Below are 72,089 nucleotides of genomic sequence, written 5' to 3'. Positions count from 1 at the left end.
CATTTGTTTTTTTACAAATATCATTAGTCTTTTTCTAATTTTTTTTCTACAACGCTGATGACCTAACAAAATGGAAAGGTAGTGTTGTTCAAGTTTGTAAATGTTCAATGAAGAATATACATATTTATATTTTTTATATTTTCTTTATATGGAAAATAAATTTAATTTCACGTTTTCAAAATTTAGAAACTTCCTTAGCATATATATTGTATATCGAATACATGATTGGGCATATTGTCCAATTTTACATTTCTTTTTTCTGCAAGCAATTAATTTTGGTAGTACTTGTAGCGCAAGAAATATTACTTATCATGCAAAATTTATGAAAGATGTGTATCTATTACTATAAAAAAGAGCTGGTTCTTCATTACTCTTTGGTAAAGCTTCAGGACAATGTATAAATTTTGAGAAATCTTCATTACTCTTTGGTAAGAGGATTAATGCCGCCACGCGTCAACAGATTAAGGATACGATTGCGATTCAGAATGAAGGGGGAATGGGGAATTATCTTGGAATCCCAGAGGACATCAGTGGATCTAAGTGCAAGCTTTTTGCCTTTTTGAAAGATAAATTATTGCATCGGGTGAATGGATGGACATGTAGTTGGCTTTCGAAAGAGGAAAAGAGGTGCTGATAAAATGGATTCTGCTTGCTTTACCAACATATGTTATGTCTACCTTCCTACTCCCGTTAGAGATCTGTGAAAACCTAGCGAGTGCAATTGCACAATTTTGGTGGAGCTCAAATCCACCTAAGAGAGGGATACATTGGGCTAAATGGGAGAAGGTTTGCTTGCCAAGGGAGGAAGGAGGAATTGGTTTTAGAATGATTCATGAATTTAATTTGGCATTATTGGCAAAACAACTCTGGAGACTAACGCAGTACCCTGACTCTTTGGTCGCTAGGGTATTAAGAGGAAGGTATTATAAATTGAGTTCGCCTTTACGTACAATTAAGGTAAGCAGCCCATCATATGTGTGGACTAGCATTTCAGCGGCAAGAGAGCTTCTCCTTCTGGGAATCCGACAAAAAGTTCATTCGGGATACGATATTAAGGTTTGGGAGGATCCGTGGATTCCTACCATCCCAGCTAGATCGGCTCGGCCCATTGCTCCAGTTGTTCACCCGAACATGAGAGTCAGTGATCTTATTAATCGGGACCTGGGGGAGTGGGATATGGATAGACTTGAGAGCTACGTCGATGCGGAAGACATACCACTTATTAGGAGTATGGCTATAAGTTCATCTCATCGACGGGATACATGGTGCTGGAGTTTTACCAAAAATGGACAGTATACGGTTAAATCAGGATATTGGGTGGCTAGGAATATGCTGAAGGAAGTGGAGGAAAAAGAAGTTTTAGAGCCTAGCATAACAAAACTCCAAGCCTTTGCTTGGAAGGTACAAGCTCCCCAAAAGATTCGCCATCTTCTGTGGCAATTGATAACTGGACACGTAGCAGTAACAAGGAATCTCGTACGGAGGAACATGCGATGTGATAAGGGAAGCTGAGGAATCGGTTACACATGCAATTTTCGAATGCCCGCCAGCACTACAAGCTTGGTCTCTATCAGCTACTCCAACAAACCCGAATATTTTCCGGTTCAGAGTATCTATGCAAATATGGATTTTTTTATTCTGGAGGAAGAGTGCTATTGTAGAACCTGAATTAGACAGGGACCCTTATCCCTGGATAATATGGTACATTTGGAAAGCGAGGAATGATAAGCTCTTTAGAGGAATAGATAGAGATCCATTGGAACTGGTAAGATATGCGGAAAGTGAGTGCCAGGCCTGGTTTAATGCAAATGAAAAGGTGCCAGGAAACCTGCAAGAAAATGGAAGGAATGAACTTAATGAAGAAGCTCAAGTCATAGGCTTGACTAATATTTGCATGGTGGATGGATCCTGGACGGCTACAGCTCAGTATAGTGGTTGTGGTTGGGTATGGATGGATGGCTTGGGCAAAGTACAGCTTATGGGAACGAAGAATCTTATACGGAGAGAATCAGCTTTGCACTCGGAACTGGAAGCACTGAAGTGGGCGATGGAGAATATGCTTCAACATTCGACATGCCAGACTTTTGGAACGGATTGCAAGGATGTGATAGATATGATCAAGAACCCTCAAGCGTGGCCGAGTTTTGCAACGGAGTTGGAGCGAATAGGAACCCTCGTAGTATGCTTCCCGGATTTCAAGATTTCATACATCCCACGAGCGAGAAATCACATTGCGGATTTTTAGCTAGGACTGCAAGATCTTTTCATAGAGATCTTTATTTTATGGGTTGTTCTATTCCGGTCTGGTTACCCAGACCACCTCATGTTCTTTGAGTAATAGAATAGCCTTTCGATGTCAAAAAAAAAAGAGCTGGTTCTCTCCTGCTGACACGTCAGATGCTACATAAGAAATTCGTTTAATTTCATCGTGACACGTGTCCAAGCCGTACGAAACTCAGCGTTTCATTTAAACAAGCGACGTGATGGGCTTTTCTGGATGCGTGTTGGGCTCTGAGTATTATCGATCTATCTGGCCCGACGTCACTCGAATTGCTCTCTAATCCTAATTCTCTATCGACGATTTGAAGAACGTCTCTCAGAACTCTGCGACGGCAATGCATGCCGCCTGGGATTCTTCTCTGCGTATGAAACGGACAGAGTTATGATTTCGTCTTAATTTCAATCAATTTAGACGCCCACTACAGTCTCTTCAGTGCACCATTCGTCGCTCGGAGGCGGTGTGAGATCCGTATAAATATGTGAGTCCTTCTCCTATCGAACTCATCATCTATTTCTATTTCTATCTCTATCAATATACTGATTTGTGTTGTTATGGCTAATTTGAGAGTTTTTTTAGATTTGTGTTCGATCATTTTCACATTGTTTACTCAAAGAGTCATGTGGCTGCAACACTGAATGCAAAATTCAGAGAAAATGGTGAAGCATCCCCAAAGCCGCCTCATCCGGACCTAAAGTATTTGGATCAGATACTCACTGTTCCGAAAAGAGAGCTGTTTGTGGAGCTTGATAATGACGAAGAATGGCTATATGGTCCGTTGGGTGTCAAGTTGAAAAAGGCAAGAACGTGGTATATGAGTTTGAGTTTCTTTGTGATATTGCATTGATTGTTATTGTTTATGAAAAGATCAATGCAAAAATTTAAAACTTTCTTCTCTTTCTGCAGTAATCTGTTTAAATGCATTGTTGTTTGATGTACTTTGTGTTCAGATATTCCAAGAGACACGTGTTTGATGTGTGAGTGATCTCTTAGTCTTTGAACGTTGCTGATTATATTCTCTATGCAAGGTCAAAACGGAAGTCACTTTGGACCAAGGCCTGTGCCACCACCGATTCCAAATTAATGTGACTGGGAAATTGAACCCGCTGAGCTGGATCCCCTCATGGTGCCATGATCGGAAAGGTTTGTATATTCTTCTGAAGGTAAGTTTTGATCTTAATCATTGATAGTTATTAGTATAGTATCATCCTGTTTAGTTCAATGCAACATAGTTTGTGTATTGGGTTTCATTTTGGCTAATTTGGAAGTTGGTCACATTTTCTTTCAGCATTCGTTTGGTGAGATTGTGAAAGCTTATTGGAGAATAACACCAATAGCAGTGAAACATATTCTTCCATCTGTCTCAGATAATTGATCGGTGATGTAACCTCTCTCTTTTGATATTCTCTCCTAGAATTCCTGTGTTTCATAAGTTCCATACTTACAGTGATGCAGTCAGCGTCCACCAATCCCAGATTTCTTTGCGGAAATAAGCTACTCACTACTTAAATGCAGCCTTCTTTGCCACCCATGGAAATGTGTTTGTTTGTAATTACAGGATGGCAATGGTGGCTCTGGTAATGATATGCCAGGAATAAATACACTCCCAACCAAGATCAGTGTCGGTGTTGATGAAAATGAAAAGGAAACATTTGCTGAAACAACCACTGGTGGTCCGTCCGACAAAAACTCTCTGTCTTTAATGTCTTCCACAGCAGCTAAAAAGCAACGCATAGCATAGTTGGAAAAGTATGCAGCTTAAAGCCACAGATTGCAAATAGTATATTTTCAAAATTCTGCGAGAACAAAGAGTTTTTGAAGACTCTTTTGGTCCTCATTTAGATCCCTTTTCCCACTTAAATTTTGTGTGCGTGATCTATATGTATCGGACATAGAGATGCTCGGAGACATTGCTTTGATAGGTTTTTTTTTGTAATGAAAGATCATAGATATTTTTTTGTTTTCTAGAAGGTTAGAGAGATTTTGTGCTCGATTAAATCTTTAACCAAGTTTCTTTTTTCCCTCTTTAATTATATTAGTGAATGATTATTATTATTTAAGCTTTACAGATTTTTTAATTTGCTTTGTATGTGATCTTCTCAATCAGCGATGACACGTTTTTGAGTGGCATGTGTAAACAAATTCGGTAGCGATGAAGGATGGTCCGGTCATTTAGGCAATGTGTCTAATTCTAAGAATACCAGATTATTAGCTGTAACTATCCACTTGGGAAACTATTAAAATCTATATTTAATAATTACTTAATTTTATATATAGTGTCTTAAAATTTCAAACAAAATATATTTCGCATCATTGTTTTATATAAGTAACTGTACTAAGAATAAAGTTTTCTCATATATATTTACCTAATCTACAATTACAAGTTCGGTAGTTTCCTCACGAGTTTATTTAAATAGATTCAACTCCATAAAATTACAAAAAAACATAACTAATTCCCAAGAACGCATAGTTTATTTTGTCCTTAGATTAAATAAAAAGATATTTATATTGTTAAATAATAAAACTTTATATTATATATCAATTCTAACCATTTTAATAATTTTTAAATTTATGAAAAGGTCTAAACCCTAAACCTCTAAAATAAAATAAATATATTCCAAATATATTAACACAACTGGTGCATGACATAACCTCATAAAATCTATAATCCAGTCAGCATAAATTATTATAACATAATTAGTATTGCAAATAATTATTGTAAACGATATTTTTTTTTCTTTCTAAAACATCCAATAAAACTATATTTTCCGTATGTTTTTGTAATCATTTTAATTATGTTATCAATATTTAAATTTCAACTACTAAATTTCAATCGGAAATATATCAGTTATCAGTTCATAATAAATTTTAAAGTTCCAAACATAAAATATACGGAAAAAGATTAAAACTCTTCAGGTTATTTCTTACATTTTACTCTTACATTGAAATCGTCAACTCGTTGCCATGAAACATCTTTTCACCAAAAGTGCATCGTTAATTAGTTTATATCAAATTCAAGCTGCCCAACATGTCGATACACAATAATTTATTGTTATTGTTTTCGGTTTACATAACTAATAATTAACTGTCCTAATAAGAATTTTACCACCTCTATATTTTACTAATCTATATTTACAAGTTCTTTCTTTCCTCGCAATTTTATTTATATTCATCCAACTCCAGAAGATTACAAAAAATATGTAATGCCACAACCAACTCTCAACTATAATTAGAGCATCGATTACTTAAAGGAAAATCATCTAATCTTCCAGATTATTTAGTCTTTACAAACAATAACGTCTACAAAATTTAACAACAAATCTATATTTTAGAATAATAACAAGTAAGATTAAATATTATATATAACTATTTAAATTATTTTCTAATACGGGCGGGCCGCCCCTAGTTGCCATATAAATTAAAGAACGTAAATAACCATTTAAAGATCAGATATTGCAAATATGAATTTTATGGGATAATGCTAATTTTTTTACGTGGCGACTTGCGAATCAATCGAAAATTTGTTATCCCAAAATTAAATGGTTAGAGAATGTTATATTATATAATATATCCATTATGTACCATTAATTTATCAAATTGAAATTTATTATTTATTATTTTCTTAAATAAAACCTACAAAATTAATTAAAATGATTAAAATATATATGGCAACTAATCATTTTAAATAATACGTATTTGCTAAAATCTGTATAGTTTCTATTATTTTTAATTATTTATTATTAAAATAAATTACACAATTACATTAATCATATAATAAAAATTTAGAATTTTCGTATATGTTGTATTTTGAATTTATCAAAATGAGTATAAATTACTAAAACTGTTAAAAGTCTTACATAAACTTTTGTGATCAAAGTTCAAATTTTTTTTCTATAATAAGATATAATGATTATAAAACCATATGAATAAATAATTTTATTTTAATAGGTGTTTATGTTTATATATATCATATCATTTATATATATATATATATCATACCATATCTTTTAATTAAAATTATACATCATATGAAAATATATACTTATATTTTGATATTTGCATTGAACATATATTGAAAATTTAATATTTTAATTTTTAGATATTCATTTTTCAATGATTGTAAATTATTAAAACCACTAAATATCTCACATTGAAAAAAAATCGTTGGTGTAAAATTTTGTTACACAACTATGCAAACAATCATAAATATATATGAGTAGAAACTTCATTTAATAAATATTTATATTAAAGTATACTATATATCTATGTTAATATCATTTAAATTTAGTTATATATCATATACTATAGATAAGACTGATTGATTGCGAATAAACAAGAGTGGTTGTTTAATTTATATGAGCATGCCAATTTATTATATAATAATAATTTTTTTTAGTTATTTAATATATAATTAATATTTTATTATTTCATAATATGCAGAAAACATTAAATAAGTAATAAATATCAAATATTTATTTTGCAGAGGCGCAGATCTTAACCTAAGTATATATCTCTTTAATAATTTTAAATCTTACATTTTCTAAATCCCAGGTCAAAACAAACAAACGAAATGAAAATAAACTACAAAATCAATATTTATATCGAGTAATAACCAAAATGAAAAAGCGACACAAAAAAGAGAATGAAGACAAATAGGTTTGGCACGTAAACTTCTCATAACCATAATTAACTTTTAAATCGCTAAATCATGACGAGTTGTCATAGTTTCATTGTGACCAAATACTAGGCCTGAGATTTTTTGGCTTAAACGTCAGATTCTTATACGATAAGTGATTCTTTTATCTAAAATATTTTAAAAAATACGATCAGTTCATCAGTAAACAAGTTATGTAATTAACCCAAAAATTTTGAAAAACGTTTAAGAGCCAAAAATATTTATTCGAACAAGAATATAAATTTTATTTTTCTATACAATATTTCTTAAATAATTTTCATATATATTCACCATGCGCAAGGCGCAGGTCTTATCCTAGTACACTAATAAACATAAATAATGTTGGGTAACAAGTAAAATGACCGCTAATGTAAATGCTATCTATATCAATAAACATCAAGAAATTGCTAGCCATCACTCTAGATTCATCTTCTATCTTCAGCAACTTCCCAATCCTGGCAAGAAAGTTCATCAGCTAATCCTTCTCGGATCCGACACAACTTTCACCTACACCACCAAATATTTCAGATAACAAATCTTAGACCAGTTTCAAGTTTAGACAATCAAAGTGAGAAAAGAACATCAAACTTATAACAAAAATCACTATAAATTAAAATTCACTCACGACAAAAAGAACACGTTCAAGCAAAAGAAAAACAAGTAAAAAAGGAAATTTTACTAGAAGTTGAAGAATAGTCATGAACTTAAAATTCCTTTATTTTGCTTTTGATATTAAATTCTTGGATCTGAATAATTTAATTTTAGAACATTTATAAAGAAAAAGGAACAATTTTAATGATTGATAAAAAGAAGAGAAATTTTAATGATTTATAAAGAAAATTGATTGTGAAATACAGAGAATGAATGGAAGAGAAGAATGAGAATTTGAAGAAGAACGAGAGTTTGGAGAAGAATAAAACTTCAAGAAGAAAGAGAAAGGTAGAGTAGAGGATAAGAGAGAAGATAAATAGTAACCGGCAAATTCTTAAGTAAATAATTAAAAATTAAAAGATATCTCTTGATAATCGCATCATGCTTGTCTAGGATTTTAGAGAGTCAGAGTGAGATCTGACGCACCTAGCTATAGGGCTGCGATAAAATATAAACCTACCAGCTCAGCTGTTTTGATCACATAGAGGCAAATAAGTCATGAAAAAGATTGCATGATTAAGGGGGCACAAGTAATTAACCTTCGTTTTGGATGTAGGGGAACCAATTATCCCATAAGATAAGATAATTATAATCTAGACAATAATGCAAACTATCTGACTTACTGATTGTTCAAACAATTTGACTTATGAATTATTGAAGAGTTTGAATTAAGTTCCAATGGAGGAAAATATACAACTGTAACATGTTTTTTTTAAATTAGATTTTATTAGATTATAATGCTGTGTTTTTATTTTAACGACGAACTTACGTGTTTTTATCTTTTTACGTAATTTCCTCGTAAACTCGATGTACATTTACGAGGAAATAATTCCGTCGTTAAGTCTCGTCGCTAAGCCTGCGTTTTCTAGTAGTGGGAAAGACAAAGAATATTTAATATTAAATTTATTAAATACTTTAGTGGCATTTCATTGTAAATAAGTAATAACTTTTAGGGTGATTTTTTATTTGTACTTTTCTTTTAATAGATTAGATGGGTTCGTTATATGGGTAGAGGAAGTCAGTGTAATGTGCTCAATAATAAGTAACTAGATTCTGACCCGCCATTCAAAGAGTGGATGTATTTTGTGCTGTTTTTATAAAAAAATTATATTATAGTTTTTTTGTTATCATATTTGTGTTTAATATTAATTTAATTTTATGGATATTAAAATTTGGTAGATATTGATATTTATTACATTTATTTTTACCTTAGTTACACTATATCTAAGAATGAATCTACCATAACCAGTGTTGTTAAACCTGGACCGAACCGGCGGTCGGACCGGGTTCAACCGTGAACCGGATACCAAGCCGAGTTGGGTTAATGCTAAAACCCAACTAACATTGAACCGGTTAAAAAATCATATTGAACCGTTAAAAACCCGGGAACCGGCGACCCAACGAACCAGCAAAACCCTGGTTCGTATAGAAAACAAAAAAAATTAAAAAAATTAAAAAAATAATTAGTTTAAAAAAAATAAAAATAGGATTTGTGATAAACTGTAATTCATAAGGTATTGTAATATTCGACGTTTTTTTTCTTTTGAGTCCCCGACGTCTCTACAAGACTGCAATTCACAAGGTATTTTATACTTTTGTGTTTTTGATGTCTTTATAAAACTTTTGTGATGTACTAAGCAATAGAAAAGAATTATCAATAAATATGATTTCCACCAAATTCTAACACAGAAAAAAATAACTGTCACAATGAAAATAAACAACCGTCGCAACTTTGCACTAATGTGTATAATTTTTTTTAAAGGTGATAAAATTTATAGTGATAAAAACCTAGAGAATAAACTTTAAATGTGTTTTTTCTATTGATTTAGATTTGAACTATTAGATTTTTTATTTTTGTTATTACATTTCAGTTTGCTATTTTCTAAAATATGCATATTATATACAAAATATTATTAAATTCAGTTTAATACATCAAACCCGGTCGAACCCAATCGAACCAGGTCAAACCACATTGATCCATTACCCAAAAAATTTCCGGTTCGCTCGCCGGTCCGGTTTTAAAAACACTGACCATAACTAAAATGAAATGATTTAAAGGCTTCTTAGTCTTTCCACACAATAAAAATATTTAGAACCAATCATTATGACATGTCAGCTTAGTTTTTATGCCATTTTATAAATCTCATCGACGAGCCCAACCCAACATTTATATCAGAATCAGTTTTTAATGATTCATTTTGTCTTATTTCGAAGTCCAATTGATGGCCCACTAAAACCATTGAATTAGTAACGTCGACATGCATTGCTCAGTCTTCATCTTCCTCAACAAAACTGTCCCTTAGCTGCAGGGCCGGCTCTGGGTCAAGCCCATTAAAAACTTTGTCTTAGGCCCCCATTTAAAAAAATCCAATATGTTAAAGATAAGGATACAAATAAAAATGATTATCCAAATTCATCTCTATCTAATAGTACACCTGATGTACACTTGTCTTAACCATAGAAATAGCCAGCATCATCATCAGTACACACGTTGATGTGCATGTAATTTCTTTCACCTATAAATAGTACTCCTCTCTTTCTCATTTCGTAACAATCAGAAAAGTGAGAGACAAATAAGAATAAAAAGCAATCTGTCCTTTTCATCTCTCTCTCTCCTTCGTTACTTTTACTATCTTCACATACTCATATATATATTTAATAATTATAAAATCCAGCATCACCTTTATATTATTCAACACAATATACATTATCTAATATTAAAAATTAAAATGAGATCAGTTAAACCTGGCAATATCACGTTGGGTTTTAACAATTGAAATTTATTTTAATGGGCTAAATAACACATTAATACAATAGCCCAATAAATAAAAAAGAATAAAAATCCACCAAGTTAAAACTCTTTTTCTTTGGTCTAACCATGTTTCTTATAGGATGGCTCAGAGTGATGCAGTCAGGCGGGTATTCTCACAGAGTGGTAGAATTGTCGGCTGTAAAATCGTCTTTGTAATATTCTCACCATTGTAATAGCACAATTAATCGATAATAATCGACTCAGACGTTCAAAAAAAACCATGTAAACTTATGTTTTATGGTTTAATACTTTATAACGAAACTATGTTTTGGGAGCGATTCTTCATAGATTCTATCAGAACTCGTTTTCCTAGACTCTTGCACTTCTTTTTGTTTATTAAAATAGATTCTTACGCTTCTTCCTTTCCCTGATCTGCAAACCATTTGTTCTTTCTTTTTCCTCTGTGTATGAAAACTTATGTTTTATGGTTTAATACTTTATAACGAAACTATGTTTATAAGTTTTTTTTTGAAGATATTTTTGTAATGTATACTAGGTGTTTTCCTGCACCATGTGCAGTAAAAGAATTTTGAAATATTTTTTAAAAGATAAATATAAATTATATTTATTTTTTATTAATATTATCAATTTTCTTTTTTCTTATCAATATTTTAATATAAATTTGATTTAACTGAACATTAAAATTAAGATAAAATAAATTTTGTTTATTTTGAATTATATTTAAGAATGTGCATGTATATATTTAAAATTATAATCTTAGGTAGATTTTTCTATCTATTTATTTTAATTAAATATATTAAATAAATATGTAAAATTTCAGAATTGTCAAAAATTAAAATTAAACAATATTTATAAAATCTGTAAATATATATAAAAAACTAATGATTTTACGATTTAATTTGATTTTATGATTTAATTTTATAATTTTCTAAAAATATGTATATATTTTTGAAATATTTTTAATTTAAATGATATTTCAAAATTTGAAATGCCATAATTGAATATATTTATTTTAATGATGATTTATGCGTTCTTGCCATATTTTTAAAAAGTCTAAAAATATAAATCGATAATAAATATAATATATGAGTTATTACCATATTTTAAAAATTTTATCAAAAATATAAATTAACATTATATATAATTGTCCATGTCATATTAATCTATAAGACATGTCATCAATTTTAGTAGCTATGTCACAATTATTAATCTAGGTGTTTTCATGCACCATGTGTAGTGATGAATTTTTTTAAAGTTAAATTTTATATTTTAAAATGTAATTTATTAATATTATATATTTTATTATTTTTGACTAAAAATTAATACAAATATCATTAATTAAGCATAAAATTAAGAGAAAATATATATTTTTTTTAAATTATATTTAAGAATATATATGTATATATATAAAGTTAAAATCTTAGATAAAAAAATTATTTATTTCATTTGGTTAAATTATTATATCAACTTGTACAAAATTACTAAAAATCATATAAAATTGTATAGTTATCAAAATTCAAAACTAAATAATATTTATATAATTTGTAGATATCTAAAAGAAACTAATGATATTACGATTTATTTTTTTTTAATTCAGAAAATTTAGAAAATTTTAGATAATAAAAATTTTATTATTATAAAAGTAAAATTATATAATATTTCGAAATTCAAAATATCATATTTGAATATATTTATTTTAGTGATGATTTATGAGTTATTACCATATTTTACAAAGTTTACCAAAAATATAAATCAATATTAAATGCAATATATGAGTTATTGTCATATTCTAAAAAGATTTCCAAAAATATATAGTAGCATTAAATGTAATTGTCCATGTCATATTTAACCATATGACATGTCATCAATCTTAATGGCCACGTCACAATTTTTTTTGTGAAAACGATTGTAGAGAAGACATGTGGTAAATCACTTCTCAAATATAGACTAGGGAATTAGGCCCCATTTTCCATTTTGTTTCAAGCCCCCAAAATTTCAGTGGCGGCTCTGCTTAGTTGTTTCGGATCTCCGGAGTTACTGAAGTCATGCACCACTCTCACTCACTCTTCATTATTGTAAGAATCCTATGGCGACCAAACTCTTCAATTACCTTAACTTCACATATATATATATATATATATATATATATATAACTCGCTCTCTGGCTTCTCAGGCTTCTCATCGAATCCACAAACCTGATCATCCAAACGGCGAGACCAACTACAACGGCCTCATATGCTTTATTCTTCAATGATTCGGTCCCTGGATTAAGAGAGACGAATATTATCTCCACAGAGAAACTTAGGGCATCTAAGATGATGCTACGGAATCCAACCGACTGATCCACTTTGTTCATCGTCATACTGTGATAGGCGTTGCCTTCCCCGGCTGATCGTTAAGATAGGCTAGGCCTTCACGATCAGAGAAACACGTGGTAGGTTTTACCTCCGTGAATAAAAGGTCAAAAATGGAAGGCTAAGCCTCCTCGGACATTGATTAAAAGAAAAGGTTAATATGGTCGACTATGTCGCCTCGAACCTTTGAAAATGATCAAATATGGAAGTCTAAGACTCCTGGATCATATGGTGGGCTGGACCCCCAATTTTATTTATGTTATTTAAATTTATGCAATTTAAGTTTACGCAATTTAATTTTTGCATTTAATTTATGCTTTTAATTTCTGCATTTAAATTATGCATTTATTCTCGTCTATATTTATATTATTTTATGAATACAGTAATCATGTCGAATTTGACAAAGCTCGAAATTAATGCCCTGGATATTACGGGAAATAACTATATGACCTGGGCAGTAGGTGCAAGAATGCACCTAAGAGGTAGCGGGCTTTTGGAAACCATCGATAATACTAAAACGGTGTCGGATGAGAAAAAGGCTAAAGCCATGATATTTTTACGACACCACATACATGATGGTTTAAAAGATGAATATATTACGAAAGAGGATCCTGGGGACCTCTGGCAATCTCTTAAAGAGAGGTTTGATCACCAGAAGTATGTGATCTTACCAAAAGCCAAACACGAGTGGATCCATCTCCGGTTCCAGGACTACAAAAGTGTAAGTGAGTTTAATTCCGCTATGTTCGGAATTACTTCAAGGATGATGTTATGTGGAGAGAAAATAAGTGATTATGATATGATCGAGAAAACTCTCTCCACATTCCATCTTGAAAATGTAATCCTGCAGCAACAGTACCGGGTGAATGGATTTAAGCGTTATTCGGAGTTGATGCAAATCCTCCTTGTAGCGGAACAAAATAATCAACTCGTGTTATTAAACCATCAGGCTCGTCCCACTGGATCTGCTCCATTCCCCGAAGTGAATGTTGCATCATCCAGTTATGATAATTGGAGAGGACGAGGACGTGGACGTGGTCGAGGTCGAAATCATGGTCGTGGGAGAGGACGAGGAAGAAGATTCCGTCCGTATGATGAAAGAACTAAAAAGGACTCCCAAGAGAATGAAAGGGGCCGGGATGATAAAAGGCAAATAGAAAAGGTTTGCTACAGATGTGGCATGAAAGGTCATTGGGTACGTACCTGTCGTACGCCAAGACACTTAGCCGATCTGTATAGAGAATCCCAAAAGGGAAAAGAGAAAAGTGGAGGTGAAACGAATTTCATCTCTGATGAACCCGGGCCATCCTTTCATGATTTAAATGATGATACTCATCTCGACGTATCAGATTTTCTGGTTGAGCCAGAAAACATCGATGTGTGATATAAGATCGATGTGATATAAGTCTACTGTATTATAGTATCGTTATCTTTTGTTGTAAGATATATGTTATGTTTCATATTTTATGTTTAATAATATATGTTTTATAAATATTTTAAATTCAGAAAGAATGCCAGACTTTGAGACTTTGGATGGAGATATGTGCTTGGCGGATAGTGCGTCAACGCACACAATAATTAAAGATAGAAAATATTTCTCCAGTCTCAAAATGAAAGATTACGCTGGAAGCGTAAGTACAATATCTGGTAATGCAAAGATTATTATGGGCTCTGGTAGAGCGAAATTTTCAATGTCAGGGGGAACAATATTTGAAATAAGTGATGCATTGTATTCCCCCGAGTCTCATAGAAACTTATTAAGTTTTAAGGATATCCGAAAGAATGGATATCATATTGAGACTATGAGTAAAGATGGCATTGAGTTTCTTTGCATTAAGTCCGAGAGGAAACATATATTGGAAGAGTTAAGAATGTTATCCTCTGGACTATATTGTACAAAAATAAACATGACTGAGTCCTATGCCGTGGTAAACATGAAGTTTACTGATACATTTAAAATCTGGCATGAGAGGCTAGGACATCCTGGTTCAGTCATGATGAGAAAGATAGTGCAAAACTTGAATGGCCATCCGTTGAAACACGGAAAAGTTTTGCAAACGGGCGAGTTTACATGTAAAGCATGTTCTCAAGGAAAGTTTATAACTCGGCCATCACCAGCAAAAGTAGGCAATGAATCACCAATGTTTTTAGAAAGAATACATGGTGATATATGTGGGCCGATTCACCCACCTTGCGGACCATTTAAGTATTTCATGGTATTGATTGACGCATCTACTAGATGGTCAAGTGTGTGTCTTTTGACAACACGAAATACGGCTTTCGCAAAGTTCATTGCCCAAATAATAAAGCTGAGAACGCAGTTCTCAGAGTATGCCATTAAGAAAGTAAGGCTTGATAATGCTGGTGAGTTTACATCACAAGCCTTTGATGATTATTGTATGTCAATGGGGATTGATGTAGAGCATCCAGTTCCCCATGTGCATACACAAAATGGCATGGCTGAGTCGTTGATAAAACAGTTGCAGTTGATTGCAAGACCGTTAGTCTTGAGAACAAAGCTCCCAATTTCTATATGGGGTCATGCTATTTTGCATGCAGCTGCACTAATTCGGTTGAGACCGAGTGCATATCATAAGTACTCCCCATCACAATTGGCATCTGGGCAAGAGCCAGATGTATCCCATCTCCGTGTTTTTGGGTGTGCGGTCTATGTTCCGATAGCTCCGCCACAAAGAACAAAAATGGGCCCACAAAGGAGATTGGGAATATATGTGGGTTATACGTCACCAAGTATAATAAGATATCTGGAACCAGTAACTGGTGATATGTTTACGGCAAGATTCGCCGATTGCCATTTTAATGAGGATGAATTTCCAGCATTAGGGGGAGGAATTAGAGAAATTCCTAAAGAGATTACTTGGTGTACACAGTCGTTGTTACACCTTGATCCCCCTACGAATCAAAGTGAGCTGGAAGTTCAGAAAATTGTGCATTTGCATAAATTGGCAAACCAGTTACCAGATGCGTTCACAGATACGAGAAGGGTGACGAAATCATATATACCCGCTGAAAATGTTCCATCAAGAGTTGTTGTTTCTGGGGAACAAACTGATGGAAACAAAATAAGTGAACCTGGGGTTCAGTTAAAGAGGGGGAGACCAGCGGGTTCAAAAGATAAAAATCCCCGAAAGAAAAAGAAATTGGTTGAACAAAGTGAAAAGGTTCCAGAAGAACCTGATATTGAAAAATGTCTGAAAGAAGGCATAGATGAAAAGGTTCAAGAAGAACCAAATAAAGATAAGGATCCAGATGACGAGGAGGGAACAGAAAAGTATGAGATTTCCATCAACTACGCCCTTGATCAAAAGTTATTGATCAGAAATAAAATAAAAGATGTTGATGGAATGTTCTCCTTTTCTGTGTCCAAAGAAATAGATCACGAAAGTGATGATCCTGATCCAAGGTCCATTTTAGAATGTCAGAAAAGACATGATTGGGAGGAGTGGAAGAAGGCCATTCAAATTGAATTACTCTCCCTGAATAAAAGAAATGTCTTTGGACCTATTGTCATAACGCCTGAGAATATAAATCCTGTTGGGTATAAGTGGGTATTCGTGAGAAAAAGAAATGAAAAGAATGAAGTAACACGATATAAAGCCCGATTAGTAGCCCAAGGTTTCTCTCAGAGACCGGGAGTTGATTTTGAGGAAACGTATTCCCCGGTAATGGATGCAATTACGTTTAGATTTTTGATGAGCCTTACGGTGTCAAAAAATCTTGAAATGCATCTCATGGACGTTGTGACAGCTTATTTGTATGGATCGTTGGATAATGATATATATATGAGACTCCCTGAAGGATTGAAAATGCCAGGGGCATTGAAAGAAAAATCCAGGGAGGTTTGTTCGGTCAAGTTACAGCGATCACTATACGGATTAAAGCAATCCGGACGCATGTGGTACAATCGCTTAAGTGACTATCTCTTGAGTAAAGGATATGTGAACAATGCGATATGTCCATGTGTTTTTGTTAAAAAATCGTCATCTGGCTTTGTGATCATCGCTGTATATGTAGATGACCTGAACATGATTGGAACTCAAAAGGAGGTTGATGATGCTCGAACTCATATGAAAGAGGAGTTCGAAATGAAAGATCTCGGCAAGACAAATTTTTGTCTTGGGCTCCAAATAGAGCATCTCCGAGAAGGAATATTTGTGCATCAATCAAACTATACGAAAAGGTTATTGAAACGCTTTCGTATGGATCAAGCGACTCCTTTGAGTACTCCAATGGTTGGTAGATCTCTCAATGTTGAGAGTGATCCTTTTAGACCCTGCGAAGATAGCGAGAAGATATTAGGTCCTGAAGTACCTTATATGAGTGCTATCGGTGGGCTATTATACCTGGCAAACTGTACCAGGCCTGATATTGCTTTTGCAACTAATCTCTTAGCAAGATATAGCTCTGCTCCTACTCACAGGCATTGGAACGGAATAAAGCATTTATTCCGTTATTTACAAGGTACAGTTGATTTAGGGTTAATGTATATTAGAAAACCCGAGTTTGGTATGGTTGGTTTTGCAGATGCAGGATACTTATCAGATCCTCATAAAGCTCGATCGCAAACCGGCTACGTTTTTACAATTGGTGGAACCGCGATCTCTTGGCGGTCCCAAAAACAAACTCTGGTTGCAACATCTTCGAATCATGCAGAGACTATTGCGCTTCACGAAGCATGTCGAGAATGTGTGTGGCTGAGATCAATGAGTCACCACATACAAGATTCAAGCGGAATAATTAACAAGAAAGAGCCGACGAAAGTTTTTGAAGATAACTCGGCTTGCGTCGCTCAACTCAAAGAAGGCTATATTAAGAGCGACAGAACGAAGCACATCCCTCCAAGATTTTTCTCGTACATTCGGGAGCTCGAGAAAAATAAAGAAGTGGACATCGAATATGTACGGTCATGCGACAATCCGGCTGACTTGTTCACCAAATCTCTTCCGACTACAACATTCCGGAAACACGTCGACGGTATCGGGATGCGGCGTTTGCGTGACCTATGAGGAAAAAGCTATGTCCATTACTCTCGGGAGAGATTACGTCAGTGTACTCTTTTTCCCTTGTCATGGTTTTTATCCCATTGGGTTTTTCCATGACTAGGTTTTTAATGAGGCACTACGTAATACAATTTGGATAATCAAGGGGGAGTGTTAAAGATAAGGATACAAATAAAAATGATTATCCAAATTCATCTCTATCTAATAGTACACCTGATGTACACTTGTCTTAACCATAGAAATAGCCAGCATCATCATCAGTACACACGTTGATGTGCATGTAATTTCTTTCACCTATAAATAGTACTCCTCTCTTTCTCATTTCGTAACAATCAGAAAAGTGAGAGACAAATAAGAATAAAAAGCAATCTGTCCTTTTCATCTCTCTCTCTCCTTCGTTACTTTTACTATCTTCACATACTCATATATATATTTAATAATTATAAAATCCAGCATCACCTTTATATTATTCAACACAATATACATTATCTAATATTAAAAATTAAAATGAGATCAGTTAAACCTGGCAATATCACGTTGGGTTTTAACAATTGAAATTTATTTTAATGGGCTAAATAACACATTAATACAATAGCCCAATAAATAAAAAAGAATAAAAATCCACCAAGTTAAAACTCTTTTTCTTTGGTCTAACCATGTTTCTTATAGGATGGCTCAGAGTGATGCAGTCAGGCGGGTATTCTCACAGAGTGGTAGAATTGTCGGCTGTAAAATCGTCTTTGTAATATTCTCACCATTGTAATAGCACAATTAATCGATAATAATCGACTCAGACGTTCAAAAAAAACCATGTAAACTTATGTTTTATGGTTTAATACTTTATAACGAAACTATGTTTTGGGAGCGATTCTTCATAGATTCTATCAGAACTCGTTTTCCTAGACTCTTGCACTTCTTTTTGTTTATTAAAATAGATTCTTACGCTTCTTCCTTTCCCTGATCTGCAAACCATTTGTTCTTTCTTTTTCCTCTGTGTATGAAAACTTATGTTTTATGGTTTAATACTTTATAACGAAACTATGTTTATAAGTTTTTTTTGAAGATATTTTTGTAATGTATACTAGGTGTTTTCCTGCACCATGTGCAGTAAAAGAATTTTGAAATATTTTTTAAAAGATAAATATAAATTATATTTATTTTTTATTAATATTATCAATTTTCTTTTTTCTTATCAATATTTAATATAAATTTGATTTAACTGAACATTAAAATTAAGATAAAATAAATTTTGTTTTTTTGAATTATATTTAAGAATGTGCATGTATATATTTAAAATTATAATCTTAGGTAGATTTTTCTATCTATTTATTTTTAATTAATATATTAAATAAATATGTAAAATTTCAGAATTGTCAAAAATTAAAAATTAAACAATATTTATAAAATCTGTAAATATATATAAAAAACTAATGATTTTACGATTTAATTTGATTTTATGATTTAATTTTATAATTTTCTAAAAATATGTATATATTTTTGAAATATTTTAATTTAAATGATATTTCAAAATTTGAAATGCCATAATTGAATATATTTATTTTAATGATGATTTATGCGTTCTTGCCATATTTTTAAAAAGTCTAAAAATATAAATCGATAATAAATATAATATATGAGTTATTACCATATTTTAAAAATTTTATCAAAAATATAAATTAACATTATATATAATTGTCCATGTCATATTAATCTATAAGACATGTCATCAATTTTAGTAGCTATGTCACAATTATTAATCTAGGTGTTTTCATGCACCATGTGTAGTGATGAATTTTTTTAAAGTTAAATTTTATATTTTAAAATGTAATTTATTAATATTATATATTTTATTATTTTTGACTAAAAATTAATACAAATATCATTAATTAAGCATAAAATTAAGAGAAAATATATTTTTTTTAAATTATATTTAAGAATATATATGTATATATATAAAGTTAAAATCTTAGATAAAAAAATTATTTATTTCATTTGGTTAAATTATTATATCAACTTGTACAAAATTACTAAAAATCATATAAAATTGTATAGTTATCAAAATTCAAAACTAAATAATATTTATATAATTTGTAGATATCTAAAAGAAACTAATGATATTACGATTTATTTTTTTAATTCAGAAAATTTAGAAAATTTTAGATAATAAAAATTTTATTATTATAAAAGTAAAATTATATAATATTTCGAAATTCAAAATATCATATTTGAATATATTTATTTTAGTGATGATTTATGAGTTATTACCATATTTTACAAAGTTTACCAAAAATATAAATCAATATTAAATGCAATATATGAGTTATTGTCATATTCTAAAAAGATTTCCAAAAATATATAGTAGCATTAAATGTAATTGTCCATGTCATATTTAACCATATGACATGTCATCAATCTTAATGGCCACGTCACAATTTTTTTTGTGAAAACGATTGTAGAGAAGACATGTGGTAAATCACTTCTCAAATATAGACTAGGGAATTAGGCCCCATTTTCCATTTTGTTTCAAGCCCCCAAAATTTCAGTGGCGGCTCTGCTTAGTTGTTTCGGATCTCCGGAGTTACTGAAGTCATGCACCACTCTCACTCACTCTTCATTATTGTAAGAATCCTATGGCGACCAAACTCTTCAATTACCTTAACTTCACATATATATATATATATATATATAACTCGCTCTCTGGCTTCTCAGGCTTCTCATCGAATCCACAAACCTGATCATCCAAACGGCGAGACCAACTACAACGGCCTCATATGCTTTATTCTTCAATGATTCGGTCCCTGGATTAAGAGAGACGAATATTATCTCCACAGAGAAACTTAGGGCATCTAAGATGATGCTACGGAATCCAACCGACTGATCCACTTTGTTCATCGTCATACTGTGATGGTGTGTTGCAATCTAACTTCCAGGTTATGTTGGAGTAAGCTTGAAGATGATTTGTCAAGAGTGAGAGACTTGCGGAGCAAGCTACGGAGAGTACTAATCTAGTTGACGTTTGAGATAAAGACTGAAGCTGTTAGTTAGGAGATATTGATAACAGTCTGTTGTTATCTCTTAGATTAGAATATTCTCTTTGTAGCTTATATAAAACCTATCGTGTGTGATAAGGTTAATAGAGATTGATTGAGTTTGTAGTGCTTGAGGTTTTGAGTGAGTTTTCTCCTTGAGCTTTTATATAAGAGAGTGAGTCTTATAATCTTGTTGAGTATACAAATGCAATCGTGTTAACTAGTTTCAATATTTGGTATCAGAGCAACAAATTGAAGCTATGGCGGATCTTACGGTTGCTACAATGAAACAGAAAGAGACAGGATCTTCATCGATCAAATGTCCCATACTTAACTCCACAAACTACACGGTATGGGCCATTAAAATGAAGATTCTACTGAAGGTTCACAAAGTTTGGGATGTCGTCGAGACAGAAGGAGGAGATGTTGAGAAGAACAATATGGCCATGGCGTTGCTGGTTCAGTCTATACCTGAAGCTCTGGTTCTGCAAGTCGGTGAACTAGATTCAGCAAAGAAGATCGGGGACGCCATCAAAACCAGACACATGGGAGCCGATAGAGTTAAGGAAGCTCGACTGCAGACACTCATGGCTGACTTTGATCGATTGAAAGTGAAGGATGAAGAAACCATTGATGAGTTTACCGGAAGAATCTCTGAGATTTCTTCCAAATCTGCTGCGCTTGGAGAGGAAATTGAAGAAACCAAACTCGTCAAGAAGTTTCTAAAGAGCCTCCCTCGCAAGAAGTATATACATATAGTGGCTGCACTGGAGCAAGTTCTTGATCTCAAAACGACTAGTTTTGAGGATATAATCGGAAGGCTGAAGGCCTACGAAAAACGTGTGACTGAGGAGGAAGAAGAAAGCTCTGCAGACCAAAGTAAACTCTTGTATGCTAACTCAGAGCAACATAACACTCGCAGTCCTGTTGGTGAAAACAGAGGACGTGGTCGTGGAGGAAGATACTTTAGTCGAGGAAGAGGTCGTGGCAGACAAGGTTATGGAAGAGACAACTATGTGAGAGACGCATCAAAAGTCACGTGTTACCGATGCGATAAGGTTGGACACTATGTCTCTGACTGCCCTGACCGACTGCTTAAACTGCAGGAAGCACACGAAGTGAAGGAGGATGATACGCATGAGGCAGATGAGTTAATGATGCATGAAGTGGTCTTTCTCAATGAAGAAAAGGTGAAGCCTAACATGTTTGAGACTGACTCTGACAAGAGCAATGTGTGGTACTTGGACAATGGAGCCAGTAACCACATGAGTGGAGATCGCTCTTACTTCACCTCGCTTGATGACAACATCACTGGAAAAGTCAAGTTTGGTGATGACTCTCGCATCGACATAAGAGGAAAGGGAACTATCAGTTTTGCTTTTGAGAATGGGATGAAGAAAGTAATGTCTGATGTGTACTACATACCGGCTCTCAAGAGTAACATCATCAGCTTGGGTCAGGCTACTGAGGCAGGTTGCGAGGTCAGGATGAAAGGTGACGTACTGAATGTCTATGATCGTGGTGGAAAGCTGCTGATGAGAACTAAGAGAGGTAGAAACAGACTCTACAAGGTGGCACTTGAGGCTGATAAAGCGATGTGCCTCCAAGTTAAGTCTACTGATATGTCAAGCAAGTGGCATGCGAGGTTAGGTCATATCAACTATGAGAACATAAGGCTTATGGTTAGCAAGGATCTGGTTACTAGAATACCCAGGATGAATGTTGAAAAGAAGACATGTGTCTCTTGCTTCCTCGGTAAACAGCCCAGACGATCATTTCCCCAAGCAACTAAGTTCCGAGCATCACAGAGACTTGAGCTGTTACATGGAGATCTCTGCGGTCCAATCAGTCCTCCAACTCTTGGTAGGAACAGATATGTCTTTGTAGTCATTGATGACTACTCTCGCTATATGTGGACGTTGTTGCTAAAGGAGAAAAGCGAAGCTTTTGATAGATTCAAGAGACTCAAAGTGAGCATTGAACAGCAAGCAGGCGTGTCTATCAAGATGCTACGTACAGACAGGGGAGGAGAATTTACATCTAGAGAGTTCAATGGTTTCTGTGAAGAAAACGGCATCCAAAGGCACTTAACCGCACCATACACTCCTCAGCAAAATGGCGTGGTTGAAAGACGCAACAGAACAATCTTGGAGATGACAAGGAGCGTTCTGAAGCACATGAATGTTCCAAATTTTCTGTGGGGAGAAGCAGTGAGACATGTTACTTACCTTATAAACAGAGCTGCAACTAGAACCTTGGATGCTAAGACTCCTTACGAGATGTTCAAGGGACAAAAGCCTAATCTTTCTCACCTACGAGTGTTTGGATGTGCAGGGTACGCAAAGATTGAGGCTCCTTACAGAAAGAAGTTAGGTATCGATCAAAGGCACTGGTTCATCTGGGAACGGAACCAGGAACCAAAGCTTACCGCTTGATAGATCCAGTGAGTAAGAAGATTACTGTGAGCCGAGATGTGGTTTTTATGGAAGAAGAGAAGTGGAATTGGAACGAAGCTAAGAAGGCTGGAGAGAATATTAGCTCGTTCAGAATCAATCTTGGAGAGCATGGAAACAGAGGACTCAGAGAAATCGAGTTCAACTCTGTTAATACAGAGCAAACAGAGCGAGAAACAGAGGAAGTAGGAACAGAGCAAGTTGACAGTACTGCTAAGGAGTCTGATACAGTGGTGATTTCTGATGATGAAGATGAGCAGGAAGGAGAGGTACAACTGCGAAGGTCGCTAAGAGAGAGAAGAACGCCTGACTATCTCTCTGATTATGTTCTGCTTTCAGAAACAGAGTGTGAATGGCTTCTTATGTCGCTTAATGATGAGCCGTGGGATTTCTCAGAGGCAAAAGGGATGAAAGTGTGGATACAGGCCTGTGAAGATGAGATTGCTTCGATTGAGAAGAACCAAACATGGGTTCTAGTCGATCTACCGATGGGAGTGAAAGCCATAGGTTTGAAATGGGTCTTTAAGATCAAGCGTAATCCTGATGGAAGTGTGAACAAGTATAAGGCTAGACTAGTAGCGAAGGGATACGTACAGAGACATGGCATAGACTACGATGAAGTGTTCGCTCCTGTTGCTAGGATCGAAACAATCAGGCTCATCATCGCTCTGGCTGCTTCACACGGTTGGGAAGTCCATCATTTGGACGTAAAGACGGCGTTTCTCCATGGAGATTTGAAAGAGGAGGTCTACGTTCGTCAACCAGAAGGCTTTGAGGTTAAAGGAAGCGAGGAAAAGGTCTACAAGTTGTCCAAAGCGTTGTATGGACTAAAGCAAGCGCCCAGGGCTTGGAATGATAAGTTGAACCAGATTCTCAGGGAACTGAAGTTCACACGTTGTTCTAAAGAGCCCTCTTTGTACCAGAAGAAGTGTGGAGGATGTCTTCTTGTTGTAGCTGTGTACGTGGATGACCTACTGGTAACGGGCTCTAATCTCTCTATGATACTTGAGTTCAAGAAGGAGATGGGGACCAAGTTTGAGATGAGCGACTTGGGAAGACTAACCTACTACTTGGGTATCGAAGTGTTGCAGCATGATGGTGGAATCACGCTGAGACAGGAGAGATATGCAACAAAGATACTCACTGAGACAGGAATGCTTGGCTGCAAGTGAATGCAATCTATATGATCTAGACTCAATCCTAAGAATGCAAGTGATGCAACTACATGATTCTTTATGCAATTTTCAATTTTTTTATGGTTTTTTCTATGCATATATGAATGTACAATGCAATGCATGAGACTCACAATCAACAAAACAAACATGATTAAATACTTGGTACCTCCCCCACACTTAAATCACATAGTCTCTGTGTGAATAAGAGAGAAGGAGATACCGAAAATATGATAAAAGTAATGGTATGTACAAAGAAGGGTTGGAGTGATACCTCAAGTGGAGAGTGAAGTGCGGTAATGGGTGTCTAGAGCTTGAGCTTTGAGCTGGCCTGAAACTTCTGCCACACTTATTGAAAACATAAAGAAATGAAATAGCAAATTTATATACAAGGATAACCATGGGAATTCCTCCCAAGTGAGCTTGTTTTGAGTCACTAGCTTGACTACCTTTTCTCTTATACTAGTGAGAAGGAGGATCCTTCCCACCTTCAAGAGTGATGGTGAGGACCTGAGAGAGGAGCTCTTGGAGCTTGATGGGGTCGTTTTGAAGCTGAGGAGTGATGATGGCCCTTGCACTTGAGAATGGCTTGGACCTGCCTTTGCACTTGATCTTGTACTCAATGGCTCCATCCTTGAGCTTCATTGGGTGGAGAGTGAGAGTGTGAGGAGTCTTATCAAGAGGTGGAGGATGAGGTTCTTTCACTATCTTCTTCATGTCATGAGTAGCCTTTGTGGCTCTACTCACCTCCTCCCTTTTAGCACTTTCCAAGTGTTCAACACACAACTTTTTAGAGGACTCTCCAACAAGATCTTCTTTCTCAGGAACAACCACTTTAGCTTGGGTCTTCTCAATGGATGGTTCTTCACAAGTGATTGTTCCACAATACCCAACATCTATTGGAGATTGGATTGGGTAAGAGACATTCTTGTTCACATTGAGGAGTGTGACCTTCTTGTTTGGGAAATCAATACATGCTCCAACTGTTGTGAGAAATGGAGTGCCAAGGATCAAAGGAAATCTCTTCTCAGTTGCCATCTTCAGAACAGTGAGGTCTATAGGAATTGTGCATGCTCCAATATTCAAAGGGAAGTCCTTGATGAGACCAATGGGGGTTGTAGAAGATGAATCCCCAAACACGAGAGAAGATGTGTTTGGCTCCATGCTTTCAATACCAAGACTTTTTACCATTTCCAATGAGATCACATTCACACTTGCACCAGAATCAACCAAAGCATCATTCATAGTGATCTTACCAAGGGAGAAAAGAGAGTTGTTCATTGGGTGAGTGATGTGTGTTTGTTATTTTGGGGGTATGGGATGAATGAAAAGGGTGTAGAATCTGTAATCACTTAGGAATGGGTAGAATGATGAGGATGGATCCATGTATGCATGAATTGCTCCTAGTCTTAGATAAATTTTGCATAATGATCAAGCTCCTTGATTCTTGAGTGATTGCCACCTTAAAATGATGCATTGAACCCTATTTTTCATCCATATTAGACCATTTGATCACCTAGCCAAATGATTAAGATCATGTGCCCATTTGTGAGAATTCACCTTGTGTGTGTGTGTGAATCAATGTGAGGGCTGGTTAAGAAGACTTGTTGGTTGATGAGTATTGCATCTTGTGTAGAGGCATAAGAGTATTGATATGCCTAGAGAAGCTAGAATAAAATAAGAGAGTGTGCTCATGCTATTTGCTATATTTCTTTAGGATGTTAAGTTGAGTGCTATGAGTGTTTCTTTTGGTTATAAGCTCCCATCTTTATATCTCTCTTCCTTAGTTCTTGAAAGTTTACTTGTGGACAAGTAAAGGACTAGTGTGTGGGAGTTAATATCTCATGTTTTTATAGGTTTTTAGATTTATATTTTAGATTATTATAAGTCATTTTAGGTTGCATTTATATATATAATGCATACATTTGTCCATTTGCATTTAACAGGGTTTGGAGTGCACAATTAGAAGTTTGGGGTCAATTAGCAAGGTTATCCTTTGCAAATCACAGAGTTTGTGGCCGAATTGAGAAATACCAAGAGGTGGGGGACCATCCTGCAAATGTGGAGGACCCAATATGATCAATTGAAAGATTCTGGGTCAATTCGAGAGGTTCTTTGTGCAAATCCAAAAGACGTGGGGTCAATGCGAGAAGAACCAAAACTATAAGGACCAGACGTGCAAAATGGCTAAAAATCACCATTGGTGCTCTCGTTCATCTCGATCCCGACGGCTACGACGGAGAGACCTGATTCCGGTGACGACAGCGAGCTGGCAGCGGAGGAGAGGGCTTGTACGGTGCTTCACGGTGGCACGCGGAGGTTCATGACTGAGAGAGGCGCCGAGGAGCTCGCCGTTGAGGCTTGATTCTGGTGACGAGGAGATGAAGCTGGCCACGGCGATTGCGTAATCTCGACCTCCAATGGCTTCGACAGCGGGACGAAGTGACGACGGCGGAAGAAGCTTGGTCCGGTGACGAGGAAGAAGAGTCAAGTTCGAGCTAGAGCGGGTGACTTGAGCGAGGAAGTTAAGCCGCTGTAATCCAAGCGTGCACCGGAGCGGGTTCGTGTCACGGGGAGCGGAGTTAAGAAACGTAGGAGACAGCTGGAGCGGGGTGATGAACCCGTTATGGTGGCTGGAGCGGGACAGTGGAGCGAGGTCTTCTACCCGCTCGGGTTTACACGCAAATTGGAGATTTTCTGGAGCGGGGTAGTGGGAGCGGGTTAAGCACACAGCTGCGTGTTATCACTTGGTCGTTTTTATGATTTTTAAGGAGTTTTTTAGACTTTTCTATTATGACCATTAGGTTTCTAAAGACCATATAAATATTCTTGTAATCCCAAATTTGAGAATTAACTCTTTTTCTCTCAAAAACACATTTGTAAACCTTAAGAAAGCTTTGATCTTTTTTCATCTTATTTTCTTTGTGTTTGTTAGATTATCTTGTTCACTAAACATGTTTAACCTTGAATCATCTTTGGTTTTGAGGTTAATCATGTCTATTAGTGAGTAGATCTATCTAGGATTCATGGGCTAGGGTGATTAAGGGTGACTAGTGAAGATCTAAGGTGTTTAGTGTTAAATCTACTTCTTTCCTTGCTTGTTGAGGGTTCTCAATGCTATTTTGGTCTTGATCATACTAAAATAGATCTTTAGACATTTCCTGCCCGAAAGGTGTATGATGAAATGCCTGAACCAACTCTTCAATGCTTTTAATGCATTTTGCCAAAGAGATTTGTTGTTAAAGGTGTTAAGATTGCTAGTAGACTTGTTCTCCATAATTGCTTTAGTAACATTCAACCAAAGGGATTTGATGCTTGAGTTGCTTTAGCAAATGAACATTCATCTAGAGATAGAGCTTGTTTAGTATTGTGTCTAGGCATAAGGAAAGTGCTTGATTGATAGCTTGTCACCTTTAGATTAGATCTACATCACCCAAGATCAAATGTCAGCCCCATAAGTCCACTTGCTTCATATTGAGAAAGAAAGTTTACTCTTTTATTGCATTTCTAATCTAGTTTTAGTTCACTTCACTTCACTTAATTAGTTACACTTAGATTAAGCATAGACTTGCATTCCCTTTGCATTAGAATAACTTAGGATTGGTTCGACAATTTTTTATACTACATCATTTGATAGAGACCCTTGAAAAGTCCTAACATCAAAAAGGCTTGATGCAAGCTAATGTTTTTGTCTCAGAATTAAGTTTTCCTCGAGATTGTTGTGGTGCACAATGATTTGTAGTTAGTAGAAATCTTTAACTGCTCTGTTCCTACTCTGTTAAGCTATGTGTATAAAGCATTAATAATTGATGCTAGCCAAAGTTTTGTGCTACTGGAGTTAGTCTTCGCTGAGTGTTACATTACTTTGTAAAGATGTATAAATTAATTTTACATGTTCAATTGCTTTAAAGTAAGTCTTATTAAAAAAACTTTTAATATATAGCTAAAACCTTAATTTATTTTGATAATTTTGTTGCTAGACTATTTACAACTTAATACCATTGAGAGCTCTACTCATGCAGTTTCTAAAAAAGTTGTGTGTACCATATCATGATAGATGTAATCCTCATAATTTAAATAAATAAAGGAACGGGTATATTGGCGGTAACACTTAGGACCTGACTGGTGTAACCACAGCGGTTGCGGTTGCGGTTGCGGGAGTTTGCGGGTGCGGATGGTTGCGGTTTTAAGCGTTTTTTAGAGATTTGTACGATTGGTACAGCTGTTAGAAATTGTTGACTTTTATGACTGGTAAACTACCAAACGCAACATCTGTTAAATAATAATTTAACAATATTTTCATTTTATGTAATTATAAAAATATTAAAAATCATAATAATATGATAAATATAAAATTTATATTTATAGAATCATATTATTAAATTTTAAAAATTTATAGAAAATATTTTGATTTTAAAATTTTATAATATAAATTGAAATATAATATGAATACACTTTACAATTTCTATTATTTCAATTTTAATTTTTATTGGATATTTTTTAGTATTATTTTTATTTATTCTGTTTTTAAAGAAAAAAATTTACCCTCCCGCAACCGCCCGCAACCGCAAACGCTAGCTGGAACCAGCTTTTGATTTTAGGAGATTCGGAGCGGTTTGAAGCGATTTGTAGCGTTTTCTGTGATTGTTTCGAAACGCTAACAACCGCCATGAACCGCAAAAGCTGCGTTTGCGGGTGGTAGCGGGAAAACCAGTCAGCCCCTAAATAACAAACAGTGGGCGTTAAGTGGATTCTAAGCTATAAATGATGTAATGTTGCAAATATAAAACAACCGTTCTACTCTCTAAGAGTGTTGTGAATTTGACAAAAACGATATGAATTCTTTCTAAAAAAATAGAACGAAATGAGTTGAAGATAGCCACATAGCATGGGTTCTCCAACTTTTAGTATCCTAAATTTAAATAGATTACAAAATTTACTTTTGTCCTGTGATATGTCTTCTATCTGTTGTTTCCTTACAGTCTCATATGCATATTATAAAGTTAGCTATGGAGGAATGATGAGGCATCATGATGGAGCAATTAAATTGAACTATTCAGGACACTTCAACTAATTGGTGCTGATTAATCCAACAATTAAATTAGCGATCTTAAATGTAATGTATTAGAAAACTAAAATTTTCAAAAAGTCAGTCGTTATTAAAAAAACAAGTTTCCTTTTGATATTTAGTTTTATCATTAAATTTTATGTTTGATTTTATTTATAGTACTTCATAACTATTGAAGAAAAAATTTCAAATATACTACTGATAACCTTTTTCAATAAGAAGAATTGATAATTCAAAGAGGTAACCTATATAAAACGTTACAAAATTTTATGCAATAAATTATTTGCTTAATAGTTATATCAAATATCACTTAAAACTGGTCACAAAATCTAACACTAAAAACAATTCTTTTAAATACAAATTTAAACATGAATAGACTAGGAAAAATTAAATATAGTTAAAGTTTAAATACATAATCCACAAGTAACGCGGAAACAAACCTAGTAAATAGTAATAATATAAGTTAGTAAAAAAAATAGAGTTAAAATGAAAAATTTACCTAGAAGAAAATTGGATCTGATTTTCTATTTATGTTTTAATAGTATTGATATGATTCATTTTCCTAACAAGAGAATAACAATGCAAGAAGTCCAAGAAAAAAAAATTACAAGTAAAAGATTACTCTAAACGTTTTGTAAAATTGATATATCTTGTGATAGAAAGATGAATTTTGCCTTAGCCAATTGATAATATCTTGAAGATGAATAACTTATCATGGTTTCTTCGGAACATAACTTTGCTTTATCCATGTCAACAATGACTTTTTCATCTCTGTTTCTATACAAGCATTAGTATATCAATAACCCAGTTAAAACCACAAAATCATTGACTTCTTCTTCTTATGTTGATTTTGGTTAGTCCACAAACAAGAGACATCTTTATATGGGATAAAAAAAAACGAAGTTCAGATAGATCACTTCATGTTTTCTATGAGAAAGGAAGAAGTATATATCTTACCATTTGCATGTCTACCAAGACTGAATTTTTTTTTGAAATTTTTGAAAGACGAAGGTGATGACCAATCTACACTTAGAGATGAGAGATCTATCAACATAAGAAATAAATCAAAATAATTATTAGAGAACAAAACCCTAATCGTTTAATCTGAAGGTTTACAAACAAAAATCTTATGAGTACATTTACAGCAGTAGATTGACTGTATAAAATAGAGTAAATGCTTGCAACAGGGGACATGATAACACGGGGATTCAACAGGAGTGTGTGCTTTGTGGGGAAAAGGATGAGGTTAGAGATCATTTATTTTTTTGCCTGTCCATAATCCTTTACAATATGGGACAATGATCTCAAATCTTCAAAGATATGTCGAGAAAAACAACGTGAATCTAATGCAGCTGAACTCGAGGGTCCACATTTCCACAAGTTCCACCTGACATAGACCGCCTAATAGAAGAGGCGCGTCGAACTCGTCTTACAAATCAGATAGCTAACATGCATCTCGAGATACATGGAAAATTAAATTCCAGAATTCTCAGGGAGATCAGACCCTAAGACTCATATACGTGTCTTGGGGTCGTGGTAGCCCAATCTCATCTTCTCAACAAGGAAAAAGAAGCGGGGTACTGCAGGATTTTCGTCAAAAATCTTACCGGCCCCGTACTCGAAGGGTTTGATAGCTTAGAGGGTAATTTCATAGAAAATTTGACTCAGCTAGCAACTGCCTTCCTTGAACATTACGCTGTCTTAATAGAAGAGTAGTTTCAGAAAGAGCCCTTTTCTCATTAATATAAGGGCACAACGAGACACCTCAATCCTACATATATAGGTTCAAAGAGTAAGATCTTAAATAATAAACAAAAACGACAGCATGGCCCCAAGACACTAAAATCTGCTGTAAATTCACTCTGTGATTCAAAGAATAATTAGATCACCAGTATAGTTCAAAGACGCTCTACACCGCGCTTCAGCCTTCTGTTTTCTAGAAAAAGAAACCACCACTTTCTCTGCAAAACACAGACGAGACTCATCAGTATCTACCTCTAGTAAACACAGCACTACACCAAACGTTCCTTCATCCAACGAACACAACAAACCATCAATGGATCTCCAGATATAAGGAATGAGAACGTCGGTCCTGAAAGTATATATTGCAGATGTTGGAGATAAACATGAAGTTAGCTTAGAGTCTAAGCAACACTAATCCTAACTACGTTAGGAATAGGAAAGTTATTACCTAAGAGTTTAGGAATACTAAAGTCTATATAAGAGATGCAAGAGTGTTGCATTCAATATAAGAGTTTATATTGTGAGTTGAGAGCTTAAGGTTTTTTGAGTATTTCCTTAAGAGAGATTAATAAAGAGAGTTCTTTATATTGAGTTGTGTTATTGATATCGAAACTGAGTTCTGAGACATACTTTGAGCTTATATTTGGTATCAGAGCAAAACTAAATAGAAAGAAAGATGGGAGATCTTGTTGTTGCAAAGAAGGAAGGAGGTCCTTCCTCAATTCGTTGTCCAATGTTAACCACAACAAATTACACTGTGTGGGCTATGCAGATGAAGGTTGTGCTGAATGTTCATGAGGTTTGGGAGGTCATAGAAGAAGAATTAACTGACAAAAAGAAAAATAATATGGCGACAGCCCTTATTTTTCAATCAATTCCAGAAACTATGATCCTCCAAGTCGGACACTTAGACTCAGCAAAGAAAGTATGGGAAGCAATAAAGACGCGTAATGTGGGAGCAGAGAGGGTTCGTGAAGCACGACTACACACATTAATGTTAGAATTCGACCGGATGAAGATGAAAGAGACAGAGAAGATAGATGACTTTGTTGGCAAGATAACAGAGTTAACCTCAAAGGCAACTGCGTTGGGAGAGACTGTTGAGGAATCTAAGCTCGTGAAGAAACTTCTTGGGAGTCTTCCAAGAAAGAAGTTTATATTCATGGTTGCATCTCTTGAGCAGAATCTGGATTTAAAAACTGCAACGTTTGAAGATGTTATTGGGCGCTTAAAAGCATACGAAGAGCGTATCAATGACGAAGAAGAAGAAGATACAAACGAGAACCAGAGCAAGCTTATGTACTCAAATACAGAGTCACAGAACAGAGATTACTATGGAGGACGAGGAAGGGGTGGTCGAAATAACTATGGTAGAGGAAGAGGACGTGGTCGTTCGTACTGGGATAATGGGAAGTCATACTGGGAAAACAGAGACACATCGAAGATCACATGCTTTAGATGTGACAAGTTAGGTCACTTTGCGGCCACTTGCCCTGACAGATTGCTTAAGCTACAAGAAACAACTGAGAATGGTAATGAAACACAAGAAGCTGATAAACTTATGATGCACGAGATTGTCTACCTCAACGAACGTAACATAACACCAAAGGAGTTTGAATCAAACACTGATAATGACAGAGTATGGTACCTAGATAACGGAGCCAGCAACCACATGACTGGTAATCTCAGATATTTCAACTCATTGGATGATACAATTACTGGTAAAGTTCGTTTTGGAGACGACTCAAGAATAGACATAAAAGGGAAGGGATCCATTCTGTTTATAAGCCAAGACGGCAAGAAGAAAATCCTTGCAAACGTTTACTTTATTCCAGAGCTAAGAAGTAATATAATCAGTCTCGGGCAAGCTACGGAGGGAGGTTGTGATGTAAGGATGCGAGAGGATTATTTAACTTTACACGATAAGGATGGAAATCTCATCGTGAAGGCACCACGGTCAAGAAACAGGCTATACAAAGTGATGATGGAGATAGAAGAACCAAAGTGTCTGCAGACTACGGTACAATACGAAACCTCAAGATGGCACGCACGTCTTGGACACCTTGGAGCCGATGCATTGAAAGCAATGATAAGCAAGCAACTTGTTACAGGACTTCCCGAGTTGAAAGTTGAAAAAGAGATCTGCAGTTCTTGTCTACGAGCTAAACAAACAAGACGACCATTCCCAAACAAAACCACATACCGAGCATCCAAAGTACTTGAGCTAGTACACGGTGACCTTTGCGGGCCAATAACACCATCGACTGCAGGAAGAAACAAATATATATTTGTTCTTATTGATGACTGTTCGAGATACATGTGGACCATACTAATGAAAGAAAAATCAGAAGCATTCGAGAAATTCAAGGTTTTCAAAAGGATTGTTGAGCAAGAAACTAATATGTCGATCAAGACACTAAGAACAGATAGAGGTGGGGAGTTCACAAGTACAGAGTTTCGGATTTATTGTGAAAACAATGGGTTACAACGGCACCTAACTGCACCGTATACTCCACAGCAGAACGGAGTAGTCGAGAGACGCAACCGGACTCTGTTAGAGATGACAAGGAGCATATTAACTCATATGGAGGTACCTAATTACTTGTGGGGAGAGGCGGTTCGCCACTCAACATACCTAATCAATCGTATAGCAACTAAGACGTTGAATGGACAGACTCCATACGAAGCATTCAAAGGAAGGAAGCCTAACATCGAGCACCTACGAATATTTGGCTGTCTTGCACATACTAAGGTGGAGATGCCACACTTAAAGAAGCTTGAGAATAGGTCTCGTACACTGGTTCATCTTGGAACCGAACCAGGTTCCAAGGCATATAGACTATTTGATCCCACACACCAAAAGATAGTTGTAAGCCGCGATGTGGTCTTTGAAGAAGATAAAAAATGGCAATGGAACAAAACCAAACACGATGGAGAAGCACTACCCGGAACATTCAGAATCGAGTTTGGAAAGTATGGTAATCAGGGCCTTGATGAAACAACAACTGGTTCAGACATAACCAACGATGAGAATATGGAGAGAAACGAAGAAGAAAACATCGATTCTGAAGCTCCTCTAGAAACAGAGGAAACACAAGAAACAGAGGATTTAGAAACAGAGGAAGTTCAGGTTCGAAGATCTACAAGAATAAGCAAAAAGCCTGCATATCTTGAGGATTATATCTTGTTGAGTGAAGCAGAGGGAGAACGTCTGCTACTATTGTTGAATGAAGAACCATGTGATTTTAAGACAGCAATGGAAGAAAAGGTGTGGCGTTTGGCTTGCGAAGATGAAATAAAATCCATTGTGAAGAACAAGACTTGGGATCTCGTTGATCTACCTCCAGGAGCACAAGCAATCAGACTGAAGTGGATTTTCAAGATAAAAAGGAACGCAGACGGAAGCATTAACAAATACAAATCTAGATTAGTAGCTAAAGGCTACATCCAACGTCATGGAGTGGACTTTGAAGAAGTTTTCGCACCGGTTGCACGAATAGAAACTGTGAGATTTCTCATTGCTCTAGCCGCTTCAAACGGGTGGGAGATACACCATCTAGACGTCAAAACCGCTTTCTTGCACGGAGATTTAAAAGAAGTTGTATATGTTAAACAACCAGAAGGGTTTGAGGTTAAAGGAGAAGAAGAAAAAGTCTATAAACTTAACAAAGCATTATATGGATTGAGGCAAGCTCCAAGAGCTTGGAACGAGAAGCTTAACAAGGTCTTAGGAGAGTTAAAGTTCAGTAGATGTTCAAAAGAGCCTGCCCTGTATCGCAAGGAAGTTCGAGATGATCTTCTACTAGTTGCCGTATACGTTGACGACTTGTTAATAACAGGTTCTGATCAAGCAATGATACACGACTTCAAGTTGGAGATGTCAAGGATCTTTGAGATGAGTGATCTCGGGCTCCTGACTTATTATCTTGGGATCGAAGTCAAACAGGAGAAAGGGAAAATAATCTTGCATCAGAGTAGATATGCGAACAAGATATTAAGTGAGAACGGCATGGGTGAGTGTAATGCTGTACAGACTCCAATGGAGTTTGGTCTGAAGTTATCAAAAGCCGAGGAGGAAGATAACATTGACGAGAAAGACTTCAGACGACAGATCGGGTGTCTACGCTACTTACTCCATACAAGACCAGATCTTGCGTTCAGTGTTGGGTTACTCAGTCGATATATGCACTGCCCAAAGGTCTCACATGGAGTAGCATTAAAGAAAGTTATGAGGTATCTAAAGGGAACTACGGGTATGGGACTAGTCTACGAGAGAGCAAGCGCATTGAGACTCGAAGGGTTCAGTGATTCTAGCCACAATATCGACGAGGATGATGGCAGGAGCACTACTGGACATATCTTCTACTTAAATGATAGTCCAATTACTTGGTGTTCTCAAAAACAGGAGACAGTGGCGTTATCATCTTGCGAAGCTGAGTTCATGGCTGCGACTGAAGCTGCAAAACAAGCCATATGGCTTCAAGAATTATTAGGAGAAGCTATTGGAAGAACGAGTGACAAAGTTGTGATACGCCTAGATAATAGATCGGCCATTGCACTGACTAAGAATCCTGTATTCCATGGACGTAGTAAACATATCCACAAGCGCTACCACTTCATCCGAGAGTGCATTGAGAACGAGCTTGTCGACGTCGAACATATACCAGGAACAGAGCAAAAGGCGGATATCCTGACTAAGGCATTAGGAAGAATCAAGTTTAGAGAAATGAAAGAGCTCGTGGGAGTTCAAGATGTGGGAGAAGATAACTTCAAGTTTAAGGGGGATAATGTTGGAGATAAACATGAAGTTAGCTTAGAGTCTAAGCAACACTAATCCTAACTACGTTAGGAATAGGAAAGTTATTACCTAAGAGTTTAGGAATACTAAAGTCTATATAAGAGATGCAAGAGTGTTGCATTCAATATAAGAGTTTATATTGTGAGTTGAGAGCTTAAGGTTTTTTGAGTATTTCCTTAAGAGAGATTAATAAAGAGAGTTCTTTATATTGAGTTGTGTTATTGATATCGAAACTGAGTTCTGAGACATACTTTGAGCTTATAGCAGATTCCATAAAAGGACACTCAACCGAGAAGTCCTTAACAAACCTCTTGTAAAAACCAGAAAGTCCATGAAACTTCTCTAATGTTTTTAGGGGCCAGTCAATCCCTAAAATCATCCACCTTCTCCTTGTCAACATGTATGCCCTGTGTTGACACAACAAAACCTAGAAAAACAAGGTTATTTGGTCAAAAGGAACACTTTTTATAGTTAGGATACAAAATTTCATTCCTAAGCACATCTAACACATTTCTCAAGTGTTCTACATGTTATTCCATGGTATGACTATAAATTAAAATGTCATCAAAGTACACCTCCACAAATATTCATATGTAAGCTCTAAGAACATTATTCATCAGCCTCCTAAATGTACTAGTCGCATTAGTCATGCCAAATGGCATTACCAGCCACTCATACAATTCTAGTTTAATTTTAAAAGTAGTTTTCCACTAATCTCTTTCTTTTTCTCTAATCTGGTGATGACCAATTTTCAAATCAATCTTAAAAAACACATCTGATCCATATAATTCATCTAACATATCATCTAAACATGGGATATGATGCATGTACATAACTGTGATGCTGTTGATTGCTCTAAAATCCACACACATCCACATGTTCCATCCTTCTTTGGCACCACAAAACATGCACTTCACAAGTACTTTTTCTCTTCTGGATGTGCGCCTTATCCAAGAGATCATTCACCTGCCTTTCGAAGTTCCTTTGTTTCCACCGGGTTGTCCTATAAGCTGGGCGGTTAGGAAGTGCAGCTCCTGGTAAAAATTCTATTTGCGTCTCAATGTCCATAATAGGTGCCATATCTATTGGATTTTCATCACAAAACACATACCTATACTTTAAAAGAAAAAAGTAGTACTTCCTTGTTGATCATTAGGATCATGGATTGTTGGTTAAAAAAATCATCCTTGGTCTCACTTGAAGTAGCCAATAAGATGGAGTTATGATGGAGAAGTTGCAACTTGTCTGGGTGCACTTCTTGTGGAGTTAGAGGCGCCAAAATGATATGCTTCTTCTTGTGGGCAAAGGTATGCAGGTTGGTGAAGCCATCATGTACATCCCTTTTATAATATTGTCATGAACGTTCAAGCAGGATGTGACTAGCCTTCATGGGTTAAGACATCACAAATGATATCATCCTCATACCTTCCAATGGCATTGATACCCTAACTTGATTACCCACACAGATTTTACCTTCCTCGGTGAGCAATTGAAGTGAGTATGGTTTGGGATGATCTTGAACCGTGAGTATGGTTTGGGATGATCTTGAACCGTGAGTCTTAGTTTCTTCACCAAGGTTTTATTTCCCACATTGGTACAGCTTCATCCATCAATGATTAGGCAGCACACCTTGTTGTGGAATAAGAAACAAGTATGAAATGTATTCTACCTTTGCTCATGCTCTTTTGCCTTAGGCTGAGCATTCAATGAAATTGACTTTTTCAGATCTGTTCGTCAGAAGACTTCCATGTAAGCCTTCTGGTCGTAGAACACTTATACGAAAGTCTTTTGGTCAATACAGAAGTCACATTTGCAATCGACTTTATGTCTGTTTTATAGAGATGACTTCTCTGAAAGTCTTCCAACTTTTCTTTGTTAACGAAAAAAAATCTTGAAATACCAGATAAGACTTCCTGATAAGTCTTCTAGGGTAAAAAAGTTAGTTACCGGATTGTGTCAGATAGTTGACTTTATCTAGACAACTTACATGAAAGTCTTCCGCTATAAGACTTTCCTGTAAGTCTTCCAAAATCGCGATGGAAGTCTTCTCACTGTCGGTGAAAGTCCTCGCATGCTACTTTTGCAATTGAAAAGTAAAACTTAAATTTTTAATTTTAATTAGACGACTTCCATGAAAGTCTTCCGGAAGACGACTTCCACGAATGTTCCAAAATTTTATTCCGAGATTCTGGTCAAACCTTGGTTATCACAGAAAATTTTTGTGTAAATCGTCTGCCGGAAGACTTACATGGAAGTAGTCTAATTAAAATTAAATATTTAAATTTTATTTTTCAATTGAAAAGTAACTTGTGACGACTTACATGAAATTCGTCTAGTTAAATGTAATATTTAAGTTTTATTTTTCTGGTGGAAGACTTTCATGTAAGTCTTTTAGAAAAAAAAAAAATTTCTGACACAATTCGTTCAATTTCAAAACTAAAATGTTTATCCTAGAAAACTTACCGGGTAGTCTTCTCTAGTATTTTCGATTTTTTTTTTTCAAAAACAAATGTAAACCAATATTTACAAAGGAAAACTTCCATAGATGTCTACTGTATAGTAAACTTATATAGAAGTCTTCCTTTGTAAATTTTCAATTGTAAAAGTGGCCTAAATAGAAGAATTCCTATAAGCCCTATGGACGACTTCCGTGGAAGTTCTACGTCAAAGTTTAATAAACATTCATTTTCTCTAAAACTATAAAGATTTTTTTTAACATTTTCTTGTTAATTCATGTATATTAGTCAATATCGGGCTCCTGATTGAAATTCATAACTTAATTGGTTTTAATTATGAGGTTTCTAAAATTCATGTTTATTAATGTTTTAACTTAATTGGTTTTAATTATGAGGTTTCTAAAATTCATGTTTATTAATGTTTCAAGCTAATCCGAGAAGACTTCCGTGGAAGTATTCTATGTTAGTTTTTGTAAACTTGTTAAGTAACTTGAAGATATGTTTTTTTAACTTTCAAAAGTGTTAAGTAACTCCAAGAATATCAAGTCATATGGTTTAATATGTCTTCTTGGATAATAAGATATACTTTTAACTTTGATGAAATTTGAAATTTCAATTTTCACTTAAAATTTGAGTTTCCCGCTTTAAAGTTTCCGCTTTAAAGTTCATGCTTTAAATTTAAGCCTTCCGAGAAGATTTCTAATGAAATTTTTATATGTTTGAACTTATGTAATGTTTGATATTTTGTGAATTTGGCTAAGTTTTCTTGAGAAGTCTTCTCCTTTAGTTGTAGTAAATTTGACTAATTTTTTTGTGTTATTGTGTTTTGCTATTGAAGTTGTACCAATAACTTCAAAAATGTCAAGTACTTTTGGTAAGGTAATATGGTAGAGATGAACATATTTACCAATTTTTTCATTAATATCTCTTCAAATTTACAATAGAGTACACCTACAAATCATAAAAGAGTCCATATACAAAATTATTATAGATCATTCATACACAAAGACAAGCTTGGATTTCACTCACATGGGAGAAGACTCCATCAGAAGACTTCCAGGAAGTCTTCTAGAGCAGTATATGTTAGAAGACTTCCAAAAAAACTTTATAGAAGTCTTCCAAAATCTAACTCAGATCTGAAAAACCTTCAAATCCAAAACGTTCAAATGGCTTCAAAACAAAGAAAATGAGTGGAAGATGGGATAAGTCTACCTTTAAAGAATACACAAAAATACATATCCAAAAAATTATATCTACCTTTAAAAGAGTTGAAGATAAGAACCATGTAATGAAAAACCAGCAAATTAAGATGAATTAGTGAGAAAAACATGAGAAAAATTATAAATTGATATAAAATTTGGTGTTTTCAAGTTCTAAGAGACTTAAGAAAGGTTGAAGAGTTTTAGTTTGGGAAAATGTTAGAGCTTAAGCATTCAGAGGTTATCAAATGAAGAAAAATCAGACATAGAAACTTACTAAAACACTCAGATATGTTATGAAAAAGGATACATGGAGAAGACTCCGTCAGAAGCTTCCAGGAAGTCTTCTAGTGCGTTATATGTTAAGCATTCAGAGGTTATCAAATGAAGAAAAATCAAACATAGAAACTTACTAAAACACTCAGATATCTATTACTATAAAGTATGGTGTATACCTCCTATTGCGACAGCTAGGACGCCACGTCAGAAATTAAGTCGCTGAGAGATCGACATGTGGCGCGTTTAATGAAACGCAGCGTCTCGGGTGTTATCCTCCGTCTGGGCTTGCGATTGGGCTTATTATCATCATAAATTGTTAGCGGCCCATCGAAGATGCGCGAACTCCAGGTCACCCTGATGAACGCGTTTGTGTTCTTCATACCTTTGTGATCGGCAGATACGATGACGATCCAGATACGTAACAGAGGCGTTGTGATTACTGTCTTTATTCTTATTGTCTTTAATCTCATTAAATCTTATGCCCACTACGATATTTTCAGATACTGTCGTTCATTCAGCGATTCCGGTATAAATAGGTTCGTACCTCATCTGCGAATCGCGATCTCGAAACCTCTCTGTTATTCATCTCTCTCTCTCTCTCTCATATTCATCTCTTAATACTCATCTCTCTTGAGGCTAACCGGCTATTGGAAAAGATTTTTTTGTGTTTAAATAGGAATCTGGTGCTGGAGACGGTGTTTGTGTATATGAATAGTAATGAGGTTGAGTGCACTGGGCTGGGGAAGGAGATGATGAGGAGAAAGATTAAAGCTTGGAAGAAAAAGGAAGTGATTTAGAAAGGTGTGTGAAAGTTTCGCATGAGGTGAGATTGGAGAAGTCATTGGTGTCGTTTGAGAAACCTAAGTTTGACAGTACATCTAAAGTAAATGGTCAAGAGAAGAAGTTGGAACTCTGTTGAAATCAAAGCAATGGCTAGACGTGAACGTGAGATAGAAGTTGGTTGAACATGAGTTTTGTGAAGCGATTTCTGAACAGACCAGAAGTATCTACATCTCGGATATTATGCCTATGGAAATATCAAGCTGCAAGGAATCCATAGAAAGATACCGTGTTCGAATCAGAGGTAAACTCTCATCCAGAAATAGATTTGAAAGTTGATGAATGTTTTTTTGTTTTCTCTGATCCGAAAACCTGCAGCTTTACTTTTTAAATTCAGTGTGTATGTAGGCTACTTTGGAGGTGGTTTCTGGCCAGATATAAGGAAATTGGATCAAGACAAAGTTATATATGGAAAGATTTCATTGCAGAGAGTTCGTTGGATCACCGAATTATGAATAGAAGTTATAAACAATTAGTATTTCACCTTCAAAGTTGGGCCACATTCAACTGAATCTGCAGAAATAGATAAAACTGTTCTGCAACAGCATTTTTAGGAGATTGTTTGACAAGGTAAATAATTGCTGATCGTGTTGAAATTTAGTATACATACTCATTGCATGTCAGGCTTCATAATCAACGGTGGGATTGAGGAGTGAACGGTTTTTTTATTAATTATTGATGTCTTTTTGAGCCTGTTTGATGTAATATAAAACATTGTGACATGTATTACAAATTATAATGTTTGGTTAGGCAAAAGAATTCGGTTTGAGCTAAAAATTGGCAAAAGTATTGGCAACTTACGTATATCTGTTCAGGTAGAAGTGGACATGGTCTAGGGACCTATCATTACATGCATCATTGTGATGTTACCAAAGCTGTTTTTGTCCTCAAGTGCACAGCTTTTTCATTAGTGTGGGCTTCAATGGGGAAGATGACAAAATCAACTAACATTAGAGCTGCCGAGGCTGGGCATTTTCTGGTGAGACTGAACTCTGAACTGATAGGATGAAGGTTTTGGGAACCATGTAGACATCCAGCTACCTTTGTTCATTGCCGCTCATGTGGGGAAGACTTAAATTTTCCAGTTGAGGTTGTCCCATTTTACCGTAAATAATGACTACTGATAATCATCGGTAAATTTTCATCCTCCGCAGTTTCAGTGTTTTCATATTTTGGTTAACTTTCTTTTGCTACCGTTTTGGTTAGCTTTATTTGGCTACCGTTTTGGCAAATTTTTAGAGATTTTCTATAAAAAAATTCAAATTCAAATTGTTATCAGCTTGACTTCAACTGAATGTTGAGAGAATATGATTACATGATAGGAAAATAATTACTATTATAACATATACAAAGAAAGAGATGATGTTAGTACGAAGATTAAAACATGGCACTACTCCAATTGTGAGTAATCAAAATAAATCATATCACATAATCTTTTATCCAATCAACTACTCACCTAAAACATTTTTTTTTGAACTACACCTAAAACATTCTTAAAGATATAAATCATTAACATACACATAACTTATAAATGCAAATCGAACACACATACATCAAAAACTTAGGAAAATATATGAATTCAAGTACAATTAAGGCATATCCCGCCCGTAGGGCGGGTCGATCCTAGTGTTATGATAAAGTATACATGGAGAAGACTCCGTCAAAAGCTTCCAGGAAGTCTTCTAGTGCGTTATATGTTAGAAGACTTCTGAGAAACTTCCCTAAAAGTCATCTAAAGCTTGGTTCAGATCTGAAAAACCTTCATATTTAAAAGCATTCAAATGACTTTAAAATAGAGAAAAACTTGAAAATAAGGTAAGAGCTTTAAGAAACAAAAAGAGTTTTCAAAAGGTAAGAGTTTTAAGCAACAAAAGGTTACCAAACAAAGGGTTCTGCAGATGTTTATTTTTATTTATTTTTATATAAATATTTTGTTTTTAATTCTAAATTGGTATATATTATAATATATATGAGGTGTGTCTATCATTTTTTAAAACATAATAATTGGCCGTTTATTTTTTTGTTGTTGAATATGTTGTTTCAAATTTTCACATATATTTGTATCTCCTTCTATATAATATATATTTTTGGATCTTTATTTCTTTATTTAAGTTACCAATATATATAAAGTTTGAGCATGCATTCATAATGTTTTAGTGACTACAACGATATAAACAGAGGTTTACTGGTTAATTTTAGTTGAAATGGTCTGCCTACAAATGGTCTTATGGTTTGATAGTTATTTTAATTATACTATACGATGATCTATCTCAATCGTACACTCTCACATATATTATTTCTACCAAAACATCATAACATACGATGGTTTATCTAAATTACACCAATATGAATCATTTATTAAGTATTCAAATATGTGTTTGTTAACGAATCCATATTTTTAGGAATAATTTATTAGAAATGATATATTATTGAACTATATGTTTAGTAATTAATGAATGGAAAGTGATTTCTAGTTAATGATCTATTTTTAAAAAAATCACACATGAATCAAGGTTGTGACTTCTCTTTTAATATAATATATGATTTATAGATCTACATTTAAAAGAGGGGAATATGAGAACAATGTAATGAAAAACTTGCAAAAACAAAATAATCAGTGAAAAAGACATGAGATAAAAATGAGAAACTGATATAAAGTTTGGTGTTTTTAAGTTTAAAGAGATTATAAACAGGTTTGAGATTTTTAAAATGAAAAACATTACATTTTTGTTGCAGTTATTTGAGAGGAAATGAGAGAATGTGTAAATTGTTTTTAATATAGGGAGACAAAAATTTCAATGAAGTTAAATATTTTCGATTCAAAAGACTTTCAAGTAAGTCTTCTATTAGAAAGTTAAGTCACTTAAACCCTAAACTCAAAATAACTAAGTAACGAGTAATAACCCCTTCATAAAACTTAAAATCAACTTTAAAAGTGTTTAATATACAAAAAACTAAACACATATACGTTAAAAATTAATTTTTCAAAAAAGAATTTAAGTTTCCAAAATCTAACCCTAAGAATACGTAAAATACTACAACATCAGTTACCAAACTCTTAATGAAAGAATACCATGACACACTATATTCACTTATCTATGTTGAAAACAATTCAATTTTACTAGATCTTAATTTTATATCATTTACAAATGTTTTTAGTTACATGATTTCAATTTTTTCAACATCAAAATATTTTTTACAAAATTTAGAATTATTTTTAAGTCTATTATATGAGAAGACTTCTTGAAAGTCTTCCAGAAGACTTACAGAACCTCAGAAGACTTTATGGGTTTATATTCGTAAAAATGAATTCAGGTTTTTTGTTTGGTCATAAGGGATTAGTTGTAATTTCATTAGCCTTTTGAGTTAATTTTACATTTGATTTCAAGTTTGAGTATATTTTTAGGGTTCAAATCAAGTTTTGAGTCATATTTGGAAAATTCCCCTATAATTATTCTATAATAATATTATTCTCTAACTAGATTAATTTTTAACCAATTTAAATAAAATTAAACATATATTCTTTTAAAAATGTGACATATAACCTTTAATTTTTATATGTTCATGTATTATTTTTTTATCTCACATATAAAAATATAAACTATAAATGTTTTATTAAAGATATAAAGTTATCATTTCAAATATATATGTTAAATAATCTAATGATAAAGTTAATTCATACATATATATTTGCATTATAAAAATACAATAACTAAATTTAAATTTATATTTTCCTCAAAATAACATACCGTATATAAAAAACTTACACACACACACACAATACATCAAAAATGGTTAATGTAGTTAAAATATCGATTGACGAATATTCTATATAACATATCATTTTTATTGGTTTAATATCCAACAATAATAATAAAAAAATATTATAAGAGTGCATAGAAATGTATTATTTGTTTTAGGTTACTCGCGACGGCGACAAACAGTGCGATTTAGGGTTGATGAAATCGCGATGGTGGGATCCAGGAATCGGCGGGGTTTCTCGAGATAATGGTGGTTGTGATGAGGAAAGCAATCAAGAAGGAGATAATGGGAGAGTTATTAGGGATTTCAACGGGATTGAAGGGATTCAAAGTAAAGGAAAAATCAGGGAGATATCGAAGGCGTGTTGGAGATCGATGAGATATCAAGGTATTTCCTCTGAGATTCTTGATTACTCAAAGTTGGAAAGGGGATCTTTTTGGTTTGGAAACTTGGTGATTCGACAGTATCGGTTTGTCAGCAATTGGGGATTTAAGGGAATCCTCATTGATAATACTGCTATCGGTGTAGATAATTTGCGGATGAGAGTTAAGGAAACTCGGGCTACCTATATAATCACTACGGGAATGGGGTCTCTATTCATAAGTCTCAAATTCTTTTATCTCTCAAAACAAACTTGCGGAGAGGAGTTGATTGTGGTTTTGGTTTCAATGGCACAGGGTCAATTACTGGGTTCTTTGGGTGAAACAAGGAATGGTGAGGGGACTCGCAAGAGGTTAAAAATCACGGTTGCTCACTTCGATAACTCCGACTTGATCAAATCGTGTTCCAAGTTACTGATGGGGAGGTGTATGAATCCACAGGCTCAGGAGATGAAGGCTTTGCTCTCCAAACTTCCCATGATTTGGAAGCTTGAGGACCGTGTGGTTGGAAAAGATCTGGGACATGGCAAGTTTCAGTTTGAATTCGAGAAGGAAGAAGACATTGAGGGTGTGCTAAAGCTCCAGCCGTATCATTTCGACTACTGGATGATTGCAGTGGCAAAATGGCAACCAAAGAGGTCTCTTAATTTCCCATTTGAGATCCCTTTTTGGGTTCGGGTTTTGGGAGTTTCAAAGGAGTTTAGGACGGTTGAAGCATTCGAAAGTATAGGTGATGCGATAGGAAGGGTGATTGAGGTTGACTTGGAGCTTATGCGAGTACTGGTGGTGGTGGATGCGTTCAAGGAGCTTTGTTTTGAGACCTCCGTAGACTTCAAGGGCGGGGAGTTCTACGACGGGGAAGAAGTGCCTATCCTCCTGAGGTACGAGAAGTTGTTTGGGTACTGTGAGTTGTGTGGGAGTCTGTGTCATCAGGAGGGGATATGCCCAACGATGAAAGGTTTCAAGCACCATAACGAGAGGAAGATGGAAGCTGGAGTGGGTAACGGGGGTTGGCATGAAGGCCATAAGTACGATGACCGAGCTAGAAGTTTCAAGGGGGTGGTTCTTAATGGGCCCGGAGCTCAACAAAACCGAGAGAGGGACACAAGGGATTACTATAGCAAGGGCAAGGGGAAGATGACTGAGGATAACTCAAAATGGGTGCAAAAAAACGAAAAAGGAAACCGGAGAACCTCTGCTGCTAAGGGTAACAATAGAGGAGAGGGGGAGGAGTCCAAACAACGTTCGGTGCGCCGTGAGGATATGCGCTCAACTGATCAAGAAGGACGAACGAGTGGAAATTCAGGACACATTACTCCACAACAAACGCAAGTTTGGTCACAGGAAGAGGCGCAGGAAGAAGGGGAGATCAGGAATGAAGGGCCCGGGGTTCAGTTACCTCCATCGCAAGGGTTCCAAGAGCAACTAGCCAAGACGCAGGCGGTGGGCACTGAGGTCGTTTCAGATCCAGTTGATACTGAGTACGGATTAAAGCAGCTCCAGGGACTTGTCGAGGGCCATCTGAAGATAGGTGACGATGAAGTAATGGACTGGGATGACTTAGAAGGCGTGGATGATCTTCCAGATCCCACGGCGGAAGAACTGGCAGCTCTGAACTCAGCGATAGAGGAACATGAGGCGCTGGGTGATACTGAGGCACCACCGGTGAAGGGGGACGAAAAAGGACAGCAAGTAGGGGATGAGGAGATGAAACACTTGACAAAGAAGAGGCTCTTCAAGGCTACATTGACCACTGCAGCGAGCTCCAAGATGAGAAGTGCCAAGGCACTGGCTTCCCCTCGTAAGAGGGCTCCAGTTCGAACCGGAACTAAGGCGGGAGATGAAAGGTACCAGCAGGAGATCAAGGTTGCTTCAAACCTGATTGCAGTTCACAAAAAGCCATAGTGTTATGGATAAAGTTATTCATTTTATTATTGAGTTGATGCAACAAGAATGGGATCTTGTCTGCGGGTGTTTTAAAGTAATAAGCTTTATGAGCATTTCTATTTCTTTTGGGTTTTATGGGGTTTCTGTTATTGTCTTTGTTGCTGTCTTCTTTCCTTGTTTAGTTGGCCATTTATTTGTTCAATCTCAGCAGTGGAATGAAATGGCTGTTTTGTGGTGTTGTTATGGGTTGTGGCTTGGTATCGCAGGTGTCATTGTACTCTGTTTAGAATGTGAACTGATTTTATTATCTGATAACTGTGGTTGCACCAAGGCTGCTGAAAAGTTGAGGTCTTATTGGTTTGATTGGCCCTGGATACGATGGGATTCAATTTTTAATGGTGATAATGGGTTATGGCAGAGAGGGGAAAAGATGGGAGTTTATGCTTTGATTTTGTTGGTATGGGATTATGGAGTGGAAATAACAGAGGAAGGAAAGACAGAGACCAATAATTTACTTTATATAAATGAATTTTTGGGTTCAAAATCGGACGTATACGGTGCTTTGGTATACTTGATTTTATTGAGTTTAAATTATAATATGTTGTGGGAGATTTGGGAATTCTCTTTTGGTTCGTGGAATGGGTGTAATATTATTTTAACGGATGATAACTTCTTTTGGAATTACAAACACACTTATTGGAGTCAAATGGACAATTTTGATTGGATCTTGGGTAACTGGATAGCATGTTTGCTAGGTTGGATGAGATACTTTGATAACATTGAATCAGTACCTCTTAGCTCATCGGAGTTTTTTTAAGAAAATTTATGAAGATATTAAGTTGGAATTGTCGAGGAGTGGGGACTAAGTGGACGATGAGTTATCTTACTGAAATATGGCATAAATATAAGCCAGATTTTTTATTTCTTTCGGAAACAAAAAAGGATGCTGATTTTGTTCAAGGATTGCAAGCCCATTTTGGCTATGATAATTTAGTGACAGTGGATCCGAATGGGAGGAGTGGTGGCTTAGCGCTTTTTTATAATAATGAGTTCCAAATTCAAGTATTATATACGAGTAATAGGATGATAGACGTGGAGGGTGTTACCCTGGGTAAAAAGATTTATTTGACTTTTGTATACGGTGATCCGGTACAGAAATTGAGAGAACAAGTGTGGGAGCGTTTGACAAGGTACGGACTGGCGAGAACGGAACCATGGTTTATAATTGGGGATTTGAATGAAATAACTGGAAATCATGAAAAAGAGGGGGGGGGTTTACGAAGTGCTAATTCTTTTATCCCATTTAATGATATGATAAGGAACAGTGGGTTATTAGAGTTTCCGGCAAGAGGAAACAAAATGTCGTGGCAAGGGAGACGAGGAAAAGGTAAAGGGGCTGTTATGATTAGATGCCGGTTAGATCGGGCCTTAGCTAATGAGGAGTGGCATACTCTTTTCCCGGTATCCTATACGGAGTACCTAAAGATGGTAGGGTCGGATCATCGGCCAGTAATTGCTTTTATTGAGGATAAAGTCCGCAGAAGAAAAGGACAATTTCGGTTTGATAAACGGTGGATAGGACAAGAAGGGTTATTGGAATCAATTGCATCGGGATGGCAAGATTCAAGCAATGGATCTTCGGAGGATATTGTATCAAAGATTAGTAATTGTAGACATGAGATTGCGGCCTGGAGGAAAAATAATCCACCATATGGGAAAGAAAAAATTGCTGATCTTCAGAAAGCGTTAGAAGAGGTACAAATGGATGACTTGAGAACACAAGAGGAGATTATTGAGATTTCTAAGAAACTGCAGGATGCATATAAGGATGAAGAGGAGTATTGGCATCAGAAGAGTCGAAATATGTGGTATTCATCGGGGGATCTCAATACCAATTTTTACCATGCTTTAACGAGGCAAAGAAGGATTCGTAATCGAATTGTGGGTCTTTATGATGAAACTGGAAGTTGGATTACGGATGTAGATGGGGTGGAGAAGGTGGCCGTGGACTATTTTGGGAATCTGTTTACTTCAACTGATCCTTCGGATTTTGAAAATTTCTTAGAGGAGGTAACACCATCTATCTCTCCCCAGATGAATCAACGTCTCTTACGGGTGGCAACGGAGGAGGAGGTGAAACAGGCTTTATTTATGATGCATCCAGAAAAGGCACCAGGACCTGATGGAATGACTGCTTTATTTTTTCAAGTATCTTGGCACATCATTAAGGATGATCTAGTGGATCTGGTGAATAGTTTCTTAGCTACAGGGGAGTTGGATCCAAGGTTAAATCTTACTAACATTTGTATGATTCCCAAAACGGAGAGACCTACGAGAATGACAGAATTGAGGCCTATTAGTCTTTGCAATGTGGGCTATAAGATTATATCAAAAGTGTTATGTGAGAGGTTGAAAGTGTGTCTACCGAAATTGATATCGGAAACACAATCGGCTTTCGTCCCAGGGAGGTTAATTTCAGATAATATTCTGATTGCACAAGAGATGTTTCATGGTTTAAGGACGAATAAGTCTTGTCAAAACAAGTACATGGCGATAAAAACGGATATGAGTAAAGCATACGACAGGGTGGAGTGGGATTTTATCCAAGCATTACTAAACAAATTAGGATTTGACCCACATTGGACGAAACTAATGATGGGTTGTATATCCTCAGTTCAGTATCGAGTACTGCTCAATGGGCAACCAAAGGGACTTATAATACCACACAGGGGACTTAGGCAAGGGGATCCACTATCTCCATATCTGTTTATTTTGTGTACGGAGGCGCTGATTGCAAATATTAAGAAAGCGGAACAAGGGAAACAACTGACAGGAATGAAAGTAGCGAGAGCTTGTCCATCAATATCTCATCTACTATTTGCGGACGACAGTCTTTTCTTTTGTAAAGCACAAAAGGATGAATGTGAAACTATTCTCAGGATTTTAAAGGAATATGAGGCAGTATCGGGTCAATTGATAAATTTTCAAAAATCATCAATTCAATTTGGACATAAAATTGAGGAACCAAGGAGACAGGAAATGCGGGACATACTAGGAATACAAAATATTGGAGGTATGGGGACTTACTTGGGATTGCCGGAAAACATAGGAGGCTCTAAGGTTCAAGTATTTAGTTTTGTACAGGACCGAATAAATACTAGGATCAATGGGTGGGCCTTTAGATACTTCACTAAAGGAGGCAAAGAAGTTGTTATTAAGTCAGTGGTCACAGCTCTACCAAATCATGTAATGTCCTGTTATAGACTACCACAGACAACTATTAAAAAGCTAACGAGTGCGGTAGCAAAATTTTGGTGGAGTTCTGGAGGAAGTACTAAAGGTATACATTGGAAATCATGGGACAAAGTGTGTCTTCCTAAAGAAGATGGTGGGTTGGGTTTCAAAGATATTATGAATTTTAATACGGCAATGCTTGGTAAGCAACTTTGGCGACTAATAAATAAGCCGAATACTCTTTTTTCAAGAGTTTTTAAGGGTCGGTATTACAGGAACGCTTCACCCCTGGAACCGATCCGCTCTTATTCCCCTTCATATGGTTGGCGGAGTATAATATCAGCTAGATCTCTGGTTAGCAAAGGACTAATTAAACGGGTGGGAACAGGGTCATCTATTTCAGTATGGAATGATCCCTGGCTCCCAACCACTCGCCCGAGACCAGCAAATAAAAATCAAAATAATCTGTTTCCGGAACTTACGGTGGATTCTCTTATTATTCCCGGTTCTAGGACTTGGAACTCCCAGGCCATTCGAGCTTTGGTGGACCCGCAGGATGTGAAAATTATTGAAAGTATACCACTTAGCAGAAATAATATGGATGACAAGGATGGTTGGCATTTCACTAAAAATGGAAGATATACGGTTAAATCAGGTTACGAGGTGGAAAGAGTCTACCCAGATAAAGGATATCCACCAATTATATTTGGCCCAACGGTAAATGACTTGAAAGCTAGGTGCTGGCAGGTGAAGTGTCCCCCAAAAATGAAGCATTTTCTCTGGCAGATTGTAACAGGGTGTATGTCGGTCAGGAAGAATCTTCAAGCAAGAGGGATGAAAGGGGATATTGGATGTGATAGATGTGGACATGCTGAGGAATCTCTAAATCATGTTTTCTTTGAGTGCCCCCCAGCCCGCCAGGTATGGGCATTATCAAAGATACCAACAAATCCACATGTCTTCCCTTCAGAAGCACTGTTTACTAATATGGATCATTTATTCTGGCGAGTCCTGCCAAAGATGGATGATCATCACTTTGCATGGATTTTATGGTATATTTGGAAGGCAAGGAACAACAAAGTGTTTAGTAATCTGGATGTGGATCCAATGGACACTTTAAAATTGGCAGAAACGGAATCTAGTATGTGGGCAGCGGCACAAGAACTCGACGTAAGCAGAACTCTACCGCCACAAGCTATTCGACAAAACACAATTCCAGGGCGATGGTGTTTTACAGATGGATCGTGGAAGGACAAAGACGTTTTCTCGGGACAAGGCTGGTATAGCACCTTAGAAGGTTTTGAGGGATTAATGGGCGTGCGAAATGTTCGAGCCAGTATATCACCCCTACACTCGGAGGTGGAGGCTTTAATTTGGGCAATGGAGTGTATGAAAAACCTAAGACAGTTTCAAGTTACGTTTGCAACGGATTGTTCTCAGTTGGTGAAGATGGTTTCGGAACCAGAGGAGTGGCCAGCGTTCGCAAGTTATCTGGAGGATATAAAGAGTCTACAAAGTAGTTTCCATAGCTCACAGCTCATTCATGTACCACGAACGGAGAATTCAAGGGCGGATCGTTTAGCACGCAGTGCAAGACAACAATCGTCTTTCGTCGTTCACATGGATGCTGAGCTACCAGTTTGGTGTGCAGAGTCTATATGAGTCTGTGTATTTGATGACAAAAAAAAAAAAAAATATCCAACAATAATATGAGTAACCAATAAGCTGTAGAAATTAAAAATCGTCGATTTATCATAAATGTTGTATAATGCAAATCGAATAAACAACCATATAAACGAATGTTTTTGCAACCATTACATTCTTGTGTTATGAAAAAAAATTATATGTTTATTATATTAAAATAAATATTTGTGGAGATTGCACGGATCAAACTTTAATTGGTATTTATTGAAACTGAGTTATAAATGTCAACTAATGATTTACTCTAAATATTTATCAATAACAACCAAAATATATAAATGCAATCTATAAAAAGTAAGTAAAGCTGAAGGAAGATATACTAGAAGTTTTTCATTAATTTTTGTCTTCCTGATTTTGTCAATATTGGTTAGAGGTTATCACTTATCAATGATATCTATAGTTACTAAAACTAGAGTTTGATGACTCAAGACTTGAGTCATCAAATATAACTCAAAATTAACCAAACAAAATTTTCAAAAAAAAATTATATGTTAGTTTTGTGTTTGACTTTGAGTTTTGAGTCAATTTTACAAATTGCCTTCTCTATTTATATCTATAATTATTTCTTCAGGAAAATAGACGTCTGGATCAAAATGAATGCATGAGTGATTATGTGGGTGCTGTTTGTATGGTAGAGAGGGAGACGAAGTAAATTGCCGCGAAAGTTCCTCTTCCTTGTTTCGTCCTTTTCTTGGTCTACAGTAAATCTTCACATCGTACCAAAGGATCATCTGAAATGCAAATTGCCTTTTCTACTCTAGTCCATACATAATATATGTGGTCCAAAAATCACATAAGAAGTAACTCTCTTTTTTTCTCTTGTTTTAGGCTTTTAGCATAATTTAGTCACAAAATATTTAATATTTTACAACTTTTTATTTTGAGTACACGTATCTTTATATTATACGATGACTCACAAACGCGGTTACAATGAACCTTACAAGAATATGGTTTCTTAAAAACTTAAAAGAATACTACAGATTTTTTTTCTCAAAAGTATCATAGACTATCTATCAGTAAAAAATCTTATATAATACAAGAATTATAAAACAGTTTAATTTTCTTTTTCTATTACTGTTAACTAGTGAATTTAGTTGAATCTGATAATCTAACTTTAGAACATTTATTACCTAACTTTATTTTATTTACTGTATTGTTATTTTAAGATAGATGAATTATGTTATATAAATGAATTTATTCCAATGTATACTTCTATAATAAAAAAAATTATTTTAGAAAAAATATAAAAATATTACTTTCTAATTTTTTAGAAAAAATGTAATATTTCTCTATATTTTTCTATACTTAGAGAAATTATATTATAAAGACATATATTAGAGAAAAATCCGTCTTTATAATAAAGTTCTTTTATTTTATATAAAAATATAAAAGAAAAAAACAGATCTAGAATTTTTCCGAAAAGTTGTACCGAATTCATAAGTAGAGATTGTTCTTGTTCATCAATCTCTTACTAGTGAGTTTATGGATCTTTATTTACTTGAACATTGATATATCATACTGATTTACCGTACCATGTTACTGCTGACCGTTAAAGAAGTAGATTTAGAAATTTTTTAAAGAGAAAGATGAAAAAAAAAAAATTAGATGAAACCGCCAAAAAAACAGATCTAGAAAAAAAATTGAGAGAAAATATAAGCTAGATGAAAGTTTAATTATCCACTACTTTACATTATTTTCAGTTTAAATAGTATTTCATATCACTGACGTTTTTAATTATTATTTCAGAATAGTTTTCTTTGTAAGAAATTTTAGAATAGTTGTAAAAACTTGTTACTAGTTTAGAAAATATGACTTTCACGGAAACTCAAACGGGTTTAACGTTTTATACCAAAACGTAACCATATATTCTGTTGTAATAGAGCAAATGCATTTTTCTTACTTATTTTCTACCCTCACATTATTTATGTGTCTTTAATCAGTTTCATATAATATATTACCAATTGTTACTATTTTTGTTTACTAATTTGATTTAATAATACTGTTATGGTCTTATTATACGATTTTTCGGTAAAAATATTACCAAGATTAGTCATCTAAGAGCATCTCCATCAATGATACTCTATGAACCCCACTTTTTCATTATTTTAATTTTTTTTTTTTTCGTTTGACTTTTATATTAACAAAAAAAAATTGGACCAATCGCGGGCGCCATGTGTCGTGGAGTCCGCACTACAGTGACAAGGCGGGTTCACTGCAGTGAACTTCCAAGAGACAGATTTAAATTTTTATAATATTTTAATATTTTTTTTTTCGAAAAGCGTGTGAACCTCTCTATTGAACCTTCAATGGAAATGCTCTAAGACTTCACTACTAAGATTCCTTTTGTTAAATTACAATATATTTCAATTTAAGCTGTGTTTTATGATTTCTTTTGTTTTAGTTTAAGTGATATTTTCAAAGTTTCTATGTAAATAATTAAGATAATTGGGATGTTTGTGACCATTTATATTCGGTAGTATAAGTTTATATTGGTTGAATTAAATATAATTATTATTGTTCTTGTATAAACAAGATAGACTGAATAAAAGAATTATTTTTAATCGGTGTACAAAAATCTTAAAAGTATTATTATTATTTTTTGTAAACTTAGTATTATTAATTTGAAACAAAAGAAATATAATGTTCTTATATTTACTAAAGTCCGTACTGGTAAGATGTAAAAAGTTTAGTTGTTGTCAAAAGGTTTTAGTGAAGATGGAAAAGATAGGCAAAAAAAAGAAATTTAAACGTTAAATAAGAAACTATTATCTAATTTAAAACTAACTTTTAGATTCTTTTTTTGAACTTTTGACAAACTTTTAGTATATACCTAACTAACCCATCTCTATATTTTTCCATCCTTATATAGTATTGCTCTCAATTATTAGTGATGTATAAACCTCTGTGGCTGCCGGTCATTTATCTCTCTCTCCCTTCCTCTAAGCAAAAGCCAAAACATAACAAGAATAAAAGCTATGGCTGGTATGCTTCCAGGAGTTGAGTGCGCGAGGAGGCGGCGCTTCCACGGCGGTGCTCCACCGATTGACTTATCCAACACGGCTTCTGTGGCTGCAGCAACGGGACACGTATGGACTCGCCGACCATCCTTCTCTCTCTACACTACCAATCACGAGAGTCACCAAGCCTATGTCTCCTTCTCGGTAATGAAACGTCTAAATAAAAGAAACGTTCAAACATTTTCTTGGGAAAGATTGTAACTTTTAAAAAATTTATAAAATTATAGGAGAGAAATATTAGGAACAAATCTTACGGTGTTGATAACCATGAGAAGCTTGTAGGAGCAGCCAAAGAGGCGAAAGATAGATTGGACGAGCGGCTGAGAAACCCGCGAAGAAGGTTTGGTTTGTTTAAACAAGTGTATGATAGCAAACCAAGTCCTAATTCACCTTAAAATCCACTGAACCAGCTCAAGCATTTTGCTTTAATTCCATGATAATGACGCATGCTGATGTACTATTATCTTTCTAACATGTGGTATCACATGAGCATATAATTGTGAGATTGCCTTTTGTCGGACAATTATTTTATCCTTTTAGCGACTTTTTCTGGGATAGGCGTATTTTAGCAAGGGCTTTCACTTTAATGTTAAGATTACCAAATTTGACATTTACTTGTCCGAATTTTGCTTTGAATTTTTAAGTTCAGGCAAAATGACAAAGACAAAGTGAATAAATTGGAGCAAGGGAAAGGTAAATCTCTCAAGGATTTACCGACAGAGGTAGTTGGGTTAAAGAAGAGCCGGAGAAGGCTTGTCAAATGGTTCGGGTGGCGAGTAAAGGAGCAACAAGAGTGTGCTATATGTCTAGACCAGTTCAAGACGGGTGAGACATTGGTCCACCTACCATGCACCCATAAGTTTCACTCCATATGTTTATTGCCTTGGCTAGATACCAACGTGTATTGCCCTTATTGTAGAATGGACATTTGGAATTAATTGTAATATTTAATGTCATATCATTAGGTCTTGTTTACGGCTAATCTTAGAGCATCTCTAAAAGTAATCTCTATTTTGTAGTTTCCTAAATTTTTAATTTGAAGTTTTAAAGTGTTCTTTTTCAGAAGTAAAATTTCAAAATTAACTTTAAAATTATTTGTATTTTTCATTATGATCTTTATATTTGTCATAGGTAACATAAATTCATAATTCTTTTATAAATAACTAACACATATATAAAACTAGAAATAAAAATACACAATTAAATATTAAACTACAAGCAAAATATCACTATTCCATAAAATTATTTCCGTAATGCTCCTATATGTGATCAATTAGTGCATTTCGAAGTAAAAATGACTCTTTTTATTTTTAATTTGTAGATTACGAACTAAAATTGTTGATTATTAGTGTATTTTTAATATTTATTAGGTTTATTTTGTAATATTCTTGTTATCTAATTTGACTTTTAAAATAATATAAAGCTTGTTTTAAAAAATTTATTTAATTTTATGTGTAAAAATTAAATTTCTAGAAATTAATCTGAGATTTATGAGATATAGAATTTTAAAGATTAAAATGAGAAATGAAAAAATATTTAAGAATCATAAATAGAATATGTAATTCTAAGATCAAAATACAAATAAAAAGATGAAACTTCAAATTCGAAATTTTGAGTAGTGAAATTTCAAATACTCCTCAAAATTTCAAATTTGAAACTTTAAATTTTCTTTTTGGAAAGCGAAAACTATATATTTGAAGTTATAGAATATTTTTTGAAGATGCTATTAGTCTTTAGAATTGTTAACATAAGCTGGGTGCCCGCCACCCAGCTTCGAAACCCGGCCACAGCGATTTAACATCCTTACTGCTGGGGCGCTGGACCCCTTCGGGGGATATTTGGGAAAGTGGCTGCCCAGACACCAGAGATATCAAAAAAAAAAAAAAAAAAAAAAAAAAAAAAAAAAAAAAACTGCACACCTTGAACTATATTACCTCGTGAAAAGTGCATCCATAGTCTATCATTACTTTCTACCATATATATATTTTTTTTGGCACTGATACTTTCTACCATATATAAATCATATTATAACATACTAGGGGAAGCCTTACGCAGAAGTTTGTTTCATCATTATTTTGTGTTTAACATTTATTTTTAGTTTAAAGAGTTTTTATTTTTGTTACATGATCTTTACTTTTTTTTTTTAATTTTATCATTTTTCATTGAACTTATTTGTTATAAGAAGATTTCTTTTCAGTTTCGTCGGAGTTGATCAATTTTTATAACTAATAAAATTGCTGAAATTATTTAAATAAGACTATATTTTTCTTTGTCATGTAGATTTCTTAAGATTGTTTGTTTAAATATAATTGATCTAGTTTCACTTTTTTTTACTTTGTTTTTTATCCAGTTATTTTATATTGTAGCTTTTGTTAAACTCTTGACAAATATCTTTTTTCATATCTATAAATTTTTAATTTACTTTTGATTATAAGTAACATTAGCTTTCACTACTTTTTACAATAGCTTTGATTTTTTTTTTTTACTATTTATAAATGATATACTTGTTTCACCATTAAAATAATTTTATCAGAATGAGATTATCTTTTTGTGATTATCTTATTTTATTTTCTATATTTGTCCAAATTTCACTCTTATTTATTTTATTTAACATGAAAAACATGAATCATTCTTCTTTTACATTTTTTTATTTCTTGAATCCAGAAATATTTTATTTTGTATTTCTTATAATATGATAATTTTTAGGGGAAATTTAATTTTAACAAAAGGTATTTTTTTAATTAGACAAGAAACATGAAAACCTAATACAAACTTTTACTAATTAATAGTACTTGTTTGTTTACAAATTTTATATGTTATTATATTTAAAATCCAAGTATATCATGTTGTTTGAAATAAATAGTTATGATTTGCAAAACAAACGACACTGGTTAATTTTTAAAATATGATTTAACTCTGATTTTATTAAATATAATATATATTAACATCTTAATGTATATTATCACATGACCTTAATAATTTATTTTCTTATATTTATATTCTTATTTTACTTTAATTATTTATAAATCATAAAATTATTTTTAAACAATTTCAACTTGCATTTTACAAAACGAATGATGAGAAACAGCAAGGATATATGTATTTGGAATCAGTTATTTGAAAAAGAACAACAGTCCCCAGTAGCAAGATGTTCACAGTATTCTTCAAACTCATTCGCTGAAATTATGACATTATGTCAACTGCAGAGGAACCATCAGCTACAATTTTGAAGAATTTCAATTCTACTTAGATAAACATCCTTACAAAATGTTTAAAATGGAACCGCTTTTGTAATCTTCTTGTCTTCCAATGTAAAGCGTAACATTCTGATGTATTTGTAAACTATCCCAAAGAAAATGGTCTCATGACACACAAACTTTGTTTTAGTGACACCCAAACTTTGCCTAGCGTAAGAACGAAGATGACACACATTAACTATACATCTTTGTTCTTCTGACCCAAGCTGCAAGCAACACATAGCCAAACATCAACAACATTATGTACATTTTGTATCTTTCAAAAGTGAAAGGGCGAGCCTTTTAATTACAGCGGATATTTCATCAATGATACACACGTCACTAGGCTCTAGATACCGAAGATGGAACAACTGGAAACTGCAGCGTCTATGTTTGAGGAACCGTCAAGGGAATCAAAGACAACTACATAATTGCCGGAGCAATAGTTTATGTTGATGTAAAGATGTCCGCCCTGAAGTAGTCGCTGACGTAGTTGCTGAAGCAGACGTCGTAGTGAGTGGTGAAGACCATGTGGAGTCGAGATGCTGAGCTGGAGTCGTGCAGACTTGGAGAGCAAGATAGTATCTTGGAGAAAAGGCAAAAAGGAATAAACTTGAGGAGCAAGTTTATGACTTAAAGGAAGAGGAATAAGTGCATTCCAAGAAAAGGAAAGTTGCACTTATTGATATGGAAGATGTCCATATTGTGGTTCCTTGGAGACTAGGGTTTTGGGAACGTGGAGTTAGTATAAGATAACTATGTGGTCGTCTGTAGAGAGACAGAGACACAGAGGCTGATCTTATAGAGAGAGAGAAGCGCTTGGAAGTGTTCTGGGTCGTGCTGAAGCAGGGGCTGAAGTACTTGACGGTGGAGAGACATAAGCGGGTAGCTTAGGAATTGTTCAGTAGCAGCTGTTAGGGTGTTAACAGGCTAGCGAGGCTGATTAAGCAGAACTTGTAATAGGGTTTACAAGGCGATTTCTAATAAAGTTATTGGGTGTGCTTGTGTATTTTGTCTCTCTTGATTTACCTTCTGCATTACTTAATTGTGGTGTCATCTTTGCACTTACAAGTGGTATCAGAGCGGGGCTCGATAGAGTTAACGACTTAGTTTCGAGTAGATCAAGGTGAAGATGGACACGGTTATTTCTGTGCAGAAGGCAATCGTGTTGAAGGCGGACCAGTATGGTCATTGGAAGGCTCGCATGAAGCAGTTGATTCGAGGAATCAATGAAGATGCGTGGACAGCTGTGGAGACTGGTTGGGAGGAGCCTACCATAGTCACAGCAGATGGGAAGAAGCCTAAGCCAAAGGAGGATTGGTCAGAGGCAGAGCGCAATGCATCAAAATTTAATGCAAAGGCGCTTTCGACGATTTTCGGAGCTGTTGAAGTAGAGCAGTTCCAGCTGATTCAGGGGAGTACTACAGCTAAAGAGGCATGGGAGATCCTGCTGAATTCGTTTGAAGGAGATGACAGTGTCAAGAGGACACGTTTGGATCATCTTGGGTCGCAGTTTGAGAATCTGAAGTGGTCAGATGCGGATACGGTGGCAAGCTTCAGTGCCAAACTCAGTGCTATGGCGCATGAAGCATGTGTACTTGGAAAGAAGTACAAGGAGAATAAGCTGGTGAAGAAGTTGCTACGCTGTCTTCCAGCAAGGTTTGGAGCTCAGAAGGCGGTCCTAAATATGACTGCAAACACGGATGAGCTCAAGTTTGACAAGGTTGTGGGTATGCTAAAGGCGGAAGAGATGGAGACAGGCAGTGGCTCGGTGTCTACATCAGGAGGTACGCCAGGGAGTATAGCCCTTGTAGCTGAGAAAGAAGTTGATAGACTTCGGAAGGTTGAAGATGCCTTGGGGTGGATAGTCAGGAATCTTGGAAAGAGGATGAATCACCCTGAGGAGATGAAACAATATGGTCGCCAGGGAGGTGATCGTGGGAATGGCATAAGGAGAGGAAATCCCAAGTGCTACGAGTGTGAAGGAGTTGGTCATATAAGGGCTAACTGTCCGTTGGTACAACGAAGAGAGCTCAAGTGCTCTGAGTGTAGAGGTGTTGGACACACACGGCGTGAATGTCCAAACTCAAAGAAGGGTAAAGGTAGTCCATTGCAGTCGTATGATGAGTCAGAGTCTGAAGAAGATGGAAAGGTGAACCTTGTTGCATTTGGTGCACGCAAGGAGGGATCTAGTGAATCTTCTGGTTCAGATCTCAGCACAGATGATGAGGAGTATCACGTGCTGCTTAACAAGTGGTTGAGGGTCAAGGATCAGAATCTGAGATTAGAGGATATGGTTCTGAAGCAGAACGAGCTGCTTGAAGAACTTCGTGAAGAACTTGCGGCTGTGAATGAGAAATATGAGTCTCTTGAGCAGAAGGTTAGCAAGGTGAAGAAAGTTGCTACTGGAGAAGTACAACAGAAGGGGCTGTCACATTTCGTGCATGGGAGCACATCAAAAAGTGGAGTCAAAGAAGCTTGTCAGGAAGTACGTCGGGACGTACGACAAGGAGTGCGGCAAGAAGTACTACAGCGCGTGGCTGTGAGTAACAAGCCGAAAGTGGTACGTCAGTGCAGCAACATGAAGGTCAGACAGGAGGTTCTGAAACATGGTTGTGCAGCTGGTACAAGGAAGGAGACTGATCGGTGCATCAGTAACTGTGTCAGGCCAAAGAAGAAGCAACATCGGATGTGCTGCTAGTTCTGTGGTAAGGTTGGACACAAGAAGGTGGAGTGTTTTGCTCGTGAGAAGAGCAGAAACATGACCAAGAGGGTGAACAAGACGGTCACTAAACCCAAGAGGGTTGAAGAGGTGTCTGTAGCCAAGAGTGGCTTACTTGATGAGATCAAGGAGAAGATATCAGAAGAGGGATGCAGCTCTGGTAGGAGTGATCTTGAGGAAGATCAAGAAGCATCAAGTCTGGAGCTAGGACACGGAGTTGTCCGTAGCACAAAGGGGAAGGAGATCGAAGTGCGTCAGGAAGTGATGCGAGAGGATCTTCAGGAGGGTGATAGCGAAATCACTCCAAGGCTATAACAACGAGTGCAGAGGGCACTCGGGGTGGTTGAGAAGAGGCTCATGGTCAAGGAGACGACGCAGGAAGGAAGCCTGGTCCTCAACAGAAGTGGGTCGAGAGGTAGCTCGACAAGTGCGTCAGATCGTGATGCAGTACGTGTAATCTATTCCGCTGCAGCAGAGGCTGTATCATGATTACGCATGGAGTAGCAGACGGGTGTGTCTGTAAGGCTTGACATCTAAGCATCTGTTTTAGCTTAGTATGCAATCAAGCAGGGGGAGAATAGTGACGTTCTGGTCCAAGGAGTGCATATCTCATGGGGGAGAAGAGCATAGTGATGGACGTCCTGAAGTAGATGATGCTTGTCTTATGGGGGAGAAAAGCATGGTGTGGTGCACATCTCGTGGGGGAGAAAAGCACAATTGGCGTGGAAGTTTCCAGGTGGGGAACGTGGTTGTTGAACCAGAAGAAGGTTGTGCTTGATAGGCACACAAAGCTAAAAGGGGGAGATTGTTGATGTAAAGATGTCCGCCCTGAAGTAGTCGCTGACGTAGTTGCTGAAGCAGACGTCGTAGTGAGTGGTGAAGACCATGTGGAGTCGAGATGCTGAGCTGGAGTCGTGCAGACTTGGAGAGCAAGAGAGTATCTTGGAGAAAAGGCAAAAAAGAATAAACTTGAGGAGCAAGTTTATGACTTAAAGGAAGAAGAATAAGTGCATTCCAAGAAAAGGAAAGTTGCACTTATTGATATGGAAGATGTCCATATTGTGGTTCCTTGGAGACTAGGGTTTCGGGAACGTGGAGTTAGTATAAGATAGCTATGTGGTCGTCTGTAGAGAGACAGAGACACAGAGGCTGATCTTATAGAGAGAGAGAAGCGCTTGGAAGTGTTCTGGGTCGTGCTGAAGCAGGGGCTGAAGTACTTGACGGTGGAGAGACATAAGCGGGTAGCTTAGGAATTGTTCAGTAGCAGCTGTTAGGGTGTTAACAGGCTAGCGAGGCTGATTAAGCAGAACTTGTAATAGGGTTTACAAGGCGATTTCTAATAAAGTTATTGGGTGTGCTTGTGTATTTTGTCTCTCTTGATTTACCTTCTGCATTACTTAATTGTGGTGTCATCTTTGCACTTACAGTTTAACATGAGCAATCAGAAAGAATAAGATCAAGAATTTGCGAGCTCTAAGATGGATTTCATCATCTCTTCCCTATAGAAAAGCATTCTATCAATTAGTATAAGATAATTCCCAGATTTTGACAACACAACAAACACACTCTCTCAAAATCTATATATATAAAAGGCTTGTGAAATTCTGTATATAAACGCACTCTGTGAGTTCACCATTCTACTGAAAAAGAATTTTCTAGTGTTCTTAGGAGTTGTGAGGATGATTTTTACTGGATAAAAGCTTACCTTTTTATAGCTGGAGATCCACTGAAGAGAGGTAGATGCATTGAATGAATAATCGTGGTTGCACTGGGTCTAAAGAGTTAAGGTCGTCAGTGACATTGAATCAATGCTTCCGTAACAGTTCGAGGAGAAAAATTGCAGACTGAACGACACGAACGGGGCTCCACCCCAGTGGCGGATCTAGGAAGATATATAGCTGGGGGCAGTATCATATAAATTCGATTAGTTGGGGGCACTATCATACGATTTGAGTCATTTATCAAAGAATTGGTTAAAGGAAACAAAAAATTAATTGGGGGCACGTGACCCCGTTGACGCAAGTGTACGTCCGCCCCTGCTCCACCCAGAGATCTTTTGATACCACTCAAATTACCCTAAAGAGTAACTTATTCTTTTAAATAAGAGGTTTAATTGTAATACTTAGGGATCAAATCACGAGAAGTTAGGAAACCAATTAAATCTAATCAATTAATCAATTCTAGGTGAAGTTTGATTTTTATGATGGAAATGTAAAATAACAATCCTAATTGAGTAAGACAGTTGCTCTATTAACAATATGATACGTTGTTTATAAAACAAAATGTGATAGACATAGGACTTTTATTCAGGTGTTGGAGATTATAATGTCTATAGATGCCTAACAAGTTGTTTGCATGATATTATAGAACTCAGCCGCTTAACAATCAGTGATGTCTCACTGGTTAACTAACTAGATCTATGATCTCAACTGTCCTCTATTGACCAGAGAAAGAGTCGATCGATAATCCTGTGGGGATATCGAGCGATACACCTTTCGCAGCCGATCGATTGTTCAGTCGGGATATCGATCGACGGATCTAGCTATGCCTAGGCGCGAGCCGATAATGAACACTAAGTCTCAAGGAGGGCTCTCGTTCTTCTCAACAGAAGACAAGTTAGTTCAAACATATAATTCAAGATCTAAAAACGTCCTAGTGATCTATGTTCTAGTTAGCTATTCTAGAACAAGCATAGAGTACAATTCATTTGATGAATATTACAACTTAGCAGATATAGTTTGGGGCTAATCCCTCTAACCTAATTAAACCCTAGATCTAACAAGTAGACTACTCAGACATGACTAAGCAATTCATAACACAAGATAGGCAAATAAATTGCATTAGAAAGAGAATAGAAAAAAAATGGAGTTCAATCACAAATCTCTCAATGATCTCTCTCCAATCTCTCAGAACTGAGAGCAAAACTGAAAACTGTAAAACTCTAGCTATCTCTTTCACACCTCTCCGCTTGCCATCAAAACACTTAGGCATGATATTTAAGCATTTCTATTAGGTTAAAAACTCGTCAGACAATCTCGTAATTTGGTGAAGCCTTGGTCAATTAGTCGACTGAACTATTTCGTCATCGCTATCGATCGACAACACTTGAGATGTATCGATCCAGTACGCGGGTCTTCACAGCTACATCGATCGACAACTCTAGATGAGTATCGATCGATTCGTCTTTGAATGTTGACATCCACTTGGTCTTGATTGGTCAACTCGGGTGTATTATCTCTTGTGCTCCAAAATGCTCCAAAATCATCACTTTATCATGAAACACTCATGAACCTGAAAACATACCAAATAAGCTAGAAAACATATTATATATATATATTAAAAATATCATTATACCATGGTAGAAAATGGGTGAAATCCATGGTATATCAACTTCCCCAGACTTACTCTTTTGCTTGTCCTCAAGCAAAACTCAATAGTCTCTGGAAAAGGTTTGAAAATAGTAGGGACTCAAGGATTCAAAACATTGAAATCATCACTCTATGGGTTTGCAATTCATATCTAAACATCCTAATCACAGAAGTTCATTATGCAATATCCTAGCTTAGTAACCAAATTCATCTAGTTCATAACTTAGAAAATCTTATCTGGCATTCCTCTCTACTAACCTCATTTCTTAACATAAAATAAAAGTGCAGGCTTTATCTTGGGAGTATCGATCAAAGGACACATGGATTCAACTCAAACAAGTTTCTGAACACACATGTAGTCTTCTCTGATCTCTTTCTCCCCTCATCTCTCTTCTCTGAATCTCTTATTAGTTTTAATTTCAACAGATTTCGATGCCAACACAGATCATCTAGTCTATCTCATTGACATTGCATTTGTAACTCATACATTTTTGGCAAAGTGTAGGTGAATAGTGGGGTCATAGGTGAATAGTGGGGTCATAGGTAATGTACCTATCCCTCGCTTCTACAATGTGTGATCATCCCTGAAATTTAGAATAATGGGATCACAGGAGACACTCTTACCCCTCTGCCTCCCAAGAATTCATATCAATCTTTTATAACTTAAACTTAGATCTTTGAGATGCCGAAGAGAGAGAAGGAAGGGAACCAGAAACACACAAACTTTTTACCTTCCAAACTTGCAGGAGGATTCCGATCCAGTGTATACCAAGCCCCAAGAAAAGCAATTAAAGTCAGTATTAGTGTTGGAGGTCAGATTTGAATCCTTCAAACAATCTAGGCAAGTGTGTATAGGTGACATGTTGATCCACTTTAGCATCTTTAGTACTATCTGTAATCAGTAAATCTAGAATGGTGCTAGAGAGTGGTTAGATAATCAAATATAAATCAAGATCAATGTCCCTATTTTGGTACTTATGTGAAAAAAAATTTGATTTTTTTTTAAAGTAAAAATAAAAATAAAAACACATATCAGTAAACCTCTCCCCAGACTTAAATTACACTGTCCCAGTGTAACACAGCCGGAGTGAAGTTAAGACATAAATCATAAGTACTCAATTTAACAAGTAAGAACGACTAAACCTGACCGCGATGGCGTCGATCGATACGTATAGAAATACGTCGATCGTTAGTGATGGTATTGTCGTGTCGAGCGATGCGACTTTGTTGTGTCGGTCGATGGGATCATCTTTCTATTTGGATCTAAAAATCTGCAAAAACCAATGTGAAAATAAATAGTAAAAATGTAGAAAACTTTTAAATAAAACCTAATAGTGGGTTGCCTCATACTCAATGCTTTGTTATAGTCATTTAGCTTGACTTTGGTGGTGTGAGCTAGTTGGTGCAGAAACTTCTACTTGTTGGACAACAAGTATCAACTTCGTGTCTTCTCCTATTGAACCATGTGGAAATGAAGCTTCTGAGCTGTTTCTCATCCATCTTGATGGTGACATCTGTGATGTTCTGCAGTCGTTTGTCAAGTAATTCAATGTTGCCTTCATTCCTGTAGATGGTGTTGTAGGCGTATTCTGATAACTCCTTCAGTTCCTGCTGCAAGGTGTCGATAGTTTCATGAATCAACTGATCTCGGTATGTCAAAGACTCGGTGTCGATCGATGCTACAATATGTGCATCGGTCGTTTCTCTGTGAGCTCTGTCGGTCGATCCAGTGTTAGCTGCGTCGATCGATGCTGAATGCTGACATTGATACTCAAGAATTCTCTGAATAGCGAGTACTTCGTTCTTCAGTAGACCAGTGGCCAAGCATAGGTTGGTCACTCTGTCGTTGAGAGGATCGTCAATGTCATCACATCGCTTGTTGAACCTCTCCTCCATAGTATCCATAGCTGCGTATAGCTCTTGTTTGATTTGATCAACTTCTGTTGCAGTGTATGTAGTCTGCGCTGGTAGTTGTTCGATGTCGATCGATCGGGATGTATGTGTGTCGATCGATGTCATGTTGTGATTCTGAGGTTGACCTTTCTCGCGAATTGTTTCCAAATCCTGCTGTAGAAGATCAATCCTTTTGCTTAACCATTCGACGTTGTTGTTGAGAGGGCTGTAGACGTCTTCAATCCGTGTGTTGATGTAGGCTATCTCCCATTCATCTATTTTAGGTGATGAACATTCTGGTTGGATGTTGGATGTCGTCTGGCCGATATCGATCGATGGTGTAGGTACTGTATCGATCGATGCTAGTGGCGTAGCTTCCTTCTCAAGCATGTTCCTAATGCTCTCAATCTCCATCCTTAGCACTACCATATCACTGTGAGAGCATCATAGCTGTGATCCAATGGCTGATAGGTATCGTCCACCAATCTGCGGATATCTTCTTCCAGATTTTCCTGAACTCCCCAAATATCAGTCACCGTATCATCTATTTCCTCTTTGCTATAGGGTACTGGTGCTGGTTTGTATGCATAGTAAGGGCGTGCATGTTCTGGAAGGCGTAAGCAACTCCTCTGAAATAGAGATGTTCTATCCAGGATTTTCCTCATGTGCTCTTTGGTGACAGGTAGGGCTGGGCAAATAAACCGAACCTGAAAATCCGAACCGAATCCGATCAAATAAAAATGAATCCGAACCGATCTGAACCCGACATAAAAACCGAATGGATCTTGTTTTATGGTATTACGAGTTATGGGTATTATCTGAACCGAACCCGAATCTAAATGGATATCCGATAGAACCCGAAACATTTAAAACCCCAAAAATATCTTGTACCAAATATGATCTCAATTCCTAATATGTATTCAAAATACATTAATATATATTGAATATTTAAAATACTTATCTATTACATGAAGGTTGGTGGTACTATTACATGAAGATTGATGGTTAAATGTGGCTATTGGATCTTCAAATATTTAGATTTAGATTTTGTTTTCACTAAAAAATATTTATCATTTCATGAGAACTTGGTTTTCGTTTTCTGCTTTCGTTTATTTGGTTTTCTTTTTATCAATAAATATGTTTCCTTTTTGTTTGATTTTGAATGATCACGGTTGATATTCATTTTTTATTTTTAAATCGATTTTACTTATGTTTTGGTTACAAAAAATTACAAATTAGGTATCTCAAACCCGAAGAACTGAATTTTCTTATGTTTTGGTTACAAAGTAGGTAAAAATTAGATATTTTTAAACCGAAGACCCGATTGGGACCCAAACCCGAATACATTGGGTTGTACCGGTTCTTAGAAGATTTACTAACCCCGACCCGAACCCGATAGAACCCGAACCGGTCCCTAACCAAATTTTTAAATAATCCGAATGGGGCTGATTTTGATAAACCCGAACAACCGAAACCCGATTGGATAAAACCGAAACCCGATTGGGACCCCGAATGCCCATGCCTAGTGACAGGGATGATATCACCATCAACTCCCCTAGCATGTCCAAATTCATCTCTGTAGACACCAAATTCGTCACTCTCTTCCCATCTGAAATTTCGGGATCCATTGGTATCATAGGCACGTCGTCCAAACTCAATACGTTTGTCGATCGATCCGGCTGTTGCGTCGTCGATCGATTTGTTCGACTTGATGTCGATCGATGGTGATGAAACGATATCTATCGATGGCGAGTTTCTGTTTGGATAAAAACATGGAGGAACTGTATCCACTGTCTTGGTAACGTGATGGTTGTCTGGGACGTGGGCTAGGTTATCTGGATGGCCACGTTGCTGAGTGAACAGGTTATCTGGTCCATTGGCAACTTGAAGGATGTCTGCTATGTCCTCTCTGGATATGTGTAGAATCCTTCCATCCATAGCTCTTGCAAAGCCATCTATATCCCTGTAAATACCAAATTCATAAGGTGTTAGCGAAACATTCCTGATATCTCTAGAAGTTTGAAAACGAGATTGAGGTAAGGTTAGAGAATCGATTGATGGTGCAGTAGTGATGGCGATCGATGATGATCGTTTGACTGCATGGTTAGATCGATTGCTTTTGTTGTTGCAGGTCTCCATGTTGATGTTTTCAGTTGCTGGAGGCTGCAGGGTATGTGTGTTGCTGTTTGAAATTTTGTGGTGGGTGTTGACAACATTATATACCTATCTGTTGCCCTAATCGGTGAAATTCCGATATTTTTCCTTAAGTCGGCTGACTTAATATCGATCGATGTGATACTTGCGATGTTGATCGATGGACGTGGTCGTTTAGCTGGATGAGGTAGATAATCGATCGATGATGGGCAGTGGATGTCGATCGATCTTGAGCAAGTTGTTCTTGGGAAACGATTTGTAAACCTATCATTCTCCATGTAGTATTCCTAAGCTCTTTCTTCCCAAAAATATTCATCATATTCCTTTGTGTGATCTCCATTGTGGGAATATATAGATGTATCTACTGCAAAATATCCGCTGTATGCCCAACTCCTTACTGAGTAATCATCTTGTTTGATGTTGGGTTGGAAAGCCAAATTCGGATAACAATGATCTGGTAAAGCAGGATCATTATCTGGTGTGTCTCTGTCGATCGATTTGACAAGATTGGTGTCGATGTGGTGAGGCCGTCGATCGATCCCGAGTACTCTGTTTCGTACTCTACTTCACAATGACAAACTGCAATGATACCAAAATCATCTTCTTGCTCCACGATTTTTGGCTTTTGATTTTGGCATTACCAATCTGTACTTCTAGGTCTCTCATCAAGCCTCCAGAATTCTTCTGAGTGTAATCCACAAATGTGAAGATTTCTTGTGAAGGCTCTACTTTCAGACCCAACTGGTCTGCCATAATCTTTGGTAAGATACTGACTGAAGAACCAGTGTCGCATAGTGAATGAGGAAACTCAATACCTTTTGCCATATATGGTATTGCAAATTTCCCACGATCACTCTTCTTCTTCAATGTGATCCTCTGCCTCATGTTTTCTCTGACTGTGTTAAACATTCTTCTAATGTCATTCTCAGTCTCCCTTGTTTCTCTGAAGAACATCCACAATCTGCTTGTGAAGTAAACCTCCTCAAAGGGTTTTTCCAGTGTGATTCTAAGAACTCTCTTAGTAAAACCATCCATCTCCTTCTCATTAGCTTCCCTCTTAAGGTTCTTAGGAATTTTCTCCTTCCTCTTCCTTAACCTTCTTCCTTCAGTTCCCTCTGATTCTGGTGTAGTGTCTGAAGGGTTACTACTAGTCTCTGCAGGGTCAGCTGATGGTTTAGGTGGTGGTCGGAGTGCATTGATTCGGTTGATGTCAATTGATGGTAACTGCACTCGGTATGTGAGAGGTGCGTGTCGATCGATAGATGGAAAAAGGGTCGATCGATGCATGTCTCATCACTATGTCGATCGATGGGTTGTTCGTCTTGTCGATCGATGTTTTCGTAGGTAACGGTGGGTGGGTGTGGATGCGAAGCCGTGAATTCAGCATGTGTCAAAATCCTTACTGCGTTGCAATCCGCAGTCGTATCTGGAAATGAAATCGATCGTGTCGATCGATTTGAACAATCTGGTGTCGATCGACACCATTGCGATCCACCAAAACTTAGTGAGCTTTCCACTTCGAAGTCTCCCTCTTGGAGCTTTTCTTGCTTCACCATTTGCCAGAAATCGTTATCTATGATGACGTGGTGTTTCATGCTTCCTTCTCCTATTTCCTTAGATTCTCCAGTTCTCTTGATAGAGTCTTCAGTCTGAACAATTTTCATCTCAAGCTTCCATACCTGAGTACAAATGGTATATATCCTTGTGTTCAGATTGTTGTAGACAGAGTCAATCTTTCCATTGAAGTCCACTGTAAGCTTTTGCTGTCCTTCAAGAACTCCGTCAATCATGGCTTCAATCTTACTCTCCTGGGTGGGTGGTGGTGGGTACTGGTAAGATGAATTCCCATAATTTTTTTTGTTGTTGCTGTTGAAGGGTTTCTGATACTGTGAACTCTGGTTGTAATTACTCTTATGACCATTGCCAAAAAAGTTCATGTTGCCATTCTGGTTTCCAAACCTCTGAAATCCAGTACTTCCAATGTAGTTCACATCTTCTTCTGTATTATCATCTTTAGTTTCTCCTTCCTCACCTGAGCAGACTTGCTTCCTCAGAAGCTCATGAATAGCTTCTAACTTAGCTCTGACTTCACTCATCTGTTCCTCCCCAATGGCTGCAACAGACTTCTTCTTATCAGAGTCAGTGTTCTTGGTGCTGCTGCTATTAGCTAGGTTCTCAATAAGTCTCACAGCCTATATTGGATTCCTGGTGTTGAAGTTCTCTTCAATTGCTGTATCAAGAGCCATCTGATACCTCAAGGCAATACCTCCGTAAAAAGTGCTTAGCAACTGCACTTCATTGAATCCATGGTGTGGACAGTCTCGCTGAAAAAACTTAAATCTGATCCACGCGTCTTTAAAAGTCTCACCCGACTTCAGCGCGAAAGTGGCGATTTTGCTCCTTAAGTCTTTAGTGCGTGCCTCATCAAAGAAATTACGCATGAAGGCATTTTTGATGTCGGCCCAGGATGACAGTGATCCTGTAGGTAGCTGCTTAAGCCATTGTAAAGCTTCTCCAATGAGTGAGTATTTGAAAAGCTTGCAAAGTAGGTAGTACTCAGAGACTCCATCCATGCGAATAACATCTATAAGATCCTCGAACCTCTCTAGATGGTCCATAGGATGCTCGTGTGGTAACCCAGCGTAGGGTATCTGTGACACGAGTGAGTAGTACTGAGGCTTGAGCTCGAAGTTCGGCTTCTGAATCTCTGGAAGTCGAATAGCTGATCTGGTTGTGTAGTACTCATCAGGACGATTGTAGTCTGCCAACGATCGTGTTTGAGCTGCTTCTGTAGCCTAAGCTTTTGGCTCAGGGATTACATTTCCCTATGCATCTAGCTTCTGACCTGTTGCATTACGCAGATGACCATCCTGGTCATACAGGTTTCCATTCTCGCCCTGCGTGAGAATAACAATCGCAACCATGCCTCGCGGATTAGGATCGATCGATGTAGTGTGTAGTGTCGAGCGATGTAGAGCAGTGAAGTGTATCGGTCGACGGTGGTGTCTGAGTATCGGTCGACGGTTGAATGTGAATATCAGTCGACGGTGTGACGGTTCTGTCGATCGATGCAGAGCGTAGGTCTTTGCGGATTGAACGTTCCAAGTGTGCAGGATCCTCTGAGAATAGTAGTTGATTTTCCTTATTGCTTCTGGTACTGCTGGACATGTACCTGAAAAGACAAGAAAAAAAAATTGATTAGAAAGGGGGTAAAAAAAAAGAAAACCTAAAATTGATAAAATTAAATCTAATGGCGATCAAAGCTCCCTGACAACGGCGCCAAATTTGATACCACTCAAATTATCTTAAAGAGTGACTTACTCTCTCAAATAAGAGGTTTAGTTGTAGTACTTAGGGATCGAATCACGAGGAGCTAGGGAACCAATTAAATCTAATCAATTAATCAATCCTATGTGAAATTTGGTTTTTATGATGAAAATGTAAAATAACAATCCTAATTAAGTAAGACAGTTGCTCTACTAACAATGTGATAAGTTGTTTATAAGATAAAGAAGAGTGTTAGACATCAGGCTTTTATTCAGGTGTTGTAATGTCTATAGATGCCTAACAAGTTGTTTGCATGATATTATAGAACTCAGCCGCTTAACAATCAGTGATGTGTCACTGGTTAACTAACTAGATCTCTGATACCAACTGTCGTCTGTTGAACAGAGAAAGAGTCGATCGCTAATCCTATGGGGATATCGAGCGATACATCTTTCGCAATGCGGATTGATTGTACAGTCAGGATATCGATCGACGGCTTCTAGTTATGCCTACGCGAGCCAATAATGAACACTAAGTCTCAAGGAGGGCTCTCGCTCTTCTCAACGGGAGACAAGTTAGTTCAAACAGATAATTAAAGATCTAAAACGTCCTAGTGATCTATGTTCTAGTTAGCTATTCTAGAACAAGCATAGAGTACAATCCATTTGATGAATATCAC

At 36.1% G+C, this 72,089-nt stretch overlaps 2 protein-coding genes and 1 long non-coding RNA gene across 5 annotated transcripts; all 3 read left to right on the top strand.

The window, feature by feature from the left end:
* Positions 1-13,119: 13,119 nt before the first annotated feature.
* LOC108847617 (uncharacterized) lies at positions 13,120-14,115 on the top strand. The gene has a single exon (XM_018620908.2). It carries the CDS (start codon positions 13,120-13,122, stop codon positions 14,113-14,115), a length of 996 nt encoding a protein of 331 aa, XP_018476410.2.
* Positions 14,116-40,318: 26,203 nt separating this feature from the next.
* LOC130496150 (uncharacterized) lies at positions 40,319-41,612 on the top strand. Its single transcript, XR_008935202.1, has 3 exons — positions 40,319-40,485; positions 40,626-41,033; positions 41,127-41,612. It is a non-coding gene; the product is annotated as an uncharacterized LOC130496150 (long non-coding RNA).
* A 12,967-nt stretch (positions 41,613-54,579) lies between these two features.
* On the top strand, positions 54,580-55,825 carry LOC108830095 (probable E3 ubiquitin-protein ligase RHY1A). Of its 3 annotated transcripts, none has more exons than XM_018603700.2 (3): positions 54,594-54,914; positions 54,998-55,110; positions 55,420-55,825. In XM_018603700.2, the coding sequence occupies exons 1-3, from the start codon at positions 54,729-54,731 to the stop codon at positions 55,706-55,708; spliced, it is 588 nt and encodes a 195-aa protein (XP_018459202.1). In that variant the 5' UTR covers positions 54,594-54,728; the 3' UTR covers positions 55,709-55,825. The 3 variants fall into 3 exon arrangements, with proteins under 3 accessions (XP_018459203.1, XP_018459202.1, XP_018459204.1); XM_018603702.2 differs by having other exon boundaries at positions 54,599-54,914; positions 55,415-55,825; XM_018603701.2 differs by lacking the exon at positions 54,998-55,110 and having other exon boundaries at positions 54,580-54,914; positions 55,415-55,825.
* Positions 55,826-72,089: the final 16,264 nt, after the last annotated feature.

Source organism: Raphanus sativus, chromosome 6, assembly GCF_000801105.2.
Source record: "Raphanus sativus cultivar WK10039 chromosome 6, ASM80110v3, whole genome shotgun sequence".
Taxonomy (NCBI): domain Eukaryota; kingdom Viridiplantae; phylum Streptophyta; class Magnoliopsida; order Brassicales; family Brassicaceae; genus Raphanus; species Raphanus sativus.
The sequence above is the reverse complement of the archived record's forward strand: the minus strand, read 5'-3'. Positions and strand labels throughout refer to the sequence as shown.

Excerpts from the sequence above, each read along its gene's own strand:
- LOC108847617 (XM_018620908.2), top strand. The coding sequence starts at position 13,120 with ATGTCGAATTTGACAAAGCTCGAAATTAATGCCCTGGATATTACGGGA.
- LOC108830095 (XM_018603700.2), top strand. The coding sequence starts at position 54,729 with ATGGCTGGTATGCTTCCAGGAGTTGAGTGCGCGAGGAGGCGGCGCTTC. Across the intron at positions 54,915-54,997 it reads AAGCCTATGTCTCCTTCTCG|GAGAGAAATATTAGGAACAA; the intron begins GTAATGAAACGT and ends ATAAAATTATAG. Across the intron at positions 55,111-55,419 it reads CTGAGAAACCCGCGAAGAAG|GCAAAATGACAAAGACAAAG; the intron begins GTTTGGTTTGTT and ends TTTTAAGTTCAG.